Genomic DNA, 62,049 nt, shown 5'->3' on the forward strand with positions numbered 1-62,049 from the left:
AAAAACTTTCCCGGGCTTTGCAACAAAAGTCCACTTACAAAGATTTAGTTAATCAGAGCTGGGAACTTAAGCATCCCAACTACTTAATTCGAATATTCAACGTGGAAACTTTTAATTTTAGCCCTTAATCCACTCTTTTTCTCTCTCTTTGGATATCCGTGTATTGTTTTCTCCAATGAGAGTGCAGGAATATACTTCTTAAGTTGTATTTACCAATGGCAGCCTTGAAAATGAATTCTATCCCATGAGAGAAATCCGCAATTTCTAAAAAATAAAGAATTTGCTGTCGGCCATTTTGTAAATTAATCGCTGAAGAAAAATATTTAATAATATGTTTGAGATTCTTTTTTAACAAATTTTAACTCATGTATTAATAAATAAATGGGTGAGAAATTAGACCCTTCCAGTCAAGAAAACGAACAAATTTGGCGGCATTCCTAGCTAATCAAAATTGTTGATCTAAATATTAATCTCGAGACTAACATAATCTCAGATCATGTCAGTCATAAGAGAGGATTAAGCATTAATCCTGATATCCACCATTCTAAAGTTTCCAGCTCTGGTTGAAGTTATTTATTTAACAATTGTTAGTCATTTAATAATTAACTTGCTCAATTGTCCCTCAAACATAACAATTTTATGTCATTGTCAAGGATTTAATGCAAGGAAAGTTATTTCAGAAGTGTATGCATGTTTTGTATTGCAGTGTACTGTCACTGGGCGGTAATGTAAACACAAGATGGATGTCGAAGCCTGAAATGGGATCCATCTTTCACATAAATAATCAATGAAATATTCTGGTCATAGGAAACTATCATGTGATTTATCAAAATTATCAAAATTCGAGCTTTAAACCTTCTCGAATACTAAACGAACTGAGACATCTATTCTTGTTTACAAATTCCGCCCAGAGAGAACTGGTTTCAATATGTACGCAGAGTATACGCAACTGCAATTAACTTTCCTTGCATTACATTCTTGGTCATTGTAATGTACCGTACTGTACAGTACTATTGTACTGTAATGAACCAAACTGAATTGCACTGTTCTGAACTTTTCTGTACTGCAATTTACTGTAATTTACAAAACTGAACTGTACTGTACTTTACTATAATGTACTGCATTTACTGTACTGTACTGTTCTTCACTGTACTGAACTGTACTGCACTATTATTTTATATTGTACATATTGTACTAATTTATTATTTGGTTGCATATTTATCTAAAAATGTTGTGATAAAAATATTTTAATAAAGGTGCCAATAGTATTATTTTTGATTTTATTTATCTATATTGACAGGAAGAGATGTCAGTTGTAGTCAGACAATTATTTTAAGATTGTCTACAGTGAAACCCTAAATAACGAATACATCGGAAGAATTTATCAAATGTCGTCTTGACAATGTTTCGTTGAGTTTTATACAATATTACGTTAATTTCTGTATTTGCGAAAATAAATAAATAGCCATGAATATGCGGGAATAGTTTTAAAGAGTTCCATATAACCATTTAATTAAAAAATTAAATATCTGCAACATTCCATCATCAGAAAGTGAAGAATACGACATTTGATGAATTCTTTCGATGTATTCGTTATTAAGGGTTTCACTGTATCACAAGGTGTCCTAATAAACTTGTTAAATAAGTGACGACTTTTGATCAATGCGGTATTTTTTCCTGAACACAATTATTGCAGTATTCAAGCTTAGACATCTAATATCGAAAACGCCTGGTTTTGAGATAATTGACGGAGATATTGCAAAATATTTACAAAGAAACTAATTTTTTTCACACAAACTCAAATTTCTCTAACCCTTTATCTTAATAACCTGATGGTTTAAACCTTAGATATTTCAAGCTTAAATTATTTGATCTATCAGAATTCATAGTTTAAAATATCTAAGGTTTACGACATTGGATTTTAAAGATATAGGTAATCAAAAGTCCTAGTTTGTGGGAAGAACTCAATTTCTTTCGATTTATTTAACACATCCATTTTGTCTTAATATCCAATATCTTCATCAATTTCTACAGACACAAGAAAGGAGTATATATAATCTATATATACGTAAGACGTACAGCCCTGTTTTTATACTTTCTTAAACATGCATTGATTATCAGAAATCTAAGACGACTTTCAAATCGTCTCTCAATTTCTATGTTTATTGGGCCACCATGTAGATTTTTTTAAGATCTGTGTAAATGCAAAGAAACTAAGTTTTTGCCACAAATTAAAATGTTCTGAACCCTATTATAATGCCCTTTGATATTTCAAACTATTAATTTTGTTAGATCAAAAAGTTCAAGATTAAAATATGAAAGTTTTGCACCATCAGGTTGAAAAGCTATAGGGATTATAAAATTTGAGTTTGATGCGAAAACCTAATTCCTTCAGATCAGAGGCTTCCTGTTTTGAATGAACACAAATTAAAGTATTGTAAACATTATATCTTTATAAACTGATGGTATAACACTTTGATATTTAAAACAAAGAGTTTTTGTTAATCTTGCAGATTTTATATTTAATGTTTACAAGGTTTATAAATCAAATTGAAAGGAACTATCCTATTTTAATTTAAAAAGTGGTATTTCCTATTTATGACCGGACCCGCTTAACATCTTTGTCTAAGCAAGAATAAATGAGTCATTCATGATTTATCTTTAGGTTAGCATTTGGGGTTTCTCTTTAAAAGTGACTTGCGGATATCGTGCTTCAGAAATAATGGAGGGGACCACATAAAAATTAAACCCTTTTACAGGGACTGTAAAGGAAAAATAAAAAAGGATACAGGCAGAAACCTGAGAATCTCAGGAGTTGAACGATATATATATAAAACATATATGTTCTTGTCTCGAGAAATTGATATAAAACTGTGCCAAAATTATACCAAAACGTATATATATATATATACATCAGATTTTGTATTCAAGACAGAAAACTTAACCCTATTCCTGCTGGGGGTGGGGGTCAATTTGACCCCCCCTGTAGTTTTTTTTACATAACTCAAAAAGTATTGGTCTGAGATTGTTGAAATTTTCTGACTTTTCTTACATACCCAAAGCCCTCCCTTTAGGCCTAAAACCGGGCTTTAATACTAACTGCCTGAGTCCTCAGGCACACTGCCTGAATGACTGCTTTTGCCTGTAACAAACTAAATCTTTGTTTTGACCAACTTTCACTTGTCAGATTTTGATAAAATTTAGCTTTTTGGAAAGCCTATAACATAAGGAAAAGGATTGCACAAGTTTTGCGAAAAAAAATTGCAAATTTTTTTGCTAACAACCTGTCAAAGGAAATTTGCACATTTTCAGTTTAATTAAAATTTTGGAAAATTTTTTGCAGATTTTAAATGACATGGTCAAGGGCTTTTCAAAAATGTATAAGTTTTCATTTTTTGGACAAATTTTTTTTTGCAAACATTTTTACTTTATAACTGGATTTTGCGATAAAAAATTTAATTTTTGCAAATTTTTTTGCAGATTCTAAAAGTAAAGCACAAGAGCTTTCTAATGATGTATCATTTGTCATATTTGGACATAAAACATGGGATTTAGAGGGGGGGTCAAATTGACCACCCCCCAAGCATATCCTGGTTTTCAAGTACCCCAGCAGGGTTAGGGTTAATTCAAACTTGGAATCGTGGTCTAATCCTTTGAGGGTAACCCTGTTTCCATGTAGTTGTATTATGTTACGAGGCCGAGGCCGAGGTTCTAAAAGTCTGTACTCCATGAACCTCAACTAAGGAGGTTGGGAAGAGGTTAAAATGTTCATGACAAACATGAGAGAATAACATTTTAGTCATTTACTGAACAGTGAATAGTTACACCCTTGCTTGCAACTAACAGATTAATTAGTTATTAGTTTTAGTTTACTTTGATTTCTTAATCTAAATCTGTAGAAAATGGCATAAAAAGCTTAATATATGGTTTTATAACATTTAAAATAAAAATTATGACAAGTAAGTAAACAACTTGGATAAAAATGAGTTCCAAAGTTGAAGCTCATTGGCTTTAAACTTGGGTCTTAAGAAATTGATATTAAACCGGTGGAAAGGAGTTTTATTTATTTAATAGTGAGATCATACATAATGATGTACAGGATAACCCACAAAGGATGAGACTGATAAAAGTTAAATTAGGTTTTCTACCTTGAATTTAATCTATTTATGGCTTACTTAAAGCTAAGGCAAAGAAAGATAAAAGTTTACAGCCGAAGGGAATAAAAAGAAACATTATAAAATCTGTACGATTTTGAAGTCTCATCCTTTGTGGATAACCCTGTACATAAAAAGACTGTATATTACCCAATACTCAATAATTATACAATATTACAAAACTAAAAGGGAGCTTCCAAAGGTTTTAACCATCAGGTATCAAAAAATAAAGGGATTAGAAAATTTGAGTTTGCGAAGAAACTAAGTTTTTTTATCTGATCTATTTCTAAGATGTGTCATGAAATTTTCTCTGATATTTTGTCTTTAATTTATAAATCCACATTTTATTCAATTCAATGCTTAAAAGAAAGCTTCAAATAAAAATAGCAAAATCAGAAAAAAGGACAAGCAGGTTTACAGTACAAGGTCTGAGTAGGCAGGAATTCAAATGAATTTGTTAATACTGGAAAAATACTAAAATTAAACAAGCAAACTCGACATTTTTCTCCCATAATTGGCAAAATCAACATTTTTATACTTAAGAAATTAAAATTAAAACTTCAAGTAAAAATTAGATTTACCCTGGTCAAATTCCTAAAGGACTAAAATAGGTTTATATTAAAAAAATAAGTTCCGTAAATTATATTAAAATATATTAAAATGTTATGAATTTGAAGGGAAATAAGACGATATTTAAACAAATTAAAGACATTTTTATGTTTATTTATTTAAACTTTTTAAGACTTTTTGATTCTAAACATCGTGGACATGCAGATCCTGACAGCCTACATTTGTTTCAGGTGGTGAGTTCATTGCAAACTGGATTCACTAGCTACGGGCTTGTACGAGTAAAAGTGTATGCAGTACGGTACACATAACCGGTAAACCCTATTACTGGTACATACAACGATAGTTATGTACATTTTTTTTTGCTAACCCATGCGAGGTTCATGTTTACAAGAAGCCATGCATTAATCTTTGGTTAAAATTTGAATTATTTCATCATCTCATGGTTCAAATATAGATCCGGAGCTTTCTCTGTTTCAGTCTATACCCGGAGAGAGTTCTGTCTGCAACAGTTCTGCTCTTTCATATTTCTAGGACAAACTCTAGCGTGTTTTACAGTCTACACAACTTTATCTATCTCAACTTTAGTTTTATAATCCTTATATCGTTGCAACAACATGGTGATAATCTTTAATACTTTAAAGTTTGACTTTTGTTTATGGTTGAAATTTTAAAGGTTGCTGCATGCATTAGAAAGTTAGAGTTGGAGTTATCTGTTCATATAAAACTATTTCTGTTTGTTTCATAATAATATATTTATTTTAATATTTCAGTATTAAGTAATAAAGATGAAACTTGGTCAAGTGAAGGAACATATTCTCACAGGTTCAACTCTAGTTGGGGTTTTAACAGGTATACTTGGCCCCTTCTCCGAAGTTCTATTATACCACTTAAAAATTATTTTTAAGAAGACAGGAAGCGTAATTCCAAGTAACCTTCATGCTAAGATGGCAATGCCGGATTTAAATCGATAACCTTTAAGTATGAATTATATGGTTTACTCAGACATTTTTTACATTCATGGTTTCATGTAACTAAAACTCTTAATGTGCTTCTTTTATTTGATGAATCATTTAGTTAATTGTTAACAGTTTTAAGTAAGACAGAATAAGAAATTTAGGTCCCAGAGTTTTAGGTTGGCATTAAAATTCTCATCCTTTTTAGGTAAGTCCGTATGTATATTTTATGGATAATTAAAATTCATTATTGTCTTTATGGAAAAATAATCTAAAACAGAAAAAGGAAATATAAGCAAGTTTTTAAAGAGAATTATTTTTCAATACTTTTTTTTCTGTGTTTAGGTCTAGGCCTGGGAGTAGCCTTGAAATCCTACAGCTCGCCTTGGACCCCCAGGTAAATATGTAAACAATGTGTCAACTCTACAGTGTACAATTTGTAAACTGTACAATACGTAAACTTTACAATGTGTAAACTCTACAGTGTAGAATGCGTAAACTGTACAATGCGTAACTGTGCAATTTGTAAACTTTACAATGTGTAAACTGTACAATTCGTAAACCGTACAATTCGTAAACTGTGCAAATCGTAAACATTACAATGTGAAAACTGTACAATTCTTAAACCGTACAATGCGTAAACTGTACAATGTGTAAACTTTACAATGCGTAAACTGTATCATTTGTAAACTGTACAATGCTTAAACTGTACAATGCTGTATAATTCGTAAACTGTAGAATGCGTAAACTGTATAATGCGTAAACTGTACAATACACAATGCGTAAACTGTACAATGCGTAAACTTACCATACACAATGCGTAAACTGTTCAATACACAATGCGTAAACTGTACATTGCCTAAACTGTATAATGCGTAAACTGTACAATACACAATGCGTAAACTGTACAATGCGTAAACTTACCATACACAATGCGTAAACTGTTCAATACACAATGCGTAAACTGTACATTGCCTAAACAGTTCGTACAAGGTGTAAAGTATAGGGTACACTGTAAATTTATCATACACTGTAAACTGTAAACTGTACAGTGTGATGTTTACAATTTGGATTATTATTCCATTTCACATTTATTTTATTTAATATTTCTTAAATTTTCAACAAAATAATTAATCGTGAAAATTGCAAGGATAGGCCAGCAATATTAATCTGATTAATAATAATTGATGCAGAGAACCCCATTTAAAACAAGGTTTGAAGGTTCTGTCCCATCTTTGTTGAATCTTAAAAAAAACTATTTCCAAGTAATTCTATAACACTGAACGTAAGAAAAATTTCATTTTATGCTTAATTGTTTGCACGACTTTGTAACCTCGCAACCTCTCTATAGTCTAAAGATTTTTTAAAAACATCAAGAATTTTTATTAAAGATAAAATGAACCTTAATTTAATATATTCAAGGGAAGCGTATTATGTTACATATCCTGGGAAACTGTTCCTTAACATGCTTAAGGTATATTTTTAATTTTGCAGAAGTTTTTTATATTTTATTTTATCATCATAATTAACGTTAAATATCCAACAAAAAAAAAGATAGTATTTAAAATAGCAGTTCACTTCAATTTCGAATTTGATCCCAATCATAAGAATGAGACTGTATTATAGTAAAACCCATAAAATTGTGGAATAGAGAGACGACAGCTAGCCTCAAGTTTTGATTTTAAATATAGTTCAATAAACATGAAACACAGAAAATGTTCAGTTTACCCATTTTACGTGAAAAGTTGATTTTTAAACTTCTGGTAAAACTATTTACTTTATAAAAACAAAAGATTTCTTGAAATTTGTCTTTCTATTACACAGAATTTTGGGACTATCTATATATATACAGTTTGGGACTATCTATATATATACAGTTTGGGACTATCTATATATATACAGTTTGGGACTATCTATATATATATACAGTTTGGGACTATCTATATATATATATACAGTTTGGTACTATATATATATATATACAGTTTGGGACTATCTATATATATATATACAGTTTGGGACTATCTATATATATATACAGTTTGGGACTATCTATATATATATATATACAGTTTGACCCAGAACTAAAGAGAATCGAAAGGATTTATAAAATGTCGTTTTCTAATCCCAATCACCCAAATCCGCTGGATATATTTAGTTTTTAATCAAGTAATCATATGGAGCTATTTAAAACTGTTCCCGCATATTTTTTGCAATTTATATATTTTTAAAAGCACTCAGATTTAGGTATTATATTATAAAACCCATTGAAAAATGTTCAAGACAATATTTTGTAGATTCTTTCGATGTATCTGAAGTTCTGGGCTAAACTTTAGTAAATCCAAACAAAGTTTCAAAAATAATACATTTTGGGCCCCGGGTTGACCCTCGTCAGTTACAATATGAACTAATCATCAAAACCCCTCAAAAAATTTTCTAGTAGAATCAAAACAGTGAAACATGACAGTTTTGAAAATATTCACAAAAAAAGAAATTAGAGAAATGATTCATAGAATTTTGTCTCTGTCCAATTACAATCTGATAAGAAATTTTAAGCTCTATGTTCAGTGCATGATCATACCTCTGATAGTTCCAAGTCTCATCTCAGCTATCGGTCAACTGGATCTCAGGTAGGCAAGGATCATCTAAGGTCGTCTTTCAAAATAAAATGTTACATTTGTATTTATAGACCTTTTCAAAATGTTATCATCTATGGTCGTCTTCCGAAACAGATGAATTTCTTCATTTGCATTTTAGAGTTTTTCAAAATATGATCTGTCGTATGCTTAGGTTTGAAAATATCTTACATTTTTCTATTCACTCTTACTGTAAACTTTGATTCCTTAAAAGAATAATCATTTACCTGAGATATCTTTATTGTTTATGTACAAATTGTTCAACCCCGTCAACACTCCACAAGTTGTGAGTTTGACTAAGCAAAATAATACTTATAAATTTATAGCTGAGCCAGAATTTCGTAAATTCTATCATACCTAAAGAAAATGTTATTGATAAAGACGACGTTAATGTTTTTTGTTTTTATAAATGTTATTGATAAAGACAACGTTAATGTTTTTGTTTTTATAAATGTTATTGATAAAGACGACGTTAATGTTTTTGTTTTATAAATGTTATTGATAAAGACGACTTTAATGTTTTTTGTTTTACAAATGTTATTGATAAAGACGACTTTAATGTTTTTTATTTTTATAAATGTTATTGATAAAGACGACGTTAATGTTTTTTGTTTTACAAATGTTATTGATAAAGACAACTTTAATGTTTTTGTTTTTATAAATGTTATTGATAAAGACGACGTTAATGTTTTTTGTTTTACAAATGTTATTGATAAAGACGACTTTAATGTTTTTGTTTTATAATGTTATTGATAATGACGACGTTAATGTTTTTTGTTTTTAAAAATATTATTGATAAAGACTACTTTAATGATAACTTCTTTCCTTTACTCTTTTTAACAAGTTTACGCCTATTTAAACATCAATGTTTAATTTACTAAATGACTTATGATTAAAGCCTAAGTCTGAAAACAGCAAATGTGCCAATCAAATAGCTGTACACTGAACACTGTACAGGGTCTCTGGAAAGATTGGTAGTAGAGCAGTACTGTACTATCTTACAACTACATTTATAGCTGTATCACTGGGAGTTGTACTGACAATTACAATAAGGTATGTTTTTGGTTTTAGATCAAAATTTCAAATACAGATTTTTTTTAAAAAGATTTTGTTTTAATTTTATGATTAAGCATGAAAAAAAACAGGAAAAAATAGTTACCACTAACTTAAAAATACAAAATGATTATTGTCTACTGCAGACCTCTTATAGTTACCACTAACTTAAAAATACAAAATGATTATTGTCTACTGCAGGCCTGGTATAGTTACCTCTAACTTAAAAATACAAAATGATTATTGTCTACTGCGGACCTAGTATAGTTACCACTAACTTAAAAAATACAAAATGTTTATTGTCTACTGCAGACCTGGTATAGTTACCATTAACTTGAAAATACAAAATGTTTATTGTCTACTGCAGACCCGGTACAGTTACCATTAACTTAAAAATACAAAATGTTAATTGTCTACTGCAGGCCTGGTATAGTTACCACTAACTTAAAAATACAAAATGTTTATTGTCTACTGCAGGCCTGGAATCGGCGGTAATGAGGAACAAGTAAAATCGGCGACTGGACGAAATTCTACTACAGGTTATTAATCAATAAATCAATTAATTAATCAATCAATTAATAACTCATCTAATCATTTAATCAATTATCTATAAAATAAGATAAAGTTTATTGCTGTTTAGCTTGCTCACAACAGCACATAAATTCTTATCATTACAGGCAGAAAAAAAGAAAACAAGCTGAAAATATTTGAAGGGAATGAAAACGTAATTTCAAGAAGAGGAAATTTTCAAAATTAAATAATTTTAAACTAGAACAACAGCAATATCTTACAATATTTACATTACTTTGTGGACTATGGGCATACTCCTCGGCTTCTTAGAATAGAAGTCTATCTCCCCAAAATAACCTGTTTTTAAAAGAAATTATGTATGTGCTTCCTTTTAATACATAATTCCTCATAATTGGAGAAATGTTAAAATGTATCTACAGAATCTACGTTTGATGATTTGACCCAATAATTTGTAGTGGATACTCTGCTGGATCTATTAAATGTATCTATATTTATTGTAGTGGATACTCTCCTGGATCTAGTATATATATCTATTTATATTGTAGTGGATACTCTGCTGGATCTATAAAATGTATCTATATTTATTGTAGAGGATATTCTGCTGGATCTAGTAAATATATTTATATTTATTGTAGTGGATATTCTGCTGGATCTAGTAAATATATCTATATTTATTGTAGTGGATACTCTGCTGGATCTAGTAAATATATCTATATTTATTGTAGTGGATACTCTGCTGGATCTAGTAAATACATCTATTTATATTGTAGTGGATACTCTGTTGGATCTAGTAAATATATCTATTTATATTGTAGTGGATACTCTGCTGGATCTAGTAAATATACCTATATTTATTGTAGTGGATACTCTGCTGGATCTAGTGATGAACTGCTTTCCTCCCAACCTAGTGCAGGCCACTACCCATCAGTACAGGACAGAGATACTATATCCAGGGAATATACAAAGGTAGCAGAAAGTTCCAACAACAGATAACTATATCGTACAAATCTCAGCAATTTTCTTATGTATTTCTGTATAATTCTAAATTTGTCTTGTTTTATTACATTTTTTTTCTTGCTCTAGAAATTAATTTTCTTGTTCTAGAAATTATTTTCTTGCTTTAGAAATTATTTTCTTGCTTTAGAGATTACTTTTCTTGCTCTAGAAATTATTTTTCTTGTTCTAGAAATTATTTTCTTGCTCTATAGATTATTTTTCTTGTTCTAGAAATTAATTTCTTGTTCTAGAAATTATTTTTCTTGTTCTAGAAATTATTTTTTGCTCTAGAAATTATTTTCTTGCTCTAGAGATTACTTTTCTTGTTTTAAAAAAAAATTTTTTTGCTCTAGAAATTATTTTCTTGTTCTAGAAATGAATCAGACACGGGAAGTACTCTTGACCCTGAAGAAAAACTGACCTGGGAAATGTCGTCTTCCTGGAACCGTTCCACGAATATCCTTGGACTGGTTATATTCAGTTGTGCTACAGGGATCGCTATATCTCTTTCAGGTAAAATTTATCTAAATTTACAAACAAAAAAAGAGAATTCTTATTTCCAATTTCTGAAAACGAAAACAGTTTTCGTTTTAGACATCTCACTAGAACATCTTTTTCTCTACAGTACTTTTAAACTGCAGAGAAAGACGACATGGAACAACATGCGAGTTTATTTGAGGTTGTCGTAACTGTAATCAAATAGTTTTATAAACAGCTTAAAAATCAATTTATGAAATGGGTCAGTCTACTGTGGTACACTGCATACTTGTTGTGTTTTCCCAAGAAACATATCTCTCCGCCATAGAAACTGTCAAACTATGTCGACAGTTCCTACTATTTCCTACATCTACTTCGATGTCAAACTTCCTCTGAATGCATTTGGGCAACTAGAGGGGGGGGGGCGAACCGAGTTTCGCCTCCGTCCTCAGCAAATTTCGCCCCCCCCCCCTCTATTGACTCCAGCAAGATCAAATTTTGTCAATAAAGAAAAAAAACGTACTATTATCTCGTTGTCGACAGAAAGAATGGCAAATATTCTTAATTTATCTTCTCTAAAAAACATATTTGTAACAAAACCTGACAACGTAAGAAGAATAACAAGAATGCAGACTATAAGAGGAAAACAGGGTAAGCCACTTACTGGCAAACAAGGACGGAGGGACTTAGATTATTATGGCGTATGGACAGACGAAATACTGCCAGAAACTACTTAAAAATTAGGACTGAACAGACCTACGATTAAGGGACTATGTATGACTATATATGACTATATATGACTATACATGACTATATATGACTATACATGACTATTTATGACTATATTTGACTATATATGACTATATATGACTATATATGACTATATATGACTAGTGGATGCATTACAAAAAATTGCTGTAGAATGTAATTGAGGACTTTATATACATAGTTAATATGACTAAGCCAGGGACTAACAGACACTAAGAAATACATGAAAAGACACTAGAAGAACCAAATTTTTGGCCCTTTGCGCACATGTCGTTCATTTTAAAGCTTTTGGAATTCTATTTTTTAACGCAAGAACAAGCCATGGATAATATAAAAATTTGGTATATTATTGAGCACAGAGCCAATCCTCCAACAATTAAAAAATGCTGTTTTTTACTTAAAATCCTGAAATTGCAGCGTTTTTTTTTAAACTTTCTTATTGCACTTGAATATTTGAATATTTGAAATAATAACTTGAGTTTATCAGTCGTCTTCCTAATCCCACTGTACTGTTCTGTAATCCCACTGTACTGTTCTTTAATCCCACTGTACTGTTCTTTAATCCCACTGTACTGTTCTTTAATCCCACTGTACTGTCCTTTAATCCCACTGTACTGATCTTTAATCCCACTGTACTATTCTGTAATCTCACTGTACTGTTCTGTAATCCCTCTGTACTTTTCTGTAATCCCATTGCACTGTTCTGTAATCCCACTGTACTGTTCTGTAAGTGTACTGTTTAAGGTGAAGATGGAAAACCGTTTCTCAAATTCTGCACTTCTGTCAGGTACATTAGACATATAGCATTGTTATGTACAACTTAACATTAGTTATGTACATTTTTAAAAACAAAATCAATTGCTAATTTTGTTTTTAATCGACTTTTTGGGCTGGGATCTCACAAAGTAGCTTACGCAAAATTGTATAAATTTAATGACATAGCAAGTTTAATTTACTCCTTTATAGTATATTCATGTCAAAATATCTAGTCACGTGATAATATAGGACTGAATTCACTGAATTCCCATGTTTATTGGGACACCCTGTATATATCTAGTCACGTGATGATGAAACTGACTGGATGGATTATCTATATAATATATATATCTAGTCACGTTATGATGAAACTGACTGGATAGATTATCTATATAAAATATATATCTAGTCACGTGATGATGAAACTTACAGGATGGATTATCTATATGATATATATATATCTAGTCACGTGATGATGAAACTGACTGGATGGATTATCTATATAATATATATATCTAGTCACGTGATGATGAAACTGACAGGATGGATTATCTATATAAAATATATATCTAGTCACGTGATGATGAAACTGACAGGATGGATTATCTATATAAAATATATATCTAGTCACGTGATGATGAAACTGACTGGATGGATTATCTATATAAAATATATATCTAGTCACGTGATGATGAAACTGACTGGATGGATTATATATCTGGCTCCTATAGGAGTTTGCTTCCTTATAGCAGGAGAAATCCTTCATATGAACAGTATTTTAGGTAATTACTGAAAACAATTAGTTATTGTGGACAATTGTTAAACTACAGGGTGTCCCACAAAATATGACATGAGAAAAGACGTGAAGGTAGTCGTGAAAAAATGATAAAAAATTATGATTATTATTTAAAGATCTTTACTTTTATACCTTGAAAAGTGAATGCCGAACATTTTTTTTCAAGGTCAAAGACGACCTTCCAGTATATTTTTAACTGTCATGTTTCGTGGGACACCCTGTATATTAATGAGACTGATGGAACACATGTTAATACTGATTAAAAACCGTTCAGAGAGAATTCACTTCATTTTTTTAAATTCATAAAAACCGTTTAGGACTTTGTAATTTAAACAATCCACATGATCCTTTTTATAAAAAAGAGATATAAGTTGCAAAAACCAAATCCTCAGCGATAATTCATAATTAAAAGAAAAAAGATGGAAAAGACGACAAATATTCCTTAGTTTTCTGGTTCTTACTGCTCTACATCATTATATAAAACCTTCTCAAAGATGTTGCACCAAATAGCATTACATAGAATAAACATATTTAAACTATGTATATATAGTTTGAAATGTAATCATGGGGACCAATACAAAAAATTCTTCCAGAAGTTTATTTTTCATATTTTCAGACGAGTTGGTGAAACTCGGCTGGTATCTCTTAGTTGTAATTCTAGGAATCTCCTTGCAGGTTACAATACTTTTAGTTTACAATTCTATGACTCTCCTTGCAGGTTACAATACTTTTAGTTACAATACTAGGCATCTCCTTGCAGGTTACAATACTTTTAGTTTACAATTCTAGGCATCTCCTTGCAGGTCACAATACTTTTAGTTACAATACTAGGCATCTCCTTGCAGGTCACAATACTTTTAGTTACAATACTAGGCATCCCCTTGCAGGTTACAATACTTTTAGTTACAATTCTAGGCATCTCCTTGCAGGTTACAATACTTTTAGTTACAATTCTAGGCATCTCCTTGCAGGTTACAATACTTTTAGTTACAATTCTAGGCATCTCCAATTGCAGGTTACAATACTTTTAGTTACAATTCTTGGCATCTCCAATTGCAGGTTACAATACTTTTAGTTACAATTCTAGGCATCTCCTTTCAGGTTTCAATACTTTTAGTTACAATTCTAGGCATTTCCTTGCAGGTTACAATACTTTTAGTTACAATTCTAGGCATCTCCAATTGCAGGTTACAATACTTTTAGTTACAATACTATGCATCTCCTTGGAGGTTACAATACTTTTAGTTACAATTTTTGCATTGTACAATTATTATATTACAACTTTTTTGGGATATATTGAAAATTTCTTAAATTAATTTATAAAGCGTCACTTCACACGACATTTTTTAAACCTTCTCTCAAACAGATGTCTAGAAAAGTGACTTGTACGGTTTTATTTTACAGAAAGAATGCAGTAAAACGTAAGAATTAAACACTCTCCCGACAAAAAAAAACGACAATAATTTCATCATTGTTAATTAAACGGTCGTGTTTCTGCAAAATATTGGACGATTTTGCAAATATCACAGAGTACAGACAATTCTTGGTACTTTTTCTAATTCAAAATACAAAAGTTTGACGACTAGTTTTCTTTAATGAATGCCATTTTTTTGGCGCAAAGTTTAAACTAAAAACTATGTCACACAAAAAAACTAACCAAAAAATATATTTTCTTTAAAAATAATTTTCCAAAAAGATTTAACTTTTATTTTTTAGGGTGGAGTTATTTTGCCTTTAATATATACATTAATCACACGATCTCTTCCCTTCTCCTTCATAGGTATTCTACAGTGATTACCAGATAACTCTGGAACAGGAAGACGACTTTTAGAAACAAGTTATTAATTTAATTTATACATAGCAATTTTTTAGTGTAAACAGACCCATTCCACTAAATTAGTAAAACTATTTGCTTTGCAACAACATCAAATAATTTAAATTATTTATATAATGTCGTCTTACTATTCTGTTGTTTTCTGGTTATCACTGTATGCTTTTCATGTCTTTTACAGACGACTGTTTATTCAATTGCTATGATTTTTAAGAGAGCAATAATATGTAACTAGAAATTGTACACAAACCCCCTTTCACTTAATATGTTGAATTTCAGCCTACCATGGTAAAACTGTTTGTTTAAAATTACTTAAAATTGATGCAGGGCTACACAATAAGGATGAGACTGTAAAGACGACTTAAAATTCCTAAAATATGACGATCCCAAGGTTCAAATATGTCTTCTGCCCTAAATATAACCTTTTAATGGCTTACTATATGATTCGGCAAGCAGAGAAAAAGGTTTACAGTTGCAGTGAATCATATATACAAGAAAATAGACTGTATAAACTCTGTACAGTAGTCTCTGAAGTCTCATCCTTTGTGGGTAACCCTGTATAAGACTGTCAACTTCCTAATCCACATGTTTATAGGTCCCACCAGCTGTACAAAGACACAAAATAATATTATATTTTATCATATGTTAGGAAAGATGGGTCCTGCTTTAGCTACTGCATTTGGTACAGCATCAAGCTCTGCTACTCTTCCTGTTACAACAAGTAACCTGGAGGTACATAAACATTACATACAGTACTATTATCTATATATTGTCATCAGCATCAAGCTCTGCTACTCTTCCTGTTACAACAAGTAACCTGGAGGTACATAAACATTACATACAATACTATTATCTATATATTGTCATCAGCATCAAGCTCAACTACTCTTCCTGTTACAGCAAGTAACCTGGAGGTACATAAACATTACATATCTATTATCTACTGATTGTACTCAGCATCAAGCTATGCTACTCTTCCTGTTACAAGTAACCTGGAGGTACATAAACATTACATAGTACTATTATCTACATATTGTACTGTTTCAACAAGTAACCTGGATGCATAAACATTACATAGTACTATTACCAACATATTGTACTCAGCATCAAGCTCGCTACTCTTCCTGTTACAACAAGTAACCTAGAGGTACATAAACATTACATAGTAACTATTATCTACATATTGTACTGTCACTAAGTAACCTGGAGGTACATAAATATTACATAGTACTATTATCTACATATTGTACTCAGCATCAAGCTCTGCTACTCTATTATCTACATATTGGACTGTCACGTTTTATTTATTTGCATTTATTCGAATTACTAGTTCCAGATCCGAAGAATTGCGAATGAATCGATCATTTTGGTTGTCAACTTAAATCTCGATATAATAACATTTTTCACTGAAAGCAATAAAGGTTTTATCCGATTTTGGCAAAAGCAGACTTTTTGATTAATTTAATCTGCTTGAGGTTGGAATATTTCGAGTTTAATCTACTCAAAATACAAAAGATGCCAATTGGTGTTTTCTGAACGGACTTAGAAATGATTTGAAATCGAAAGTTTCGACACAATTTTTTTAAAAATAATTATTTTTTAAATAGAATGGAAACAAGATTGATCCCCTCATATCTCGGTTTGTTCTTCCAATTGGAGCAACAATAAACATGGACGGTACTGCGCTATACGAGGCGGTGGCCGCCATCTTTATCGCACAGCTGACAGGTAAACTTTCAGAACATCTGACAGATACCTTTAGAACAGCTGACAAGTACAATTTTAGAACATCTGACAGGTACATTTTTAGAAAAGCTGACAGGTACATTTTCAGAACAGCGGACAAGTACACTTTAGAACAGCTGACAGGTACATTTTTAGAACAGCTGACTGGTACATTTTTAGAACAGCTGACAAGTACATTTTAGAACAGCTGACAAGTACATTTTAGAACAGCTGACAGGTACTTTTTCCCCGTGAGTGAAATTGATCCAGTTATTAATAGAAAAACATGGATATTTCCATGTTTATGCCAAGGCAAAAGTTTAAACGGATTTTATGTCGTAAAATTAATGGTTTAAAGGCTGGGACAGTACTTCAAATAAACCGAAGTTTTCAGTGATTGAAATTCCCTTCAAGACAAACAAATCTGTACAAATACAAAAAACAGGCTTTAGGAAAATTGATAGAAATTTGCATTAGCAAAAAATAATTGGGATAGTTTTCATTTTTGGAAAAGTCCTGAAACCTTGAAATTAAATATTTTTTTTTGAGAATAAGATTATGAAAAGCAAAAGCTAAGTAATTATGAAAACTAAAGTCAGCAGTCAGCATGCTGAAAATACCTAATCAATATGCTTAAAACTTTGCACTTTGTAAATACAAAACTGTACAAAAAATCAAAACTTTAACCAACATATTATTAATATTATTGTTTGTAGGTTCAAATGTGTTATTTTGCAGGTATGAATCCCAGCCTAGGGCAGATCATCATAATCTCAATAACATCAACTGCAGCAAGTATTGGAGCTGCGGGTATTCCTCATGCAGGTTCCTATTTATATAAAATTGCCATGTATTTATTTTACTCTTTGTGAGGCCCTCAAAATTGTTCCTTCAAAATAGCGCGCTCTCAATAGTGCGTCCTAACTTTGTGCCCTCTCTGTGCGTCCTCATTAATAGTGTTTAATTATCTAAAAACTGCGTCATACATACTTTACAACATAATTGTTTTTATATTGTAGGTTTGGTAACACTTGTAATGGTGCTGGAGACCGTAGGTCTTCCTAGTGAATCCGTTTCTATAATCATGTCTGTTGATTGGTTGGTAGATAGGTTCAGGTAGGTCTGTTGACTGGTTGGTAGATAGGTTCCGGTAGGTTTGTTAACTGGTTGGTAGATAGGTTCAGGTAGGTCTGTTGACTGGTTGGTAGATAGGTTCAGGTAGGTCTGTAGACTGGTTAGTGGATAGGTTCAGGTAGGTCTGTAGACTGGTAGATAAATACAGGTAGGTCTGTAGACTGGTAGATAGGTTCAGGTAGGTCTGTTGACTGGTTGGTAGATAGGTTCAGGTAGGTCTGTAGACTGGTAGATAGGTTCAGGTAGGTCTGTGGACTGGTAGATAGGTTCAGGTAGGTCTGTAGACTGATAGATAGGTTCAGGTAGGTCTGTAGACTGGTAGATAGGTTCAGGTAGGTCTGTGGACTGGCTGGTAGGTTCAGGTAGGTCTGCAGACTGGTAGATAGGTTCAGGTAGGTCTGTAGACTGGTAGATAGGTTCAGGTAGGTCTGTAGACTGGTAGATAGGTTCAGGTAGGTCTGTTGACTGGTTGGTAGATAGGTTCCGGTAGGTCTGTTGACTGGTTGGTAGATAGGTTCAGGTAGGTCTGCAGACTGGTAGATAGGTTCAGGTAGGTCTGTAGACTGGTAGATAGGTTCAGGTAGGTCTGTTGACTGGTTGGTAGATAGGTTCAGGTAGGTCTGTTGACTGGTTGGTAGATAGGTTCAGGTAGGTCTATGGACTGGTTGGTAGATAGGTTCCGGTAGGTCTGTAGACTGGTAGATAGGTTCAGGCAGGTCTGTAGACTGGTTGGTAGATACGTTCAGGTAGGTCTGTAGACTGGTAGATAGATTTAGGTAGGTATGTAGACTGGTAGATAGGTTCAAGTAGATCTGTAGACTGGTAGATATGTTTGGGTAGGTCTGTAGACTAGCATAAATGTTAAGGTAGGCATGTAGACTAGTAGATAGGTTCAGGAAGTTCTGTAGACTGGTAAATAGGTTCAAATAAGTCTTTAGACTGGTAAATAGGTTCAGATAGGTCTGCAGACTGGTAAATAGGTTCAGATAGGTCTGCAGACTGGTAAATAGGTTCTGATAGGTCTGCAGACTGGTAAATAGGTACAGATAGGTCTGTAGACTGGTAGATAGGTTCAGGTAGGTCTGTAGACTGGTTGGTAGATAGGTTCAGGTAGGTCTGTAGACTGGTTGGTAGATAGGTTCAGGTAGGTCTGTAGACTGGTTGGTAGATAGGTTCAGGTAGTTCTGTAGACTGGTAGATAGGTTCAGGTAGTTCTGTAGACTGGTAGATAGGTACAGGCAGGTTTGTAGACTGGTAAATAGGTTCAGTTAGGTTTGTAGATGTGTAAAAAGGTTCAGTTAGGTTTGTAGACTTGTTAATAGGTTCATATAGGTTTGTAGACTGGTAAATAGGTTCAGTTAGGTTTGTAGACTGGTTAATAGGTTCAGATAAGTTTGTAGACTGGTAAATAGGTTCAGTTAGATTTGTAGACTGGTTAATAGGTTCAGATAGGTCTGTAGACGGGTAGATATGTTCGGGTAGGTCTGTAGACTGGTAGATATGTTCTGGTAAGTCTGTAGACTGGTAGATATATTCAGGTAGGTCTGTAGACTGGTAGATAGGTTCAAATAGATCTGTAGACTGGTAGATATGTTCGGGTAGGTCTGTAGACTAGCATAAATGTTAAGGTAGGCATGTAGACTAGTATATGAAATATATTTCCCTATTGCAATTTATTCATATTCAACAATAGGTTCAGGTAGTTCTGTAGACTGGTAGATATGTTCGGATAGTTCTGTAGACTGGTAGATATGTTTGGATTGGTCTGTAGACTGGTAGATATGTTTGGATAGTTCTGTAGACTGGTAGATATGTTTGGATAGTTATGTAGACTGGTAGATATGTTTGGATAGGTCTGTAGAAAGTTAATGAATTTATAACAGATAAAAAGTAAAACTTGAAAAGAAAATAATCATAAAATGGATCCATGCCTTAATTTTTGTTCCAATGCTACTTTTTTTATCAGGACTGCTGTAAACGTTTTGGGAGACAGTTTTGGTGCTGCAATAGTTGCACATCTCTGCAAAGACGACATTCTTAGGGTAAGCACAAATTAAATTTTTTCATCTTACATTTAACATTTGAAGCTATACATATTTCCGCTGAAAACAATTTAAAGTTTTAAATTAAATTCACAAAAATATTTTGTTTGCTAATTGCTTTTCAAGGATATTAAACATAATTATTTATTTGTGAAGGTGAATGGAGGTGTCGAGCTTGATGACCTATATAAACCTGATCAGATAGACGGGGTTGAAGGAGAGGTAGAGGAAGGAAAGGAACTACTTCTAGTACACAACTTACAACAAGAGAAGGAAGAGGTAGACTGATTTAAAAGAAAATATAATATCAAATAATAATCAATAAATTTTAGACTTTTAAAACAATTTAAGACATTTAGACAATTTTATTCAATTTTAGAAAATAATATTTTGTCTTTGTTTCAGAAAAGAGAAAGTTTCAGTGCTCACACTTCTAGAAGTAGATCTAAATGTGTTCACATGTAGATCTGTACTAGACTAGTCTCACAGATTTAAAAACTTTACAATCGAGTGTAGAGTCAGAATTTCAATTTTTATGTAATTCCTATTTCAATTTTATGAAATATAAATATTTGCTTAAAAACTTATGAATACTTGGTACATGAATATATATATAGGAAAATGTTATTCATAATAAATGTGCATAACATTTATCTATATAATAAAACAAGACATTCGTATATATATATGTTGCGTAAAGCCGGCCAAACTGCTGGACCGATTGGGCTGAAATTTTGTGTAGACACTCTTAAAATTTTTTTTTCTTCAAAATTTTTTTCTACGGGCAGCGCCGGGTATTTCAGCTAGTATCCAATAGAGTGCAGCCTTAAGTTAGAAACGTGCTTACAAATCTTATTCTTTGTAATCCAAAAACTTGACTATTGTGTTACATTTTTGTTTTTACAATAGAATATTTTATTTTTATTTTTTTTTTCCCGAGAAATTTGTATTTATTTGCTCGCCGCCGGTTTTCTTTTTGTGTTGTGGTTTTGTTCCGGTCAACGAGTTCATTCTTTTACACGTCTTTCCATTATATGATTACTTCCATATCCCCTTCTTTTTCAGTTCAACAAGCTTTTCATACAGACATATGAAAAATCCATTAAATTGAAGAGGGCTAAAATTTAAACAATTTTTGTTCTAAATATTTAGCTGTTAAATTGTAGAAATGAATAATAAGTTAAACATCCTTTTTATTTTTTCTACTTATTAAGAATTAAACAAAAGATATTTTTTATTCGCATTTATTAAAAAAATGCTTACATTTCTTGTCTTTTGCTATAGAACAATGTTATGTCTAATATTCTCATCAATTTCATCATTGACTAGTGTTCTTTCAGTTGGTTTAACAGTAGGAGGGGCAGGAGCTTCTTCAACAATAACATCATTAGATTGTGATTTTTCAGAAGCTTCAACATTGGCTTCCTCAGCAACGTCAATCAAAGCATCAACATGCACCTCTTGTATTTCATCAACTACATCAGGTTGAATGTTATCTTGAATCTTGTTTATTTCCTCTGTCATCTTGTTTAAGACATCAGCAATATTATCTTCTTCCTGTTCTGTGGCAGGAACATCGTCATCATGATCAAGTGTGACCTGGACCTCTTCTGTTATGCTGTTACCAGATGTTGATACTGCTGCTATGGTGTCTTTAATAAACTTGGAAACTGTGGCTAGACAGTTTTCCACATGATCTTTGGCACAGCTGACTACTGGGTTAACAGATTTAGAAACAGTTGATAGTGCATCAGACAGCTGTACAGATGCTGTTACAAATGTATCAACAATTATCTCTATTCCTTTGGTTGACATTTCTCTAAGATTATCAACAGACAGTGCTGTACCTAAAACAAAATATTACATAAAACATTTTAGAAAACCAGAGCTTTAAAGGTTGAGTAATCTTAAAGATACAACACATTTAGGAAAAAGTCCTTTTCATCTGTTGTGATATCCTAATTAATTTTGATAAAGTAGAGGTAACTCTTTCTATAAACAGAGCCCGCGATTTATAAGATTCAGGACAATATGACTGAGGAATAACCTGCAGTTGGAACTTATTTACGGCTTGGGCTTGATTGGATTTAAGTTGCTTCTTATCTTGCTTAAAGGGAGTGACCGGCAATGTAAGGTAGATGAACTGAGTATGCAGTGTTCTGGAAAACTTCTTTTGGATTCATTTGAGACAAATTAAACTTTTTAAAGATCTGTAAATCCTAAGTTTGAGCGCAAATTCGACGTTCAAAACTCCTACTTTGGGGGAAGATACGTTTTCAGAATTAGTTTTTTTAAATAACGACAACGAAAAATAAAATTAAAAATTATACAGTAATCTAATTAGATGGTTAGGAACATATTTCTCAAATGAAATTTGTCAATAAACCAATGCTAGAATAGATTATTTCGTTTTCATTATTATATTGAATTTCTTATTTTCTTTAAATTTATTCGAAAATTTCTTCAAATTCTTCAAATGTCGTCTTTTCAATAATAATTCTAGAAAATCTGCGAAAATCTTTGTGAATAATAAGAAACCAGAATAATGAGAAAATAGAAACTAATAATTGAACAAGATTACTTATTTTCGATGATAAGATTCATTTTTATTTTCTCAACATGTTCCTATACATGACGTCTGTAGTTTATTGTAGAACTTTTTTACTCTTTATGTCGTCGTTATTTAATAATTTTAAAAAAACTAACTCTGAAAACGTATCCACCCCCAAAGATACAATTAACCATAATACAAAAAAAAATCAAAGAAATAAGTATATATATCATATTCATTCATTGACCATAAAAGGCGTTCATGGAAACTGAATAAAAATACAAAAAAATGGAGAAAAATTTTAAATATTGTCTACACGTCTAAGATGAGGTTTTACCTAGAAATGATGGCATGAGATACTCTGCTCCAAGCTCGAACTCTGGCAGCTTTAATGAAGACAGATCTTTCAATCTTTCAACTAAAAACACGAATTATTAGATATTTACAACAAGAAATAACATGATTAAGATTAAAAGTAAGAAGTTGTGGTGTTAATTAAAGAAAAAGCTAGATCTCTTCAAATTTGAAAAAAACATATATTTTTCTTACAGATAAATGTTTTAAAATGTTAATGCCCCTCTTTGATTGAAGAGACACTAATATAATCGTTGTAAACAATATACAATACATATATCATCAAATTTGGTAATTTTTGGCAAACTACCTACGTGGAATTTAACTGTATTTCTAAGTTCTAATAATAATCTAAGATTTACACCCTCAGGGTGCAAAGATATAGGGATCAGAAAATTTTTGTTTATGACGTTACAGTTCCTTAATAAACCTACTTATTATTGTTCCTTAAACCGATTAAAATTACAATTATATAATTATTTGATTAAAATATACCTATGGATTCTTGTACTTCCGAAAATGCTGCAGGAATAACATTGGAATCAGAATTTAGCAGAAACATATAAACACCACACACGCTACCTAAGAATGTAAGAATAATTTTCGAAATATTTTGAATGTCGTCTTTCTGAATACCTACTTGTAAGAAGAACGAATATGATGAAAGCGTAACATAATTTGCTGAACATGTTGCGCTCTTTCGGAGCAGGCAGATCATCAACTATTAATTGCGGCTTTTTCCTTTTATCGATTGGCGGATTTTTGGGTTCAAGTAAAATGTCGTCTTCCTTCTTCCGGCCAGCAGCTGACTTTCTCTTCTTCCGTGTTGTAATATCTCCGGACATTTTAGATTTTCTGAAGAAAAAAATACAGTTACTACAGGGTGTCCTAATAAACATGGGAATCCAGTGACGAATTCGATATTGTCTTTTTATATAATTCTTTGATTTAGTAAAGTGATACCTTCAGAGAAAGCTGCAATCTGTAAGAGTTTCGTCTGCTATGTTCACATTTTTGTTTATGTTTTGACTGCATACGGTTGTACTTAGTAAAACAAGAAAATTACAGTTTACAATCAGAGTAAATTTGTCCGTCTTCACTGTTCATCTTGCGGAGACATTATAGACACAACTTTACAGCCATTTACCGTTTTCATTAAATAAACTCTAGCAGACATAATAATGTTAAGGCTTTTGAAATAAGGTATTACAATGCTAATTCATAACAAAGACGATATCGAATTCGTCACTAAATTCCCATGTTTTTTGGGACACCCTGTAGAGTGAAAACTGTGCAATAGAAAGACGGCATTAAATCAATACTGAAATGTAAGTGATGCTGTTATTAAGCAAACTGTTTTACTTGTATAATGTATAAAATCACTTATTTAGTGAAATGGGTCTTTTTACATTGCACAATTGCTGTGTCTTATGCTCTTTTGACTATTTAAAATCATAACTTGCGTCTTAAAGTCGTCTTCCTAATCCAGAGTTTTATAACTGTATACAAGAAACTATTCAAAATATGAGAACATAATCAAAATCTAAATAAGTGTTAAAAAATTATATACTGGGTTACCCACAAAAGATGAGACCTCAGAGAAGACTGTACAGCATTTATACTGTCCGTTCACTTATATTTATTATTCTCTAAAACCGTGAACTCGGTCATCTTCTTATTAATCATTAAATAAGCTATAAAAATATTATATAGGCATAAGACTTAATTTAACCTGGGAATTGTCAAATTAAAGAGTTTTTACAATCTCATCCTTTGTGTCTAACCCTGTACGAAATAATTTAGGTTTATTTATTANGTTAGGTAGATGTATTATATGAGGTAGGTAGATGTATTATATGAGGTATTTTAGATGTATTAAAATGAGTTAGGTAGATGTATTAAATGATGTATGTAGATGTATGGGTCACCTTAGTCTCACATGGAGTGAACGACCGGCCCTTTTCTGACGTGTAGAAGCGTGCAAGCCGCTGCCAGCAGTGAACATGTTGGGGAGGGGGTGGGGGTTGCCAGGAGGTGGGAAAACAGGGAAAAACTGCTTTCTTTTTTTACACATGGAAATAATATATTCCGTGATTTAAGACTAAAAGTAAAATTTGTAAATCAAATTCTTATTGTATACATCATTGTAAAGAAATAACGTTTCAAACACGTTGCTACAGTCTTTTTTTATATATTTTATTTTAAAGGGTTACCCACAAGGTATTAAACTTCAAAGACGACTGTTAGAACATTTTCATTCCTGCTTCCGTATATTTATGGTTCCCTGCAACTGTTAAATCAATATATAAGCTGTTAAATGACTATATTTAAAATAGTTTGAGGTCTTCATTACACTCTTATCCATAATGGGTAACCCTGTACATTCACCTACTTTATGCCCTACTAAACATACCAATTCAAAGATGATCAACTGATATTGAATATGCATTTCCGGCATAAAACGAGACATTTTTATTTTCAAAACAGTGAACAGATATATCCTTGTAAAATATTCCTTTAGAGCAGTTTAAAAACAGTATTTTAAATTTCTGCATTATTTAAACTGTGTACTTTTAGTCGTCTTGTAAACGTTCATGTACAGTGCTTTATGTACATTGTACTTAAAGTGTAAGTACATGGTGCTTAAAGTATATGTACATGGTGCTTAAAGTATATGTACATGATGAAGCTTAAAGTATATGCACATGGTGCTTAAAGTATATGTACATGGTACTTACAGTATATATGTTCATGGTGCTTAAAGTATATGTACATGGTGCTTAAAGTATATGTACATGGTACTTACAGTATATATGTTCATGGTGCTTAAAGTATATGTACATGGTGCTTAAAGTATATGTACATACATGGTGCTTAAAGTATATATGTTCATGGTGCTTAAAGTATATGTACATGGTGCTTAAAGTATATGTACATGGTGCTTAAAGTACACATACATTGAGCTTAAAGTATATGTACATGGTGCTTAAAGTATGTACATGGTACTTAAAATATATGTACATGGTGCTTAAAATATATGTACAAGGTGCTTAAAATATATGTACATGGTACTTAAAATATATGTACATGGTGCCTAAAATATATGTACAAGGTGCTTAAAATATATGTACATGGTACTTAAAATATATGTACAAGGTGCTTAAAATATATGTGCATGGTGCTTAAAATATATGTACAAGGTGCTTAAAATATATTTACATAGTACTTAAAATATATGCACATGGTGCTTAAAAAAATATATGTACATGGTACTTAAAATATATGTACATGGTACTTAAAATATTTGTACATGGTGCTTAAAATATATGTTCATGGTACTTAAAATATATGTACATGGTACTTAAAGTGTATGTACATGGTACTTAAAATATATGTACACGGTGCTTAAAATATATGTACATGGTACTTATAATATGTACACAATACTTAAAATATATGTACATAATACTTAAAATATATGTACATGGTGATTAAAATATATGTACATAGAAACAATTTATTATAAAATCCACTGCAAAATTTCTTTTATCTGGCACGTTTTCATTTTATAAAAATGTGTTGTTTCCAAAATCATTACAAACAATTGATTCTTCATTGTTCTACTCTTTTAAACATCAAGTTTTTTGAAGGAAAAAGTTTTCAACATATTTATTTAATTTGATAATTAATTAAACATTTTCTAGGAATACAAAAATATAAAGTAATTTTTGGCTTTACATGGTTTTACATTTCTTACAATATGATCTGAACACTTAACATTTTCTTACTAAACATAGATCTACAAAACTAAACAATTTAACATACTTAACAGATTAGACAAAAATGGTATAATTTTAAAGAACATATAAACTTTATCGAAAATCTGCTTCTTCTGATTGTGCAGGATTACATATGAGGGCAAGCTGTATGTCCACCTTCCTTATTGCTCGCATCATGATTATAAATGTACCTAACTAGCTTTCCTGAATATAGTTATTAAAAAGGAAAAAAATTATTTGTATAAAGTTTGGAACATTTTACAATGTTGGTAGAAAAAAACAGTGCCGGCCGTTCATTAATTATTTAGTTAAACAGCATTAATTGATAAATATTTTGCTATTAAAGGGAGTGTTCGCAAAAATTAAAGGCGGTATAGGCTTAATGCGATTAAAAAGCGTTTTTGATCGCTGTTAATTTTACTACTATCTGTTGCGTCTACAAGGAGAAAATTGTTAAAGACCGAATAACTTAGCGGCCATACAAATTCAGATAATTGCAACATACAACTTAGACCGTAAAAAATCAATTTAATTTCAAACAAATCATTCAGATATTACAACCTATAGTCATCGATTATCTTTCGCCACATTTTTATATAGTTTTATATTTTATAATATTTTATTTTTTTTAGAAAACGTTTTAACGGATTTCGAAAAAGTGAGTGGTGTGCGGCATTATTAGATAGTTGCGCAAGCGACAAGAGAAATAATCAAATTCAAAACAAATTAATTAAAACATATTAGAAAATACAAACTATAACAAATGTGGCGAAAGATAATCGATGACTACAGGTTGTAATATCGGAATGATTTGTTTGAAATTAAATTGATTTTTTGCGGTCTAAGTAATATGTTGCAATTTTCTGAACTTGTATGGGCGCTAAGTTATTCGGTATGAGACGTCTTTAACAATTTTCTCCTTATAGACGCAACAGATAGAAGTAAGATGATCAGCGATCAAAAGCGCTTTTTTATCGCATTGAGCCTATACCCCCTTTCATTTTTCGCGAACACTCCCTTTAAGTTAAAATGTTCATTAAAGATATGTTCTACGCAATGTTTGCTGTATTATTTACTATGTTAGAACGTGTATGAATCTATTTTTATCAAATAGTTAATAAATGAACGACTTGCGGTATTTTTTACTGATATTTAATACCTCTCAAATTCATTACTATTTTCTGAAATATTGTTTAATAATTATTCTAGAGAACAGAATACTCGCTCCGTTTATAATTTTGTAATCCCTATATATTAGCAATCTGATGATATACCTTTTTAATATTTCAAGTTTTAACTATTTGTGCTAAAATTCATAGTTGGGAATATCAAAGGTCTATACAAAAACAGGTAGCAAAAATATAAGGATTAGAGTAAATGATTTTGTGGCGATGAATCAGTTTGCTTTGCTTAAGAAAGCTGACCCGTTCTCTGATAAATATGGAAAAAAAAAGATTTCTATTTTCAAATTTTAATGATTTAAAAAAGTGTACCTGTTATTTTTCCTTGGCAGAGGGTAGGAATTGAGTAGAGGAGGGTAGGAGGAATTGAGAAGAGGAGGAAAGAAATTAAGTTGAAAAAAAAACGAAAAAAAAACGAAAAAAACCTAACCCTATTTGATACAGATATATATATGAAAAATAATATACGAAAAATGTACAACGTATAGTGAATAATTGTATTGTTTTACTAGATTACCTTTTTCTAAATGTACAGATACATAAAGAAAAGATATTCTAGAAGGCTCCAATCATTTTTAACAAATGGTGAAATCACTAAGTTTACGAACAGAGTAAATACTCTACCTGTAAAAATCGTAGAACACCGACACAGCAAAAAAGGAAAAATATTAAATCATTTTCTGATATTAGTATTTTTCCTTGTTAATGACTCCAAGCAATGTTGCATGAAATAAAAAAATGATTTAGTTTTTATGAAGATGTTTAATAATAAAATCATTATTTGACCTGTACAAGGTTGAATAGTTCTAGGCCACCAGATCATGCTGTCATTAAAGCCCTGATCAATATCATGTCTCCATACACATTCCACAGCTTGATCTGTTAAACAAAATTATCGCGGATTTAATAATCTGTAAATTTATTATAAAAACGTAGAGATCAATATGATTTTAACTTATTTAAAAAAGAGAAAATTCCAAAGGATTTGAGTCTTTGCCACAAACTCTGATTTTCTAATCCCTATATCTTTTTAGTCCAATGTCATAGACCTTAGATATTTCAAACTATGAATTATGTTAAATGAAATAATCCAAGTTTGAAATATAAAAGGGTTACACCTTCAGGTCGCAGAGATAAAGGGAATAGAAAATTTGAGTTTTTGGCAACAACTCAGTTCCTTTGGAAATTAGAAACACTGCTGTAGCAATCTTACGCTCATAGTTGTCCTTCAGAGCAAGAATACTGAAGAATAAGTTTTTTAATTCTCAACAAAAAGTTGGTTGGTCAGAAAATCCAATTGTTTTAAAAAACTGATTCATGCCAAAAACTCTTATTTTTTATCCCTGTATCTTTGCAACCCAATGTCGTAGACTTTTGAAACTTCAAATTATTAATTCTGTAACATCAATAATTCAAGTTTGAAATATCAAAAGTTTACAACGTCCGGTTGCAAAGATATATGAATTATGAAAATTGAGTTGTGGCAAACAAAACACCTAGGGGATCTTACTTTCGAAGATTTTAAGGTCAAGAATGCTCTGGGGCATTCTCCTTTCTGTATAATCTATGAACTAATCCTATTTTTAATTAAAAAGTATCTACCTCGCTGAGGATGAGGCAAATTTCCGTATTCTCCCCAGCTTAGAGTATCCAAGTCTATGTGTCCACTAGAAAATATTCGTAGAATATGTTCCCCTCCTTTACCAACTTGTTTCCCTCCTTTACCAACTGGATCCCCTCCTTTACAACTTGTTCCCCTCCTTTACCAACTGGTTCCCCTCCTTTACCAACTTGTTCCCCTCCTTTACCAACTTGTTTCCTTCCTTTACCGACTTGTTCCCCTCTTTTACCAACTTGTTTCCTTCCTTTACCAACTTTTTTCTTCCTTTACCAACTTGTTTCCCACCTTTACCAACTTGTTCCCCTCTTTTACCAACTTGTATCCTTCCTTTACCAACTTTTTTCTTCCTTTACCAACTTGTTTCCCACCTATACCAACTTGTTCCCCTCCTTTACCAACTTGTTCCCCTCCTATACCAACTGATTCCCCTCCTTTATCAACTTGTTCCCCTCCTTTACCAACTTGTTCCCCTCCTTTACCAACTTGTTCCCCTCCTTTACCAACTGTTTCCCCTCCTTTACCAACTTTTATCCTTCCTTTACCAACTTGTTCCCCTCCTTTACCAACTTTTTCCTTCCTTTAACATCTTGTTCCCCTCCTTTACCAACTTTTTTCCTTCCTTTACCAACTTGTTCCCCTCCTTTACCAACTTTTATCCTTCCTTTACCAACTTGTCCTTTACCAACTTTTTCCTTCCTTTAACATCTTGTTCCCCTCCTTTACCAACTTTTTTCCTTCCTTTACCAACTTGTTCCCCTCCTTTACCAACTGGTTCCCCTCCTTTACCAACGTGTTCCCCTCCCTTACCGACTTGTTCCCCTCCTTTACCAACTTGTTTTTTACCTTTTACCACCTTTTTTTCCCTCTTTTACCAACTTGTTTTCTACCTTTTACGACCTTTTTTCCCCTTAACCAACTGGTTTTTTCAATTTACCAACTTGTTTCCTTCCTTTACCAACAGGTTTCTTCCCTTTACCAACTTGGTTTCAAAGAAGCTTTTTTCAAATTACAAGTTCATACTTAAACAAAGAGAAACTGTTAACTGACAGTTTCTCTTTGTTTCCATATTCATGTGTATCCATGCAGTTTGAAAGCTTGGTAGACATAAGATTGAAAACGAAAGTCGTCTTCATTGTATTGATATATATGATTATGACTGTAGAATACTCTGTATTTACCTTGGCAGTGGGATATCCAGCCGTTGTCCGTGGGGGCATCTGTAGATGATAATATCACCCAGCTCATTGATTCGGTTTGGCCAGATCCGATCAAATTTATACGGTGTTGCAGGCGGCATATCCAAGCACCTTCTCTCTACAGTTGAAGGGATTGAAAACGTTATTCCATGTGAAAAAGCACACGCACAATTCACAACGCTTTTTTCACAAAGTTATTTTTGTTCTGACTATTGATCAATCTTGCTAAAATGTCCAGCAAAAATATATTGATTGAACTAATATGTGTTTAAAAACAAATTGATTGATTTTAAAGGTAAACAAAACGACGATATTTCTCCTTGCCACTTATAAAAAGCTGTTCTTAATCAGGAAAGTAAATCTATTTTTGGAGGGCCACATGGAATTACGTCATAAGTTTCTATAATATAAATCATGTCTTAAAATTAATTTAATTCTTACTAATGCAAGGAACCAGTGTAGTAGGCATTGTCCACCGTTTATTAGGAAGGCACTCATTCTCTAGGAATGGGAAATCTCCATTTTGAAACATGTATCCATTCTTGCATTTATACCTGAAATATGAGTTAAAATGGATTGTTCGCTCATTGGAAAATACTCAAAATATTACCAATTAAAGAAAAGCATTAAGTAGTAATATTTATTGGACCCTGTAAGGGATAAACCCATATTTTTATATTTTAAAATGACGAGTCATCTTTCAGGGTTTATAAACATAATTTCCAGTGATCATGAATTGGCCATGTCCGATTTGCAATGGTACCTTTCAAAAACTTTGTTGGATCAAGCATGATTTAGATATCAATGTTTGTGTTTTAAAACATTAATTTATATTTTCATTTGCAGTTTCTTCGCACAAGGGACTTGCCCATATCTTGCTTCAGAAGCAATGAGAATGTTATAAGAATTGAACACTTTTTAAGCCAGAAAATTTACGTTCTTTCACTTTCTTTAAATGGGCTGGGCATTTAAAATTTAAATGTATTTGAACCATAAATAATGTGCACGAACATCAAGGAACTAATATTAATTAACTTTGAAACCCATTTTCATCCACTAAATTAAGTTTTATTTATGTGATACACTTCATATTTTGAATGATAATGTAGAGTCCAATATGCTATTCTATACAAGTAGTCTAATAAAGATCAGAATATGACTGATCAATTATATTAATGAAGGCCGTATGTGCTTTGAATTTAAAGTTATTTTTTTTTAACCTTCGTCCATTAAAAGAAATATACCTCGTATTCTCAGGATTATATAATCTCAATGCTCCGGGGCCCTCAGGAACTGGTGGGGGTTGGTCAGGACATGGCAGTTCTCAAACAATTAAATGAAAATATATGTTTCATAAAAATCCGTTTTGCAATTGAAACTATTAAACAACTTACTGATACAAGGGGATACAGTCGTCACGTTCCAGTTTCCATCTTCAAGACAAGCTGACACAGTCTGATTAAACCCGTTCTCAAAATACCCCCAGCCTTTCATAGTACACTCATACACTATAATTGTATTATAGGGTCGAGGCTTTCCAACAGTTTCATTCCAGTTCATCTTTGCTGGCCAGTTACTTGGGAGAATGAAAGGCGCAGTACAGTTAATCGCTAAAACAAATGTTGATTGCACATTTCGAAAAGAAATATGTGTTGTAAAATAAATGTGACATATAACAAATCACAAGATTAGGGGTCCTTACTCGTTACTCCATAAGATGGATATGGAAATATAGATACTTTAAGGAAAATTAGTAGAATGCAGAATTATCCTAAGATTTTTTGCCCAAGTTACTTTTCACAAAACCTTGCTCAATTTGCAAGCAAAGGAATTGAATCTTTGACTCAAACTCAAATTTTCTAACTCATATATCTTTGCAACTTGATAGTGTATACCTTTAACATTTCAATCTCAAATTACTTGGTCTCACAAAATTCATAGTTTGAAATTTATATATATAGTTGCAATCATAGGGATTAGAAAATTAGAGTTTGTGGCGAAGACTCAATTCCTTTAAGGCGATTGTGAAACATTTTAAATTTGCTTTTAAAACTGTATCACCTATACAAGCCGGCATAATTGGGGGGTTAGGGAACAAATTATATGAAAGCATTGGTCTCCAATGTCTGTCAGCATCACATAATACATCAAACTTGTTAATATTGGTAATCTGTTCATTGTTGAGACTTGGATTCTCCAGGACATGACCATCAGGACAAGAGTACTGAATCTTCTTCATGAAAATGTTCCAGTTAGGATCAGAACTGTTCCTAGTAGCAGCATCATGAGCAGCTTCTTCAGTATTGTTTGGACTTCTAGGAACTGTTACGTCACAAACAACCGCTAAACATGACGTATTAAGCTTTATATCAGCAAATTAATTTTTCATTTTAGAAATACTTACGAACACATCTTGATGTTTCATTAAAAGAATAACTCCAGGTCCAATTGCTACAGGTTGCCTCAAAGAAAATATTAAAAGAATTATTAAAGACAAAGCCTAAAGGACAGGTGTAGTTTGCTATGAATCCTTCTTGCACTATACCATACACAGCATTGAACTCTTCAGAGCTGTTAGCCATGATAATTTCAACTGTCTCAGTTGTATTATTTGGATCATAAAGCAGGCCTGGCCTATGTGGTCTTTCTCGGTTGGACGATATTTTGTAACTTTGATTAGCGAGGTTTTCTATAGAAAACCAGTTTGAATTGTAGTTTACTTCTTCCGTGTTAAATGTTCCAAACGATGGGACGGGAGGAGGATCTAAACATGAGGGTGCCGGAGGTTCAAAAGGACAATCTTCTACACAGAATCCCCAAGCAGTTATGTTTCCATCTGCATCCAACTCTAAATTTAATTAGAATAAAGGGTTAATTGGACTGCGTACGTAAGGAAAAGGAGGAATAGGATTATATTATAATGTGGGTGTATTGATGCTATTTTTCTTTTTGTTTAAAAACCTCATGAACAACCTAGTTCATATTTAGTTAGGGTTTTAGGACATTATGACATACATACGTAGGTTGAAATGGTTTATATGAGATAGCAATAGTAAAAATGCTTGATTTCAATATTTTTTGAAACAACAATTTGGGCCAACTATACTATTATGAGGGGGAAAAAAATAGCAAACAACTTTGGGAACAAAGGAATTGAGTCTTTGTCACAAACTCTGATTTTCTAATACCTGTATCTTTGCAATCCAATTTCGTAGAAGTTAGATATTTCAAACTATGAATTATGTTAGATCAAATAGCCTAAGTTTGAAATATCAAGGGTTTCCACCATTAGGTTGCCAAGATAAAAGGATTGGAAGATTTGAGTTTGTGGCAAAAACTCAATTCCTTTTTCTGTAAAAAAATACATTTCCATGCAGAAGAACCGTTTGACTTAATTTGGTACATTTAAGTTTCTGTTTCGATAATTAAGAAATTTAAACTAGGTACCAAAATGATAAAAATTTAAGAGATTTTGATGATTTAATTTTTTCTAAATTCAGCTTTTTACAGCTCTGAAAATAATGTTTAAAAGTAACAGAAACTTGTTATTCCACAGCAATTTTTTTCCAGATGACGAATCTTTTAAAATTCTAAAACAGAAAATAATAATTGTAAAAGATATTTTAACCTGTTGGGCACCAGGGTTCGTACAAGTCCTGAGAGCTGCATCGTTTATACTCAACAGTTTTATATGTGAAGGGAAATATGCAGGAGAATCCATCCTTAGTAAAACAAGCTTGGTACTCACAAATACTAGGCAGAGATTTCTTGCAGTCATCACCATATTTGGTCATAATCCTGCCATTTTCAGCCAGGGAAAGACAGCCCTGAATTCAATCATTAGTTAAAAGGAAAGTTTTAATGATTTTAATATCTTACCTGGCCTCCATATCCAGCTTCAGATACTAATACTGATCCAGATATTGACACTTCAATGATATCATTTGATTCAGAGGGTTTGAATGGAATTGACACACTGGTATAGTTATTGAAGGTAACATAAAATTTTGAGTTGTGGCAAGCTATGGTAATAAAGAAATCCATGGTTGACTCAACCTTGTGTCCTACAAGTTCTACTTCAGTATTGTTATTAACAATACCATCTTCTACTCTGGCAAGAGTAAATGAGTTGGCTAGGTTGGCATCAGTAGAGTCTACGCCTCCTTTGTGGAACATCCATCGTAAAGGAATGAGACCCGAAGAGCTTGTTAACTTTATTGTAGGTTTATTAGTATCCAGTCTTTTCAGGACAAATGTTCCGTTCAGGAGAAACATTTCTGATCCAGATGATTGACAGATATCCTGTTTAAACTTCATTTTTATAGTATTTGAAGTTGGATTTTTTACATAGTACCCTGGAAAAAAACATTGTTATGAAAAAATTAAAAAAATTGTAAAGCTAAATAATGTTAAAAAGTAAAAGAAAACTTATTTTATACAGTGAAACCCTTAATAACGAATACATCGATCGAAAGAATTCATCAAATGTTGTATTCTTCACTTTCTGATAATGGAATGTTGCAGATATTTAGTTTTTTAATGAAATGATTATATGGAACTTTTAAAACTGTTCCCTCATATTCATGGCTATTTATTTATTTTCGCAAATACTGAAATTTACGTAATAAAGTATTAAACTCATTGAAAAATTGTCAAGACGACATTTGATAAATTCTTCCGATGTATTCGTTATTAAGGGTTTTACTGTAGGAAAAATAAAAAGGTTGTGAAAATGTATAGAGTAAACCTGATGCAGCTAGGGCAGAAATCCAGAAACGTTCTTTGGAGTAATCTACTATGTCTTCTGGAGTATCAAAATCATTTGTTCGGTCATTCTAAAAAAAGGAAAAAAAAACTTTTGTAATCCCTATATCTCTGCAACGCTATGTTGTAAACCTAAGATATTTTAAACATTCTGTTAGATACATTTATCTCAGATTGAAGTAACCAAGGTTTACAGGTTGCAGAGATATAGGGATAAAAAATTTGAGTTTTGCAACCATTTAATTTCTTTGCACTGAAAATACATTGCTTGATTTCCACATTTCCTGTGGGTCACATCTGATTTTCATTATTAACAGTTAAGTGTGTTGTGATGAGAAATTGCAATATAAAGTTTTTCACTAAGTAAAACCGTGTAGTTATTGTTTCAAATTTGTAGCTGGGCAAGATCACAGTAAACTATTTCATGGTGTAAATGTTGAAATTAACCTATATCTATGTAATTTATTGTACTTCTCTTCTCTCATATATTCTCGATACAAACGCACATAAATAGAAGTAAAGGAATCAAGTTAGATATTTCAAACTATGTTTTCTGTAAGAAAAAGTAATCTAAGCTTGAAATATTTTTAAAGATAAAGGAATTTGAAAATTTGAGTTTGTTGCAAAATTTCAATTCCTTTATTCAAATTCAATCATCATTCAACCTGTTACCACTTAAATTTTTCACATAAACTTCTTTTAAAAACTGATCTACCTTGGTATACCAATTAAAGCCATCCGTTGTACTTCCATCCAACCATACCGGACTGTAAAAATATCTAGTTAAACTCCTTTTATATATATATATATATATATATTTAGTGAATATTTGTATAAATTATGTAGTTTGTAAGGGGGTTGGGTTTGGTTTTTAACTGTTTCCCTCCTTTACTACTAAAATTTAACCAACCACTAGTCACCTGTCATACTGAAGAATTTTCTCTATGGTTTTAATATCTTTAGGAAGTGCTCTCCTTTGGAGGTCATTGGACAAACTTGTACATTGTTTGTCAGAAAATGGCGCAGTCCCTTAAATTATTATTTAAAATTTAAAAGATAAGATTATTTAAAGATTCAAAAGTCAACCCAAAGAAGTACTTATTTCTAAAAAGCCAAAAGTACAACAAAAGTAAATGCTTCAACATTTTTTTTAAAACTTACTTTTCACCTGAAGAAAAATAGTCTTTGAAATATAAAGAACACCTGGCAATTTACTTATAAAAAATTAAAAATCCAGTTTTTTGGCCACCCTTTACATTTTCTTAGTTGATCACCAATCAATAAAAGTATTTTGACTATTAATCCTTAATACCTGATGATCTGGCATAACATGTTCGTCCATCTTTTTCATGAGAATACCTTTCAAATCCAGTTGGACAGGGAGGGGCTAAAAAAACCTTTAATTACCCGAAAGTTTTTTTGCTCACAACTTAAAGAGATTGTTCCCCTGTTTGAAAACACACAAAATTTAAAAAACTTCGACCACAGCTAAGCTATTAAAAGATTTCCTTCAATGAGTTTTCCAGCAAGTAAGTATCACTTTTGTTCTTGAAAAGTTTTGGGTCATTTTGGCACTTTGTAAAGATAGACTTGTGTTAATTATTTCAAAAATTGGGATATTGTGTCCTACATTAGGTGAAAACTGAAAACTCCAATTATTGTTGATTCCAATTTGTGTTACAAAATCAAAAACCAAAAAAATTGTTCATTTAAAAATGAAATAGTAGTGACAAAATACTGTTGACTGATTTTAGGAGTGGACAATTTATAACTGGTTGTTTTCAAAATTATTGCACAAAAAAACTTCAAAAAAAATATCTGTTTTACTTCTTAGCACTGCCTTCAAAATCAAACTTACGTGTCCACTGGCAAACATACTCAAACTTTTCGTCACATGATGTTCCCCTGGGTTTAAACTTTATTCCTCTTTTCAGGAAGGCACAAGAGGAACCTACAAGCTTGGAACCATCTCCTTCATAATCATAGGATGCCGCAGTATATGGGGAGTTATCAGTAAATAAGTCTACTCCTGCTGTCATATTCAATCCGATTATAAGATCACCACTATTCTGCTGGATTAAATATTTCTGAATAAACTTGTACACTCCTTGAGTTTTGACAGGTAAAACAATTCCTCCTCGAATGGCACATGCATGCTTGGCTTCCACTAGAGAGTGCATATCTTGGCTCTTATAAAGACATTTACCTTTGTAGCTAATATGATCTTCTGGACAAATATAGTTACGGTTCATTTCAGTAGAGCAATAGAAGTAGAACTTATCCTCACAAGATGCAGAAACAAATTTACTGAAACAAATATTATTTACATACTATATATATTTTATAATCTTTATTATAATTGAAATACTGATAAGCTCACTAGTATTTAGTAGCATTAATTGCAACACAGTGCTCTGAGGAGCTTGGTTGGTTATCGGCCCATGGTATTTCAGTCAATTCATTCCCACTGCTATCAATCCATTTAACTCCTGGGGGATGAACTAAACAAAATTAAACTGTACTTAATATGTTATGTTTGGGAATAAATATTGTACCTGATTCTGAGTCCAATCCAACCCAAATTATATTTGTGTTTACAGACTTGTTGGCAAGAACTCCAAGAACCTTTAGAATTTCATAATTGACAGGATAGGTTAAGTGGGTGACATAGTCACTGCTTGGATCAGATGTGCAACTAATCTCTGCATCTGTGTAACTCATTGGTTGTTGAGATAACTTGTAGCAATGGTGATGATACAGTTTGTAACCTGATGGACAGGGCTTTGATCTTTCATAGTTTTGATGCACATGACAAATCTTAGACATTTGGTACATTTGAGCAAGATTTAAAACTTTGGTAGAGATTTGAAGACAACTCATATCACCAAGAAATCCTTTAGATTCTGCATTTGTCGCTCCAATTTTAAAACTTTTTCCAATAGCATTTGTCTTGAACCAGCCATTACTACTAAAGTTTATTTGTAAGCCTTCACCATCTTTAGAGCCAAAAGTCTCATTTATAATCAGAGTCGCAGTCTCTGTTTTTGAATCAAAGGTTAAACCAATAAAAGTCCATCTGTTAAGCTCTATTAGATCATGTGAAACACCTGTAAATGATTGTTGACATAGCATATCTTGACAAACATTAAAGCAGATAGAGTTTGACTTAAGGTAAATGTAGAAAGGAGGGAGATTTTGAGATAAGCGGTTTCCTGTATCAATGATCGGGATATTGTCTGAACTACTTGATTTCAATCTTATCCACAATCCAATTGACATTCCAATGGTCGAGGTGATATTGGTTGTATTAAAATCTTGAGATATATATGAATTTTTAGAACCCATAAAAACTGCATGGCGTTTCAACTCTGTTTTCCAAACAGAAGTGTCTGCAAATCCAACATTCAATTCTTTAGACTTCTCAGTCACATTATCCAAAGGGTGCACATACTCAGGGATACCCATAACTTCAATTACATCAGGGTTTGGGATTTGAATAGTTTGACAAATATAAGGAAGTTTTGTGGAACAATCATTTAGCTGAAAAACATTTGAAGGAGATTCCATTCCAACACAGTTCCCGCTTCCTTAATTTTGATTCAATTAGGAATTAAATAACAAATCAGTGTTAAAATTTTGGGGGGTAGTAAGAATAATTAACCATATGCATTCCCCCCCCCCCCCCCCCCCCCCCCCCCCCCCCCCGCCCCAGAAATGGTAACAGGTAATACTGAACAACTTAATAAAACTTGTGCTTTAAAGGCCAAAGCTTGATAAGGTTCAATTGGGTTAACCATATTCCATACTGTTCGTTAAAAATTATAGAGGTGGTATATGTTGAGGTCAAATAGAGTTCAATAATGATCACTACTTATTTTACTTCTATCTGTTGCATACATCTTCGAGGAGAAAATGGTTAGAAATGACTCATCCCTAATACTATATACTAGGGATGATTAATTATTATAATTAAAAATTAATTAATATTATCATATTATTCCACTCACATTGAAAATAATTAAATTAAAATTAATTAAATTAATTAATTAAAACTACTTATTCAGATATTACAACCTACAATTCAATTAGATTGAATTGAATTCAAGTTGATGCATTTCTATATAGTTGACATTTCATAATATTTTTTTTTATTTTGTTATTTTGCTTAAAATTAGTTTTATCTGCTGCCATTGGATTTTCAACATTCCTGGAATATATGGAAATGTCATCTTCATTGTCAAAAATCATCAAAATTTCAGGAATGAACATTTTCAAAAGTAACACTCAGATCATATAGAATTAAAAATATTACGAAAATTGGACAATTGTAGGTTGAAATATCTGAATGAGTAGGTTAATATTTAATTGAATTATTAATGATCTGAGTTGAATAATGCTACTCACTGAATTTATGTGGATGCTAGATTCTTGGGTTTTAAACCATTTTCTCCTGTAGATGCAACACAATCAAAAAGAAGTAAAATTAGCAATATCAAATTCAATTGGATATTAGCATAAACCCCCTGTCATTTATCACAAACACTCCCTATAACATAATATAACATTTTATACCTGTCATTCCTATAAATTTTTTAGTTGCTTCAGAGTAGTCAGATGTGTAGAAAACTTTATCTGTGTCAGCTGACATCTTATACAACAGCTTTCTGAATCCAGTCCATATTGTGATACTAACATTAACTTCTTCTTGTAGCACTGAACTTACGAATATTGTGTGCAGTATTGTTGTGGGTTCAACTAGATGACTTCCATTGCTGTTGCAATCAACAAGTGCTTCTGTGAAAGATTTTGGTTCATTATAAAATCTATAGCACTCCTCTTGGAACAAAATGTAATCGTCAGGACATGTCCATTTATTTTCCCTTTCACAAATATATCCTTTCAGAGTAGGAGCTCCAGTCTCTGTAAATGGAATAAAATCCATTTTAACTGTGTTGATATCTGATGTTAAGCCACGCAAAAACCCTTTAGATGGATTACTGTTGAAATTAACAGCTGTCATCCATGGGCAACCTGAAACTGGAGCATATCCATTGGAAGATATTGACATTTTATTCTTTCTGTGACTAGATGATACTCTTCTCGCTCTATAATCATCCAAATCACCGCCAAACAATCCAATCCAATAGTTTTCTAATGGAGACTTTTTCAGTAGCCATAAATCCTGTCCTAGGGAAATAAATTCATCACAATTATCAAACTGTGTGAGCCTGGCATGATCTTTAGCACATGCATAAATTGCTGCATTAAAAGACATTGCTTTATTCATATTCTCAACCTTGAGGCATTTTTTTATATTTGGAAACCAAATGTAGCCAAGTTTACAATGTGACTGACAAATATAAGGTTTCTTTTTTCCTTTATCCTCTGCGACCCACTGAAATTTTCTGCTCTCAACAGTTAATGCATAGTTATCAGTACACATTGATGCTAGGCATCCCATGTTCTCTTTTCCATCCTTCCAGTTGGAGTAAGAAGAAAAGTTTTTTTGATTGGACATCCAACTCCACTTTAGGTCTTTTGCCACTCCTCCAATCCAATAGGAAGATAAGTCTGGAGCATATTTGGGAAGAAAAAATGTCTTGGATGATAATAAATACTTGATGTATAATTGAATATGAGGAATTAGTGTATCATCCATTATAGAGAGTAAGAATGCCCCTTCTTTAGCACACATTGCAACAGCATCAATAAATGTCTCTTGATATGATGATATGCGAATACAAGAACCATTTATCTTTTCATAGTTGGCTGAGCACTCAGATCCCCCAGATCTCATAAATTCAGTGCAGTAGGAGAACTCGTCAATGCTTTCATTGAACATCCTTGTGGGATTTAATTTAGTCGGGCACCACAGCTCATCTCTCTGAGCTAATATACATTTTTCATACCAGATCCTCTCATACAGGAAAGGAGTAATGCAGCCATTTCCAGAACCTGTACCTCTGTAAGCTATCTCCCTCTCATCCCTGCATGTTCCCCATTTTTCAGGTTTCATTGTTCCATTTTCATATACCTCTGTAGCACACCATGTTGTTCCTAATTCTTCATCTAGAACACAAGAAGTTCTCCATATATCTTCACCAGTTCTTTTGAATGGAAAATGACATGAAGTGTTTGTCACTGGACCATCGACAGTTAAAATAGTTTTTGCCTCGCATATGTATGCTAGGTTGTTGATTTCTGAATCTAGAGTACAATTCTCTAATGTCAAAAACCCACTCTTATCTATCATAATACAAGCCTTGCCTGAATAAGTGCTAATACCAGTTAAGGTTGATGATTTAAGTGATCCCTGATCAGCTATCTTTTTTTCTATCATGTATGCCCGGCTACCATCCATGTACTGAATCTCTAGCCCGGGGAATACTCTGGAAGTAAATGCACCAATTGCGCTGAAAGATTGTTTTCCTGAAGAATGATAGAATAATGATGAACTGGATTTCAAATACTCATTTTCAAGGTCAAGCAAATTGTCATAAGTTGTGAAGTCTCGGGGCTGAAATAATCTGGCCCCCATGGTTGTACATTGTTGTACTGCATGATCCACATCTATAGCTATGTCGCTTTCAGTTCTAGCTGATAAATGGATACATGTAGTTTCATGAAAAAAAAATCCCACAGGGCAGTTTTGGATTGCACATGATGATTGGCATTGGCCTCGGCTGGTTTCAGTTTCAATATGGTTTCCTTTGGAATCTTTTGATAGACTACACCAAGGAACATTTGAATCTATGGTTATACAGGTGTCATGCAGTCGTCCTTTGTATCTAAAAGGGAACTTGCAAACTTTATTGTTTACAGTCAGGCATTCAGTAAATTGACACAATGTTCTTAAATCAGGGTCAAAGATGGTTGGGGGTCCCCAAATCCTTCGTATTGCGAAATTGAAGCATTCATTTAATTGAGCTGTAGCATTAATATCCTTAGCAGCTGGGCCAACTCTGAAACATTCCTTGTTAATTGTTCCAATGTCTCTTGTGATTGCCAGCATTTCTGTGAGATTTATTGCTTTCATAGAAAATGGAGATCGAAAATATTGGTTATTGTCTTTCAAGAATCCTTTCCAACCTAAAAATATTATTTTTTTAATTGATCCAGTAAACTGTGATTCCAAAATGGTAGATCTGCAGGGTTCTCTATCAACTGTAAGATAATATTACCTAACAATGCATCAAAATTATAGTTGTATTCCATTCTTCTTGAAGGAAGCCAACTCTTTAGTACTTCAAGTTCAGTTGCTGTATTTGGTGTGAATAATCTTGTTCCGCTTCTTGCACAATATTTTTCTCCTGTTTCAAACAAGAATTAAAAGAAAATTCCTTTCTGAACAAACGGGATATATGTTTCAGGTGCGCATAAGATTACAATATAGCTAAGTACCTGAAAAATAGTCAACTTTATTAAAAGCGGATCCTGGAAATTCACCAATTCTTAAACATGTTCTTCCCAGTTCAGGCACCCAAGTGTAGTTTTGGGGACAATTTGGACTCACTGTGCAGTAATGCTGAAAAGTCAAAATTAAGAATCAAGAAGAGAACAAGAATAAAAAATAACATACTGAGAACTTTAGATTGCAGTCCACAATTTTGTGCTTGTAATCTGTGTCTTTATCTGCTACTAAACATTCATCTGATGCATCCTTATTTGTTATTTCAACTTCATAAGGAGACAATATATCTCCATTTGTCTTCATCCAAACTCCATCAAATTTCTTCACACCCACCCAAAAGGACCCTAATCCTTTCTCTTTAGCATATATTCTAAAAAAAGAAGATTTAAAGGAACTTCAGGAAAATTTTAAGTTGTCCTCCATGCAAAGATAGCAAAGCCTAATTCACAAGGGTACCCTTTATCTGATTACTGATGTGGAGGATAGTATCATTTTTATAGGTTTAAAAGGATTATTATTCTAATAATTCCTATATAAAGGCACAAGTCACTTTTGTAGAGAAATCCCACAAATTGAAATCTAATTTACTCTTCGCCATACAAAGCTTTTAAGGGTACCATTGTGAAATCAGGCATTGATGTCATTGCAATCACTTGAAATTATGCTTGCTGTTCATTTTATGGACAATGTGATACTAGACAACTCATCAACTGTCTGTTCATTTCAATTAATAACTTTCAACTAATGAAGTTTTCCCACAGATCAGGTAGACAAAGATGCAGGGTTAACGTTTACCAGGAGTCTAACAAGTTAGTCCATGTCAGGTTGAAGAAGCGCAAAACGTTCATGTTGAAATGCACAATGGGCTTAAGGAAAAAAATATTTGTATTGTCATGATTATGGAGACTAAGTACTAGCATATATGCTTCCTCCCTGTACCCACTTGACCCACTGTGCAAAGTAAATATTCAGATTGTAATGTTCACAATAATCTCAAAATATCCATCTCAATTGATTGATTAACTCGAATCTTACAGTAATAGGCAGATGCATGATTAGTAATTCCTGTTTCATGCTATACATATGCAGGGTAGTCAGCATCTATGATGCATCTTTATCTGCTTGATCTGTGAGTTTTCCATACATTTTCTAAAAAGCTTGGTCAAACCCTTACTGTCCTACCCCAATATTGCTGTCTGAATATCATCTATAGGAAAAGTAATCAATCCTTGTTTAGCTTCACAGGCCTCCACTGCTGCAGCATATGTCATTTCTGATTGTTCTGTTCTAACACACTGGGCAGCCAGAGCAATATTATCATTCTCTGCAGGACACACTGAGGTTGTTGGAAGAGTTCTTTCAAACATTTTCACTCTATACCTTAAACCAACTTTGGATAGATTTAGTTATAATTAGAGTTTACACTTTAGTGTACGTTACTAAAAATAGTAGAAACTTCTCTGTTCAAATATTCCTACGATCAGAATCAGTTTTTACAGTTATAAAAAGAAGTGATACAAACTTTTAAATGGAGTTGCACCTTTACATTTTCGTTGGTTAATAATTTTGCATATTTTTTTGCATATTTTAAGGGTCGTTTGCTTTTAATGGGAAAACCAATATGTAAGACTAAATTCGGAAATATTATAGTACTTTTTTAAACTGTTCAATAATTTTAATTTCACAAAATACAAATTTCAGTTATGTGGGGTAGACTATAGACAAGCATCAAACTTATTGATTTTAATGTAATCCTTTAAAAACATGTTACCATGAGAATCCCACATTGTTACATTTCACATTGAAAGTGGGTGTTCTGTGGCATCTCCAGGTTGGCTCTCCAGTTAAATATGTGATCTACAAAATAAAGAAGAAAAAACACTTGCCTCAAACAAAAATTTTCTAATAATTATATTCTTGCAACCTTATTCTGTTTTCTTTGATATTTCAGACGTTAGCAAGTAGATCTGTCAAAATCCATAGTTTAAACTGTCAAAGACATACAGCCTCAGGTTGCAAAAATCAGAAGATTTGAGTTTGTGGCAAGTATTTTTTATTTTCATATTTTTTCAAATTACAATTTTTCATTTAATTATGTTGTTTTATCTGCATAACCCCCCCCCCCACTTGAAAAGCTAATAAGCAACTATAGATCACTTTAAGTTGAAGCTAATCATTTCAAAGGTCTACACCATCAGATTAGAAAATACGATTTTTGTTTGGCTATTAGTGAAACTTATATTTTCTAATCGCTACATCTTTGCACCATAATGATGGAAACCTTTGACATTCTAACTTATAATTACTAATCTTTAATAATTCAAAGTTTTGTGACAAAAGTTCAGTTTGGTAAATAAAAAAACCTAAAAAGTAAGCTTTATTTTAAGGAAAATTTAGAATTCTTTAAAATTATTTATTTTACCTGGGCAAGAGAGGGGTGTTTGTACACCTGCAGTACTTTTCCTCTATGGTGCAGTACCTTAGTGCAAACAGTTCCTAGGTATTATATTATTATTATTTCAAGAAGAATACATTAAAATTGTTAATTCATATTCTAATTTCTAGCAGAAGTTTCTGGAAAAGTAGGACAAAACTTAATGGCGGGGCCAATTCAGATTTGTTGTACAAAATGGTTTGGTAAATCACTTCTGCAGGGAGACGGCAATACAATAGGAGTTATACAGATAAATGAAGGTTTGCTGAACTTTACAATTTTTATCAAATTACCATTGCAACCTATCCGATTATTCATATCAGGGGGAGTAAATATGCTTTTGTCATTTCCCAGTTGTTCGAAGAACAGGCTATCAAACACTGCAGATTCATAAGAGATGTCAACGGAGTCAGGAGAAGGAAATCCACTTGAATGACTCGCATCAAACTCTCCTTGGGGATAATTGTTCACAAAAACCTAGGCAATAACTTCCAATCAAATTTAAATTATTTGACAGCCTAGCTACTTTATATGCTACTAGCTGAAGCTACAATTGACTTTTGAAAAAAAAATTATTTTTGAAGAAAAAAAAATATATTTTAAAAAATAGAATTTGTTTAGCTTACATTACCCCCAAGAAACCCATGGGTTCTCTAAAAAAATGTCAGCCAATTTGGTCCAGCTGTTTGGTCAGCTATAGCTAACATATATAAATAAATATATATATATGTAATCGAAGAGCTACTTTATTTACTTTTTCGAATAATTAAAATTTTTTAAACTTTTAGAATCAGATGACTTGATAATAATCTTCATAGTCCAGGTAATTGCAACATTTAATTTTACTAATTGTTTCCTTCAAGATTGAAAATAGATCACCTGGAATTTGTCATTGTTGCAAGAGATATAAACATCTGTTATTTCTCCATAGTTTATAGGAGGGTTGATTGTTGAAGCTGTGTTATCTATATCTAACTTTGCTTCAGCTGGTGATAATATCAGTTTAATTGATAATAATACTGCGCTGTCTACCCCCTTCACAGTCATTGATAAACCTAACATATGATTAAAGAGAATGTGAGCGTAATTTTAAGTGACCCTCGCATGCAAAGAATGCATAACTTATAGCAATATTTTATCATTGTCTGTCAGATTATTAGAAAAAGTAAAGCATGATTTAACACACATATTTTGATTTTCAGAGAAAATCCTCGCAAATTTGCAAAGACTCAAAACAAAAGTTTATTGATTGATTGGTTCAGACTAACTGTGTATCCTATCTTGCACTGGAACCAAAGTTTATTGATTGATTGGTTCAGACTAACTGTGTATCCTATCTTGGACTGGAACCAAAGTTTATTGATTGATTGGTTCAGACTAACTGTGTATCCTATCTTGGACTGGAACCAAAGTGTAAATGTAAAATATTATATGCTGGTAATTTAAAACAGTCATTATTCTGATTTATCAGCAATACATTCATTTTTCGTAAGTTAATATTTTTATATAGAGTCACAGTTTATCTATATTGAAATTAGAGTTTTAAGCCTTTTTCTAATTTTTCAAATTTCAACCCTGTATTTTAACCGGGAAACAGCGCACAATTCCCCACAATAATATAAAAATTATGGCTAAAATAATTAAGAAGTTACGCGCATGCTGCTTCTGCCTCAGGATCAAAAGGTTCATAGATTAGTTTCCCGAACAGGCTATAGGTTGCAGAGATAAGGGATTTATGCATAAATGTAGTAAATATTGTGTTAGCTATCTACTTTATACTATCTTTACTATGATTATTTCTGTAAATCTATTTTTAGTTTTTTGTAAACTGACCGGCCATTCCAGTCGGAGCAGACAATGATTTTTTCTAAATAAAAACAGTTTGATACAGACTCTTTTTATGTAAGGATTGTGCTAATCTAAATAGTCAGATAATTAGAGTTTGTGGCAGCACATTTCAGCTGATAAAGTTAAGGAGATACGGGCTAGATTGTTACATGAATATTGGTTGCTTCTTAAGGACAATCGGTTCTGAATCATAATCATTACAAACATTTAAATTTGATAAATTGAAATCCTTAAACTTACCATTTGTTTCAGCAACAACTGGAGTTTTTGTAGTTCCTTTTCATAAAAATAAGATATTTCAAGTAAATCATATTTTGATACACCTGTTAAATATGAGGGCTTTATGGGAGAGATTTTTATTACTTTAAGCATTTTTCGAGTATTAGTGAGATTAAAACTAGGCTTGATATTTAAAACAGTTTCATCCAAAATTGAACTTAACCCTACCAATCACAAATGAGGGGGATTGGTTTTTTCTTAAAAACTTTAAAAAATCTTACACTAGAGCACTCAATTTTTTTCCTCACTTTTTCAACTTCATAAGTTCAAACGAATTATAATATTTTTGGGTGCATCACTGCTTACTGATGCATGGGCCATTATCGGTATTTCAAAAAATCATTTTTTTATGATCTCAGCTACAGATCTAATATCAACAGTAAATATTTGTCAAATTATTTGATGTTGACATTTTTCAGAGATACGATTCAAAACTATGGAGTTCTAATGAGCTATAAGCCTTAAAGGTTGAATCAGGAACATGCACAGGGCAAAATCATAGATGGTGGTAAAATCAACCCCCCCCCCTTTATATTTGAAAAAATAGCCCAATCAGGCGATAGGGTTAATTATTAGCAATTAAACGATGTTTATAAATAATTTCAATAATATTTTTATTTTCCTGAAATATGAATTCCCCCCTCGGGACAAATATTGTTCTTTAGCTTGATGTTCTTGTTCGCTGGCACACTTTCTTCTATTAAAAAGTTTGTATTATAGATTTATTTATTGCATTTATAAAATATAAAAAGAAGTCTGCCGCAACTTTTATACTAGTTGAAGTGCCCGGCGCTGTCCGTGGAATTTTAGAAACACTTTGGTCCAGCCGTTTGCTATAGCTAACACAAATATGCAAATATACAAATATACAAATATATCAATTCCCATTTTTATTGGGACACCTTGTATATGAGCAAAGAGCTTTATTATATAGATGCTTGTATGCTGCAATTATATGTATTGTATTATGTATGTATTATGTATAGACGAACACCTAGAGAGTTAAAACTGCAAAATTATTACCACCCTGCACTCGGAAGATAATTGTTTCATCCTCAGATTAATTGTTTTAACATGGGAGGTCGCTTTTTTACTGAGATGTAAAATTATTTTTTTAGATATTTAACGCATTGAAAATTTAGTATCTACAAAAAACGCTCAGAAAGGTATATCTACCAAATATTAAACGGTTTACTCTGGTAGGTAGAGATGGCCATGTTCGACTTTTATTCATTTCGTTTTGTTATTGTCCCTGAACGACCCATTTCGTTCGTTTTTTTTCAATTGTTCAAAAAAATATTTTTTTCTTTTTTAAAATTATCATTCTTTTCTCAGTAAAATCGTTTGTTCAGGAAAATAGTTAGTTCAATAAAATTGTTGGTTCAGAAAACAAAAACGATCGGTTTTAAAAAAAATCTGAAAGTAAAGAACTATTATTTTTAAAAATTGTCTCCCGAAAAATCGTTTGTTGAGTAAAAACTATGGGTTTTTTTAAAATCTCTCGGAAAATTTGTTCATGCAACAATAGTTTTTTTTAAGTTTGTTTGAATGATTTTGAATTGTTCTTTTTTTGTTTCTTTTTCGTTTGTTTTAGAAAACCGATCATTTTTTCATTTCTGATCAATTTCGTTAATCCATCATTCATTATTCTTTTTTGAACGACACCCTTTTCCACAGAACATTTTGATCATTTTCAAAAGTTTCATTCGTTCAAAAAAACGATACCCATCCCTACTGATAGTCAGCATATATCCCTCAGATGCCCATCCCTACTGATAGGTAGCATATATCCCCCAGATGCCCATCTGTACTAATAGATAGCATATATCTCTCAGATGCCCATCACTACTGATAGGTAGCATATAGCCCCCAGATGCCCATCACCACTGATAGGTAGCATATATCCCTCAGATGCCCACCTATACTAATAGATAACATATATCCCTCAGATGCCCATCACTACTGATAGGTAGCATATAGCCCCCAGATGCCCATCACCACTGATAGGTAGCATATATCCCTCAGATGCCCACCTCTACTAATAGATAGCATATATCCCTCAGATGCCCATCACTACTGATAGGTAGCATATATCCCCCAGATGACCATCTCTACTAATAGATAGCATATAGCCCTCAGATGCCCATCACTACTGATAGGTAGTATATAGCCCTCAGATGCCCATCACTACTGATAGGTAGCATATATCCTTCAGATGCCCATCACTACTGATGGGTAGTATATAGCCCTCAGATGCCCATCACTACTGATAGGTAGTATATATCCTTCAGATGCCCATCACTACTGATAGGTATCATATATCCCTCAGATGCCCATCATCACTACTGATAGGTAGCATATAGCCCTCAGATCCCCATCACTACTGATAGGTAGCATATATTCCCCAGATGCCCATCATCACTACTGATAGGTAGCATATATCCCCCAGATGCCCATCACTACTGATAGGTATCATATATCCCTCAGATGCCCATTATCACTACTGATAGGTAGCATATAGACCTCAGATCCCCATCACTACTGATAGGTAGCATATATCCGCCAGATGCCCATCACTACTGATAGGTAGCATATATCCCTCAGATGCCCATCACTACTGATGGGTATCCTATATCCCTCAGATGCCTATCATTACTGATGGCTAGCATATATCCCCCAGATGCTCATCATTACTGATAGGTAGCATATATCCCCCAGATGCCCATCACTACTAATGGGTAGCATATATCCCTGAGATGAATTTTTTACAAAAAGGAGATCATATTTGTCTAGTTTAAATCTCAGATGCCTATCATTACTGATGGCTAGCATATTTCCCCCAGATGCCCATCACTACTAATGGGTAGCATATATCCCTGAGATGAATTTTTTACAAAAAGGAGATCATATTTGTCTAGTTTAAATCTCAGATGCCTATCATTACTGATGGCTAGCATATATCCCCCAGATGCCCATCACTACTGATAGGTAGCATAAATCCTGCAGATGCCCATCACTACTGATGGGTAGCATATATCCCACAGCTGCCCATCACTACTGATAGGTAGCATATATCCCTGAGATGAATTTTTTACAAAAAGGAGATCATATTTGTCTCGTTTAAAAGCATAATATTCAGAGAAGACACTACATATAGGGAAAACTGTACTATGACAGCCACACAAACTAAAGCCTCATGGCCATGGCATCACTGAGGACTTCAGCTAAGTCTTTTACGAATTAAAGATCTTACTGATAAGAGTTGGTTGTCCTAGCTGAAAGTACTTGTTTGGAAGAATATCTCTCAGTAGAAGTCCAAACAATTCCAGTCTCATGAGAACAGACTGAGTGAGCGAGGATAGTTGAAATTGTATTCTAAACATTAGAAATAATAATACAATATATATATATCTATACTTCACTGTATTTTGAATTTTTCTCAAAAAGCATCACTTCATGTGTATGAAAATAGAGGAAAATTAAAAACAGATCTTTAAGAACTAGAAATGCTTAACCCTATCCCTGCTGGGGTATTTGAAAACCAGGATATGCGGGGGGGGGGCAAATATGTCATAGGCTTTCCAAAAAGCTAAATTTTATCAAAATCTGACAAGTGAAAGTGGGTCAAAACAAAGATTTAGTTTGTTACAGGCAAAAGCAAACATTCAGGCAGTATACCTGAAGACTCAGGCAGTTAGTATTAAAGCCCGGTTTTAGGCCTAAAGGGAGGGCTTTGGGTATGTAAGCAGGAATAGGATTAGTTTATTTTATAGATGCCTGTCGTTTCAAGTTTATCATATAATAACAAAGATCTATTAAAACAATTTATCCACAAATGTTTAATAGAACTTAAATGGCTGTAGAAAGTTTGTCCTATCAAACATTTTATAGCAATTTTTCCAGAGTCTAAAACTAAAGAACGAAATGTTTCGACTTCAATGTTAAGATGTAACTTAAATACCACTTCTGACATAAACTACAGCTTCAATGTTAAGATGTAACTTAAATACCACTTCTGACATAAACTACAGCTTCAATGTTAAGATGTAACTTAAATACTACTTCTGACATAAACTACAGCTTTAATTTTAAGATATAACTTAAATACCACTTCTAACTGAAACTACAGCTTCAATTTTAAGATGTAACTTAAATACCACTTCTAACTGAAACTACAGCTTCAATTTTTAACTTGTCGATTTAATTTTAAACCCAAAAATACCCGCATTTAATTTTGTGATAAATGCAGGAAAAAAGTTTAATCTTTCGCGCATTCTTTAGATTTTGACTCAGGATTTATTTATTTATACCTATCCACAACCACAGGATGGTTTAATCGAACAGTTTTCTTTATTGGATCATCTAGATCCGAGGTGTTAGTTGGAAATACTTGATGGGTAAAGAACTCATAGTACTGGTAGTCTGGATCCTGTGGGTTCATCATAGGAATTCTCAATCCAAAGTTCTTGATGAAGTTGTTTTTATCCATTGTGAGAAGAAGAGAATTCAGAACAATGGTTTCATTAAACCTGATCTCAAACCACTTACCAGCAAAGGATCCCCTGAAAATATTTTACATTAAAAGGAGCAGGAGTATAAAAAGTTCAATCAATAATTTTGAATTTTTTTTATAGTAAAATCAATTTTTATTTATAAAGTAGTAATCTCTGATTGACTGTCGGTTGGTTTGTTTGTATGTCTGACCATAGCTGAAAACTTTAGAATGGTGGATATCGAGAACAATGTTTGATCTCCTCTTTTTCTTAATCTCCAGATTAAATAATGCTTGTTCTCCTCTTGTTAATAATCTCCAGATTAATTAATCGATCGGGATTAAGGATATCCCATTCTAAAGTTTTCAGCTCATATCTCATGAACCCCTGGACCGATTTGTCTAAAATCTTAATTGGGGAACTCCACGTTGATATACAATCTTGGTTGTGTATATAAATACAATAAAGACAACTTTCGGCTTCAATTTTTCATTTCTACCAATCTTTCTACTGCAGCATGAATATGCACATAAACATGGAAACCAGAAATTGTAATCTTGGAATTTAACAAATCTTGTTAGAAATCTCAAATTGAAAAGAATAGTTGTCTTCATTGTATTGATATCAACGCCGACCATTGTACCTGAGGAGTTCAAATCTGAAAGGTATTCCAGGTTGACCGGGAAGTATAGAATGATTGACACTAAGAATCTCTACACCAGCATCAAAGAATTTATAATCAACATATTTAGAGCCAAGCAACTTCTTGTTTCCGTATCCTTCCACTGAAAATGATAATTAAATATGAAATATTGTGTCCTGAGCCCGCGATTAAAAAATTCTGGGAAATACGGCTCGGGTCTAAGCTGTCGTTGGACCTTATTTACAACTTGAGCTTTCGGATTCAAGCTGCATCTTATTTTCCACCGAGTTGAATTAAAAAAAACGGTTTAATATTCTATTTGTAGGATTTTCATGGTAGAAATTAACGCATTCTTGGTTTTTATGAGAACAAGACTCAACATTGAGTCTTATTCTCCACTAAACCCAACCAAGGTCGGTTTTATTTCATTGGGCCTAACTCCTTAAGTCGAGCCGAAGATCTTGCAGTTGTCAATCCCGTGACACAAGCTGTCGTTAGAGTTGGGTCGAAAATTGGGTTTTAAAGTCGGGTTTAAGGAATTACGACTCGAGCCGAAGTTTTTAAATCACGGGCTCTGTAATGTGTAGTATTGTTAATCTTGATGATCTCAATATTCAATGTGGGAACTTTTACTTTAATGATCACTGAAATAAACAGATTCTTGTAGGATCATGACCATTAAATTAATTTGTAAGCCTATAAATGATGGAGATCAATGTTTGATACCGAGACTCATAACAACAAAGTTTGAACTTCTGTTTGAAGTGTTTACAATTCTTATTATCCCTGTGTACCTGAATACACATTGTATTAAAACCAATAAGACTTTAATGCTTAATTCTAAAATTAAGACTCTTCTTAAGATAAAAAGGTAAGGTTCTCTTTTTACATGTGTTCAATTAAATCTGGTGAAAAATCAGTTACAATCTGTTATAATTTTAACCCCCATTTTAGTTCTAAAGTTCTAAAGGATTAAATTTAGTGCTGAAGCCTATTAAACAAATTTCCCAACTCCATAATTTGTTTCTGAACACTATTTTCACTTTTAAAAGGCACCCCAAAAAATCTGAGAACGTTTAACAATAATTTAAAACTATATTCTATAGAGCAAGAATATTCTGATATTCAGCATAATTCTTCTGCAGAAGAACATGAATTGCTACCTATAGGTTTCTCACAGATGATCTGCCCAACAGCATTCTTGATATACTCTACTGTAGAGTTGTTAGACATGTAGATAGAACTAAATACTTCATCTGATGTTGAGACCCAGGCTTTATACATGTCTTTAAACGGTTCTTCTGGTGCAGTTAAACCATCCCACTCTGTACTATTACCTAACAGTTAAACTGTAGATTTTGTATGTTTTGTAATTTATGGTTTTCTGTTTGTTAATTTTTGGTAATTGGTTTGCTAGCAGAGTTCTACCTAGCCTTATGATTTCAAAGAGATTTTTAGTCTTTAATTCCAGAACACACATATCCAGGTTTGGTTAGGCCAGGCTGAGGCATAAAAATTAACGAAATTTTCTGTTTTTTCTAAATCAGTTCACTTACATCACATCAGGAATAGTATTTTTTTATAATTGCTTGAAAAGCAATAATAAAATGCCTTTAAATGATACCCCTTAATCTTACCCATTTAAATCCAACCCAAAATATGGTGCATATAATTGTAATTGTATTGAAACAAAATCAGAATATGCGTGTGTGTTTAAAATTTTCTAATAATTGATTTAAAAAGAGATCAATTAAAAAACAATCATTTCAATTAAAATATGTAATGTTCTGACATTGACATTTTTAATCCATTCCATCAATAAAATAAGCATATACTTACTGAACAATGGAAAATAGCTGAGAAACTGGGAGTTATCAATATGTGAAAGTAATCCTCGGTTTAAGTAAGTTGTCCCCAAATGATAAACCTTATTACCACTGCTGAAATCATAATAACTTTTAACAAAAATGTTTTATATTGTATGAAAATGTGTTAAACTAACATAACGTATATTTTATATCAGATTAACTTAACTTGCAAGGATAAAGCAACTATGTAAAAATGTATTTTGACATTAAGTAAGAGTCACCTATATTTTCATTTTGGGAAATGTTATTTGATCGTTTTGATCATTATAATTTATACAATAATGGAATTTTCTTACAATCTTTGCTCCCTTCCTACTCGCCCATAATACATAAAGACAAAATATAAATCTTTAAATAAATAAGTAAAATTTGGTCTAACTAAGTCTGTCTAACAATCCAGATGTAATAAGTGCATGGATATTATATTTACCTAAAGAGAGAAGAAATAACTTCAGCTTCCCCTACAAAGCGTGGTGCCCAGATATCTGAACCGGACGTATAACATTTTCCTGCTTTCGTCATGTGCCCAGATCCCTCGTCCTTATAACACCTATTACCAAATCGCCAAAAACCTTGCTCACATTCTACAAAAAAGAAAGATTTAGATTTTTTTCTTTACTTTTTGGTCTTTGGCGTTCAGAAATTGTTTTTATTTTTCGCTCTATCAATTCTTGAATTGTTACGTCTGATCCGTCAATCTGAACAGTATATGAAAGGAGTTTAGCTTATATCGGGTTTTTACATCCTAAATCTTATTTTTGAAGAAAATCTATACTGCTATGCGTAAAGCTGATCGTTAGAACTCAGTCTGACGCACAACCCAAACCAAAAACATAATAAAGCAAGCCATTCCAGAATTCATTAGTAGTCCATACTGCTTTCCGTTTGATTTTTGGATATAAAAACCCCCTTGTTGTCCTGTTAATATTTCGATATGAATAATAATCAATAAAAAAATATTCGTAGAAGCCTGATTTGTCACTTTAGAAATATAAGCCTAGTATAACCTCAGTTCTTGAATATATTTTGAAACTTTCAAAATACGCAATATAATCCTTTCATGTTCTGTTCTCTAGACGGAACTGACGTCACATCCGAAAATTCAATGCCGCGGAAAATTATCAAAGTTTTAAGTTAAAATGTTCTAAAATACTAATTTGTACCTGCAGTGTAAAGAGAAACAGTATCAATTCCACCACAAAATAATTGAGAAATATCAGAGCACTCAATGTCACATCTTCCTGGTTCTATTTCAACAAAGTTGTCTTGATCTATGTCGGAAATACAACTACACTTGTTACCCGAGGTTATTAAAGCAAACCTCTTCTCATTACTTTTACAGTTGATCAAGCAGTCTTGAATGGATTCGGTTTCAATTTCATTATCCCCGGATTTCATTTGAAAGCAACCAATGTTTATTGGTTGATCGACAATAAGTTCAAGAGGAGAAAATAATATAGTACCACCTCCAGTTGTGTCAGCATTCACTAAATATTTTAATTATCAGTTAAATTAAAGGGACCGTAAAGGAAAAATGAAAGTGGGTTTAGACTGAAATCTGAGAATCTCAGGAGTTGAACGATACCTATAAGAGATCTATCTAACTTTCTCGAGAAATTGACATAAACCTGTGTCAAAATTATACCAAAACGTATATATGTTAAATATACTTTTAAAATTCGGTGATGGTGATGGACCAAACCTCTGTAGAGTAAAAAAAGTAGATGTTAGTTCCACATTTATTAAAATATACGTCCGTATCACGTGACCAGAACTCCCTACAATGGCAGTGCAGTATACTGGTCATATGATACAGACGGAGACACATGACAATAATACTGCACTGCCATTGGTTGGAGTTCTAGTGACATGCTCCAGACTGATAAATAATATTATCAATTATATCTATTTAAAATGAAAAATTATTAAATTCAAATAATAATAGAAGCACACTTGAGCTTCTCAGGCTCCTCTGGGATATCGTTGTTTTCAGATTACTTGCGTACTTGTTGAATATGATCTGTTTAATACTACAAATCTTATACAAAATCTTACATATATACTTTTTGGTATAATTTTGACACAGTTTTATGCCAATTTCTCGATACAGGAACATCAGATAGAACACTTTTATGTCTCAATCAACTCCTGAGATTTTCAGGTTTCAGCCAATACCCCTTTTCATTTCTCCTTTACGGTCCCTTTAAGATGTTGTGCGAAATATTCTGAATCTGTTTGAACCAAGGTTGTATAATAAGGTTGGTTACAAACGATGTGCTCCAATTTACGGAAAATGTCATCTGCTAAGATGACATTTTTCGTACATTGGAGCCATAGAGAATAGAATATATAGAGAGGAATTAAAAGAATCTCTCGGTATGAATTTTGTTCAGTCCCTTTCAGCCTGAAAGGGAGTTCAAAGTGTACTTATCATGTAAATGTTCACAAATTATATGCAGTAGAGTACAATAATACAGCATGTTCCCTAGACTATTCATTTCAATTTCGAAATTTTTAAAGCTGTTAAATAAACTTTATAATGAATTAGGTGAATAAAAACATCATTTGATTTATAGTTATAACGGAAAATCATCGTTTGTAAAGTGGAAGGCATAGAGTCTATGTAAAATGATCATTGGTCAATTATGAAACCAGCCTATTTCATAATTTGGTTTTCTTTTAACAATAATTTTAGATTTTCTATAAAATGATATTCCAGGGTCCAGCAGGTTATATAGCATAAATATGTGAAGTACACCTGCAGTATGGAAACAGTACAACAAAATGGCCATTTTACACTTTTTTCAAGTAAATTCCTCTCTATATATTCTATTCTCTATGATTGGAGCGCATCTAGAGTAACCAACCTTATTATACAACATTGGCTTGAAGTAAAAGAATTGTGCATACAACCTAACAGTAAAATAGCTTATTGCGATTTGCGTCATTATTACTATTATTTACTACAAACTCTAATTATATAATCCTTACATCTTTCCAACCCAATGTTGTAGACTTTTGTTGTTCCAAATTAGAACTATGTTATATCAAAAATCATAAGTTTGAAATATTGAATGTTTTCAGGGTGCAAATAGAAAGGAATTAGAAAATTTGAGTTTGTGGCAAAAACTCAGTTCTTCGTTTTAATGGTGAAATAAGGTTCTGTTATAAAAATAATTGCAAACATCAAATAAGGTTTAATAATCCAAAGATCCATATTTTTGTGAAATATTGCAAAAAGAAATAATGAATGAGTTCCATAAACATGGTCGAAGATATTAAAGATTTTAAAGGAATCAAACAATATGTTCAAATCAGGGAACACTTCGCAAACCTTTAATAGTCAGAGGAAATACAGGAAGAGGAGTTAAAGGAACAATGGCTGGAAAACTTTCAGTTTTAAAACTTTTCTGGATTTCAATTTTTCTTGAGATAATTGTGGATTCAGCATCAGTAACAGAGGCAGTTATGGTTCCCGACGCAGTTGTAACTACTGGTGATGCAAATCTAAACATGTATTTTCTTGAATAAGTTTCATTTTATATATTTTTTTTAATTACCTTGCCCAAACCTTCATGAAAGCGATTGGTTTGAATAGTTGAATATATTTGGGAGAAAGTCCTTGGACCGAATTTAATGAATAACAATTAGATTAATATTAGAGTTTCCAACGCAAGTGGATTTTACTTGCATGCAATTGGGGGCCCTGTAAACTACGCGCAATTTTGCACAATTCCGCGCTATTTAAGATCAGTTGCACGCAATTCCGCGAAAACAGAATTCCGTTTGGAAACCCTAGTCGTTATACTACCTACTGCCAATTCAAGAATCACATTCACAGTTAAATATTTAGTGACCAAATAGAGGATTTGAATCAGTGATTCAAGTTTTAAACCAGTGGTAGGTAGTTAAGCGACTTTTCCAATTCATTACATTCAGTCCCTGTTTCATCTTCAGTCATAGTTTTCTGTATACTATAGGAGAAAGCACCCGAACAGGTTCCTGCATGCTCAATTGCATATCCATCCACGGACCCACCCAGACCAGTCAGCTCTACAGGTAATCACATTGGACCAATAATGTAAACATGTTTATTTCTCGAATCTTTACCAAAAAAAGGAATTAAGCTTTTGAGAAAATATTAAAAATTTTAAAGCTTGTTTTAATTGCTTTGTAATGATTTGATAAAGCTTGATCAGAATAAAAAATATTACAATCTAAAAAAAAATTTGATTTAATTAAACCATTTCATCATCTTAATTGATATTAAGTGAAAATTTACCTTTTCCACTCTGGCAGAGATGTGAAGCTGAATAACTACATGGTATATCATTTAAAAGATTAGATTGAGTTTCATAAGCCACACAGTGCTCCCCAGGTCTTTTTCGATCATCTGGCGCTCCAGAACCTCCAGCATTGTTGGGTGCTCCTGTTATAAGTTAAGTTTTAGAAACCAGAATCAAACTTTAATTTTAAAATGTTTCAACAAAGTAATCGTAAAAATGGTGATGAGTTTTTAAAATATATATCAGTCTTTTATATACATAAAAACAATCCCTGTTTGGGTGTTTGTTTGTATGTTAGGATGTCCCTAGTATAACTCATAAGCCCTGAGCTGGGAACTTTAGAATGGAATATCTTTAATCCCAACTGCTTAATCCACTCTCTTTGGAAATAGTACAGAAAAATCAAAAACCGGTTTTTGAAAATAAGAGAATCTCTCTCGTCTCTGTATATTAAATAAAAGAACTAACTCTCCTTAAAAGGGGATCAAGTATTGATCTCAATATCCACCATTCTAAAGTTCTCAGCTCTGGAGTCTGGACTGATTTGGCTCAAATTTCAATCGGAATCTTAGAAAACCAAGGGATTTTTTTAGTCTGGTTTATAAGTTCTCTAGGGATAATTCCCTGGAAAGATAAGTTCTCAAACTAGTATACATAGGACATGAATTGAATTCTGAACATCGAAGATTAAATAGAATGGTCGTTTGGGCTTAAGTTGGTATTGAATTCTGAACATCGAAGATTAAATAGAATGGTTGTTTGGGCTTAAGTTGATCTTGGGGAAATTTAACTTTTTTAAACTCTAGTGTTCATTGAAAAATGGATCATTTAAAATTATTGATTTAATATACACTCCCTTTAATATTAGAACCTGGAAGCCATTTTGCAAATGAAAATGATGGTATTTCTTGGCCATTCCCAGAAAGCCATTGAAAGTTGTTTTCATTGGAGATGTCAGTTCCTGCTGTCCACTTGTATATAGCAAATTCTAAAGGTAACATAAACGTTAGAATAAATCAAACAGGCTAAGTTTTAAATCAAAAATTTACACCATGGTTGCAAAGATAGTAGAAAATTTGAGTTTGTGGCAAAACAAAGTTCCTTTATAAACTACGCCTTTCGGTGAATAATCAAAATTATAAACATAATATCCGTTTACTAATCTCAGGATTCATCTCTGATTGGATGATGAGATAGATTGAGAGAAAGATGTTTTCGCCGTTGCAATTTTTATTGGTTCTGAATCCTGACTGGATCAGACGCTACCATGGCCAGATAACGTTTTGATTTCACCATTGTGAATTAGGCATTGCCATCTTTGTATGAGAGGTCACTTGAAATTATGCTTACAGTCTCTTTAAACTCTTATTTAAAAAAGATGGCTCTACATCTAACTGACAAATATATACAATCTATAATGACAGTGAATATATATTCCTAAAAGATATACATATAGAAGCCATGAATGATGAAAATAATCAAAGATTTACGGGAAAATTTGCAACAGATTAAATTTTGTATTTATCAAAAGATATATGTATAGGGACATTGAATGAACTTTTACGTGATTTCAAAATTTATTAGTTGCCGGTCAATCACAAGTTGTCAATTTCGCCTGCAAGTTTTCAATTAAAGTTTTAGGTTTAAAAGGTACAGTTGTGAACTGTTGAAAGTAATTGACATTCTAAAATGAGAGATGCCAAAAGCTTATTACATTCCTAGGCTACCCATAGTGTCCACAAAAAATAGAAGCCCATTCGGTCCAACTGTTTGGCCGGCTATTAAGAACATATATTTGAATTTCTTGTTTTATTATATAGATTTTATTTATACTAATTAAATATTGATTACTTTATTTATTCTATTTAAAAAGGAGCTAGATCAAAGAAGATATAACCATATTTTTTACAAAATGTAATAATTTCGGTGCCACAAATGTATATCATTTTCTGACCAAAAAATATTACCAGCTTTTTATTAAAAAAAAATAACGATCTGTTTTTTTACATCAATTTCCAACTGTTAAAAAAGAGAAATTTCAGTTAGTCGTTTACTTTAAAGGTAAGAACGGAACATTCTTTTCGTTAACAACATTTACTGTTGTTTCCTTTAATTACCGTTAGTTGACAATCTCAATTTTAATAACGACATTAACGGAAAATTTTAAACAGTCTATTTAAGCATAAAAAATCGTTATAAAATCCTTAACCATGCAGTCATTAACGATCATTTGTAGTATTAATGGTGTTTGGATTATCAAATTGTTAACGGCACTAGCTGCAGTTGAATTATATTTATCCTTTTCTGCGGACTGATAAGTATCTAGATATCCAAATCAACTGTAATTTTACTATTCTGATGAGAACCAAGTTTCTTTTATGACTGGAAAAACTCCAACTTTTTCAAAATTCAAAGTTTACCACAATCTATTCTCAGCGCTAAAGGATTTTAATAACGAAGACGACATTTAAAAACATCAAACATGTAAACATTATTTTTTTATTTTACAAGTCAAATGCAATTTTAAGCAGAAAAAAAACAAATTCACTGATTAAAAACAAATCCGTTCCATTTTCGTTTACAACCCACTTAGGGCCAAAATGGCAATATAATGATTTGAAGATAGATAGATAGAAATTCTGCCCGGTACAACGAAATATTCATGCACCGGCCCGACTGATGGTACGTATCTTAAAAAATTTCCAAACCAAATATTTTTATATAAACAAACTCCATGTGTGATGGCGATAAAACTTAATTTTAAGTATTTTTATAATATTATAGTCTATATTTGGACTATAATATCATACAGTTGATATAGCCAATTGTTTAAGTGATAGTTTGCATATATAATCAATTTAATTTAACATTGTGACGCATACTTAGGAGATTAAATCGGCCTCTCTGAGAACTCTTTTG

The 62,049-nt window shown here is 32.3% G+C and overlaps 3 protein-coding genes across 5 annotated transcripts; 1 reads left to right on the forward strand and 2 right to left on the reverse strand.

Moving 5' to 3' along the window:
- Positions 1-5,494: 5,494 nt before the first annotated feature.
- LOC111712431 (putative sodium-dependent excitatory amino acid transporter glt-4) lies at positions 5,495-20,985 on the forward strand. Its single transcript, XM_023487030.1, has 19 exons — positions 5,495-5,573; positions 6,023-6,074; positions 7,100-7,151; positions 8,246-8,307; positions 9,271-9,366; positions 9,844-9,905; positions 10,758-10,863; positions 11,267-11,406; positions 12,883-12,925; positions 13,576-13,676; positions 14,307-14,365; positions 15,407-15,470; positions 16,171-16,253; positions 17,129-17,249; positions 17,985-18,071; positions 18,266-18,362; positions 20,347-20,422; positions 20,579-20,701; positions 20,828-20,985. The coding sequence occupies exons 1-19, from the start codon at positions 5,510-5,512 to the stop codon at positions 20,885-20,887; spliced, it is 1,548 nt and encodes a 515-aa protein (XP_023342798.1). The 5' UTR covers positions 5,495-5,509; the 3' UTR covers positions 20,888-20,985.
- Positions 20,986-21,638: 653 nt separating this feature from the next.
- On the reverse strand, positions 21,639-25,360 carry LOC111712432 (uncharacterized). Of its 3 annotated transcripts, none has more exons than XM_023487031.1 (5): positions 25,256-25,360; positions 23,968-24,182; positions 23,823-23,909; positions 23,311-23,391; positions 21,639-22,269 (listed from the first exon to the last, which is right to left on the reverse strand). In XM_023487031.1, exons 1-5 carry the CDS (start codon positions 25,330-25,332, stop codon positions 21,701-21,703), a joined length of 1,029 nt encoding a protein of 342 aa, XP_023342799.1. In that variant the 5' UTR covers positions 25,333-25,360; the 3' UTR covers positions 21,639-21,700. The 3 variants fall into 3 exon arrangements, with proteins under 3 accessions (XP_023342799.1, XP_023342802.1, XP_023342801.1); XM_023487034.1 differs by having other exon boundaries at positions 23,964-24,182; XM_023487033.1 differs by lacking the exon at positions 25,256-25,360 and adding an exon at positions 24,291-24,309.
- A 2,707-nt stretch (positions 25,361-28,067) lies between these two features.
- LOC111712429 (uncharacterized) lies at positions 28,068-60,113 on the reverse strand. Its single transcript, XM_023487028.1, has 40 exons — positions 60,002-60,113; positions 59,127-59,273; positions 58,787-58,897; positions 58,405-58,465; positions 58,179-58,351; positions 56,008-56,331; positions 55,275-55,428; positions 54,816-54,916; positions 54,140-54,313; positions 52,977-53,118; positions 52,151-52,402; positions 51,094-51,215; positions 48,463-48,537; positions 47,802-47,837; positions 46,593-46,768; positions 46,007-46,190; positions 45,702-45,775; positions 45,051-45,136; positions 44,462-44,659; positions 43,448-43,649; positions 43,270-43,393; positions 43,050-43,178; positions 40,441-42,957; positions 38,424-39,455; positions 38,249-38,369; positions 37,727-38,175; positions 37,181-37,255; positions 36,789-36,897; positions 36,584-36,635; positions 35,852-35,939; positions 34,984-35,459; positions 34,733-34,931; positions 33,509-33,952; positions 33,166-33,447; positions 32,499-32,714; positions 32,349-32,427; positions 31,546-31,658; positions 31,087-31,222; positions 29,890-29,954; positions 28,068-29,166 (listed from the first exon to the last, which is right to left on the reverse strand). Exons 3-40 carry the CDS (start codon positions 58,803-58,805, stop codon positions 28,961-28,963), a joined length of 9,465 nt encoding a protein of 3,154 aa, XP_023342796.1. The 5' UTR covers positions 58,806-58,897; positions 59,127-59,273; positions 60,002-60,113; the 3' UTR covers positions 28,068-28,960.
- Positions 60,114-62,049: the final 1,936 nt, after the last annotated feature.

Source organism: Eurytemora carolleeae, unplaced genomic scaffold (assembly GCF_000591075.1).
Source record: "Eurytemora carolleeae unplaced genomic scaffold, Eaff_2.0 scaffold1276, whole genome shotgun sequence".
Classification (NCBI taxonomy): domain Eukaryota; kingdom Metazoa; phylum Arthropoda; class Copepoda; order Calanoida; family Temoridae; genus Eurytemora; species Eurytemora carolleeae.

Coding starts and splice junctions, on each gene's coding strand:
- LOC111712431 (XM_023487030.1), top strand. CDS start 5,510: ATGAAACTTGGTCAAGTGAAGGAACATATTCTCACAGGTTCAACTCTA. Junction 6,075..7,099: donor AGCTCGCCTTGGACCCCCAG/GTAAATATGTAA, acceptor AATATATTCAAG/GGAAGCGTATTATGTTACAT. Junction 11,407..12,882: donor GATCGCTATATCTCTTTCAG/GTAAAATTTATC, acceptor GTACTGTTTAAG/GTGAAGATGGAAAACCGTTT.
- LOC111712432 (XM_023487031.1), bottom strand. CDS start 25,332: ATGTTCACTGCTGGCAGCGGCTTGCACGCTTCTACACGTCAGAAAAGG. Junction 23,392..23,822: donor GGAAGTACAAGAATCCATAG/GTATATTTTAAT, acceptor TCGTGTTTTTAG/TTGAAAGATTGAAAGATCTG. Junction 22,270..23,310: donor TCTCATGCCATCATTTCTAG/GTAAAACCTCAT, acceptor ATTTTGTTTTAG/GTACAGCACTGTCTGTTGAT.
- LOC111712429 (XM_023487028.1), bottom strand. Junction 46,191..46,592: donor GCAACAATGACAAATTCCAG/GTGATCTATTTT, acceptor GTTATTGCCTAG/GTTTTTGTGAACAATTATCC. Junction 45,776..46,006: donor TAATCGGATAGGTTGCAATG/GTAATTTGATAA, acceptor TATAATACCTAG/GAACTGTTTGCACTAAGGTA.